The sequence below is a fragment of the Martes martes genome (assembly GCF_963455335.1).
Source record: "Martes martes genome assembly, chromosome: 10".
Taxonomy (NCBI): Eukaryota; Metazoa; Chordata; class Mammalia; order Carnivora; family Mustelidae; genus Martes; species Martes martes.
The window spans coordinates 56278978-56351066 of NC_137898.1; the positions used below are offsets into that span (position 1 = coordinate 56278978).

At 38.2% G+C, this 72089-nt stretch overlaps 6 protein-coding genes across 6 annotated transcripts; 5 read left to right on the plus strand and 1 right to left on the minus strand.

Annotated features, from left to right (window-relative positions):
- Positions 1–2023: 2023 nt before the first annotated feature.
- LOC308350073 (olfactory receptor 51G2-like) lies at positions 2024–2971 on the plus strand (the record flags this gene model as incomplete). The annotated part of the gene is made up of 1 exon (XM_080815073.1): positions 2024–2971. One exon carries the CDS (start codon positions 2024–2026, stop codon positions 2969–2971), a length of 948 nt encoding a protein of 315 aa, XP_080671199.1.
- A 9002-nt stretch (positions 2972–11973) lies between these two features.
- On the plus strand, positions 11974–20576 carry LOC308350871 (uncharacterized protein; the record flags this gene model as incomplete). Its single annotated transcript, XM_080816335.1, has 2 exons — positions 11974–12929; positions 19616–20576. The coding sequence occupies 2 exons, from the start codon at positions 11974–11976 to the stop codon at positions 20574–20576; spliced, it is 1917 nt and encodes a 638-aa protein (XP_080672461.1).
- Positions 20577–23864: 3288 nt separating this feature from the next.
- On the plus strand, positions 23865–35810 carry LOC308350872 (olfactory receptor 52Z1P-like; the record flags this gene model as incomplete). Its single annotated transcript, XM_080816336.1, has 2 exons — positions 23865–23940; positions 34852–35810. 2 exons carry the CDS (start codon positions 23865–23867, stop codon positions 35808–35810), a joined length of 1035 nt encoding a protein of 344 aa, XP_080672462.1.
- A 4328-nt stretch (positions 35811–40138) lies between these two features.
- Positions 40139–41098, minus strand: LOC308350029 (olfactory receptor 51L1-like; the record flags this gene model as incomplete). The annotated part of the gene is made up of 1 exon (XM_080815029.1): positions 40139–41098. One exon carries the CDS (start codon positions 41096–41098, stop codon positions 40139–40141), a length of 960 nt encoding a protein of 319 aa, XP_080671155.1.
- Positions 41099–59367: 18269 nt separating this feature from the next.
- Positions 59368–60348, plus strand: LOC308350873 (olfactory receptor 51G1-like; the record flags this gene model as incomplete). The annotated part of the gene is made up of 1 exon (XM_080816337.1): positions 59368–60348. One exon carries the CDS (start codon positions 59368–59370, stop codon positions 60346–60348), a length of 981 nt encoding a protein of 326 aa, XP_080672463.1.
- Positions 60349–69748: 9400 nt separating this feature from the next.
- LOC308350032 (olfactory receptor 51L1-like) lies at positions 69749–70708 on the plus strand (the record flags this gene model as incomplete). Its single annotated transcript, XM_080815032.1, has 1 exon — positions 69749–70708. One exon carries the CDS (start codon positions 69749–69751, stop codon positions 70706–70708), a length of 960 nt encoding a protein of 319 aa, XP_080671158.1.
- Between the last annotated feature and the right edge of the window lie 1381 nt (positions 70709–72089).

Below are 72089 nucleotides of genomic sequence, written 5' to 3' on the forward strand. Positions count from 1 at the left end.
TGTGGTTAACAGCTTATAAGTAAAACTTGTTGAGGTAAATTGATGGATACAAAGTGTATGTATTGCGCACCTCACCCTCTGTAATCAAAGTTCAGAGAGAGTTTTTATTAGAGCAACAAAGATGATGACTGGTACTCACCCACCCTCACCTCTCCACAGGTATAAACATAGAAAATTCCAGTCCTCCTCTTTCTATTGCAGATCCTTTCTCAAACCTGATAGGACAGCCTCTGCCTTTTGCCTTTCTTGTAGGTGGTTATCACTTTTTCTTCCTCCACAACCCGTCCTATACTAATTGTCAATATTGATTTACAGTTCAATTACCATGTTGCTTTGATTCTGGCATGGTTTTTGCTCTTCACAGAATTTCTTCTCTGGGTTTTTCCTAGACAGATGGTTAGACTGTTGAAAGGGGAGTGTAAGTATTCTTCATGACTTTAGAGGATGGTATTATAATTAGTGTACAAAAAGGGAGAACATATTAAAACCTCCATTGTTAAGAGAATTTTCCTAAGATGTTAGTAAAGAAAATCATCATTCAATGTGAGCTTCATGTATGTGCTCAACTTTCTTTTGAACTCAGATTTCACACTGTATTCCTCTCTTTAGTAATTGACTTTGAAGGTACCCAAAATCATTCTTTTTTTAAAATTAATATATAATGTATTATTTGTTTCAGGGGTACAGGTCTGTGATTCATCAGTCTTACACAATTCACAGCACTCACCATGGCACATACCCTCCCCAATGTCCATCACCCAGCCACCCTATCTCTCCCATCCCCTCCCTTCCAGCAACCCGCAGTTTGTTTCCTGAGATTAAGAGTCTCTTACTGATATGAGGAATTTGAGAAACAAGACAGTGGATCACAGGGGATGGAAGGGAAAAATGAAACAAGATTAAAACAGAGATAGAGACAAAACCAAGATCATTCTTTAGAAAAGTGAGTTGTGGGGACTCAGTTAGTTAAGTGTCTGACTCTTGGTTTCAGCTGGGATCATGATCTCAGGGTCCTGGGATCAAGCCCCATGTCAGGCTTCATGCTCAGTTCAGAGTCTGCTTGTCCCTCTCACTCTGCTCCTCTACCTGCTCACTCTCTCTCTTTCTCTCCCCGGGATAAATAAGTAAAATTTTTAATTTAAAAAAAAATTGAGTTGTGGAGAGAAGAATGTAGATCCCGGTTGGGATCTTTTATCTGTCCCATGGTCATCCATGAGTGTCCTCATGGATGTGTTTTGTGTTGGCCAGTAGATTACTAGACCTCCAAAGACATAAATTACATATTGTCTGTTTTATATTACTTAAACTGAGTACACAGTAAGAGCTCAGTAAATGTGTAGTGCTATTGAGAATATATGTATTTCCAACTGCAGATATTATCTACTCTCCATCTTCTTCCTCTCACACATGTCCCAGATCTCCAGCATATTTTTCAGAGAGTGATAACAGAGATTGAGAAGGGATTTAATCCATTAGACAAACACATCAAGCCCAGTCCCTCCTGGTGTCTTCTTGTCACAGGTACTACTTTTAAATTCCTTTCAGAGCAAAAGATGTATTTGGTGGTATCAGAGTTCAGAGTCAGTATTAAAATTCTTGTACTTGATTTTCTAACTTCCAAGCAACCATTAAATACAATTATCCTTATCTAGTTTTCCTTAGAACCCATTTTCTGGTATTAAAACTAATCTAGCTTATGCATCTGTAGCCTGTGCTCTCACCACCGTTTCCCTTTCCATTTTTCAAACCTTGAAACATCTTCAAATGAGGAAGTTTTCTCTGTGAAAGGCACAAACAGCCCCCTGAAAACTAGGGCAGGCCTCCGAGAAGACAGACAGCATTTGTACTCTAGTGGAACCTCTAAAGGAATGAGATTCAGTGCTGGAAGAAGAGGAGGAGAGTGATATTACTCAGCAGGCATGGGCTGTGGGTGCTGTGGGATGAGATGCTAGGAAAATGCTGTGGAAGAATAATTTTTTTTTGCCTTCTTTGTAATTTTTCCAGGGCAACTCTTCCCAAAGTTATGGTAGTTCTTAACAACAGCAATGCCAGCAGCTTCATCTTCATACTGATGGATCTCCCAGGATTGGAAGCCGCTCATTGCTGGACAGCTATCCCTGTCTGCTCTGTCTATATTCTCTCTTTGTTGGGCAACATCACCGTAATGTACACTGTCAAGTCTGTTCCCAGCCTCCACACACCCATGTACGTCTTCCTGTCCATGCTTTCAATGGCTGACCTGGGCCTCTCAGCTTCTACGCTGCCTTCAATGGCAGCTGTCTTTCTCCTAGGCCAGAGAAAGGTGGGAGCTGCAACCTGCTTTCTACAACTCTTCTTCATCCATACATTCTCAGTTATTGAATCAGCTGTGCTCCTGGCCATGGCCTTTGATCGCTGTGTGGCTATTCGAGAACCATTACGCTATGCCACCATCCTCACAACCAAGCACATTGGGTCCATGGGGCTGGCCATTGTGACCCGTAGTGCTGCTCTCCATCTGCCCCTGCCTGTGCTCCTTGACAGACTGCAATTTCAGCCCGTGAATGTTCTGTCTCATTCATACTGTGTTCATCCTGATGTCTTAAGGCTAGCCAGTTCTAGCACTCTTCTAAACAGTGGCTTTGGGCTCTTTGTCATGCTCTCCACACTGGGGTTGGACGCTGTACTCATTCTGCTATCCTATGTGCTAATCTTGAGAACAATATTGAGCATTGCTTCCAACACTGAGCGACTCAAAGCCTTTAACACCTGCATTTTCCACATCTGTGCTGTATTACTATTTTATACCCCACTGGTCAGCCTGTCGATGATCCACCATTTTGGGAAAAGGAAGCTACCAGCTCAAGTATACATGCTTCTCTCCTATCTACACTTTCTTGTTCCTCTAGTGCTCAACCCAATTGTCTACAGTGTTAAAACCAAAGAGATTCAGGTACGCATTCTGAAGATGCTCCATCCAAGAAAACTCTGAGTCACAGAGATGAAATATTGGTTGCTATAGTCCATCTACCAACTGAAGACATCTCAGAGAGCAGACAGAGCATATAGCTCCCATCTGATGTATCAATCAATTATTCAAAATTGAAAATTGAAATATATTGAAATTGAAATATATTGAAAAGTGTTTTAACATATACCTTTTAAAACAACACCTGTTTAACAAGAAAAAAACATGTTGCTCCTTCTGCAAAAATCAGTATCAGCCTGTAAAAGACTCAGATTATTATAGAGGAAACTGACAGGATCTTGAGAGAGTATCATTAACATGTAAAAGCAAGCAGATTAGAAGAGTGGAATTCAAAGAAATCTAAGACATCTCCAACTAAAAACCTAGAATTTTATTTATAAATTAAACCCAGGAGGACTTCACTTGGTATACCTTCTGAAAATTTGGCAAATATGTAAAATCAAAATGTTTTTCTTGTGATTTGCATAATAACTTAGATGTGGGTTACACTAGAAAATATAAACCAAATGAAATACTTCAAAACTTTAAATGCACTTAAAGAAATAAAGACCTTAATTATTATAATAAAATGTGTCCCAATGTGACTATTAGGCAGTTCAGTATTTTTTTTAATACTCCATGATTCATGAAGGGTGGACACACCCTCCAATCTTCACCAGCCCTGTGAATGAAGTTGAATTTATTGTCTCATCATTTTATCTCTTGTATATATAAAGGTAGTTTCAAAAGTATTGATCCATACTCCCACTGAGGACAAAGTTACCACCTTGAGTGCAGTGTATGTGTGCAGTTCTGTATCATTAAACTTACAAAGCCCAGTCAAATACCATTTTCTGTGAACCTGGTGATGGGTATTAAGGAAGGCACATATTGCATGGAGCACTGGGTGTGGTTCATAAACAATAAATCTTGGAACACTGAAAAAAAAAAAAAGAAAATTACCAAAAAAATAAAAACAAAATGAAAAAAGCAAAACAAACCCAAAATACCATTGTCTGAAATTATTGAGATCAGCTCCATTTCCCTTTATGCCCATCAGTGAGATCATGTCATATATTTGTAATACAGGTACAATTTTTTCATAGTGAGCCATCTACCATGGGATCTCCCAACATTTTTTTTTTCTTTTTTAAATTTACATGCAGCGAAGTTCACACTTTGTGGTTTACAATTCTGAGTTTTGATGAAGAATATAGTCATGTTCAAATAAGCAAATAAGAGAAAGCTAGGGGGCGCCTGGGTGGCTCAGGGGGTTAAGCTTCTGCCTCCGGTTCAGGTCATGATCTCAGGGTCCTGGGATCGAGCCCCGCATCAGGTTCTCTGCTCAGCGGGGAGCCTGCTTTCCCCCTCTCTCTGCTTGCCTCTCTACCTACTTGTGCTCTCTCTGTCTGTGTCAAATAAATAAATAAAATCTTTAAAAAAAAAAAAGAGAGAGAGAGAAAGCTAGAATGTACCCCCATGGGGCTGGATTATGTATCCACACACACATATACATATATACACATATGTACACATATGTACATATATATGACTGCTAATGTTCATGTTTCTCTTTACATGTGCAAATGTATTTGTCATAAGTGTTTTAAAACTCTTTTCCTCTAATTCCAGAATCTCTGTTCATCCTGAATCTCTTTTCCTTTGTTTACTTTATTCTGATTATCTTCTGCTTTTTATTTGTCTTTTGTTTGTTTGTTTTTTAATGTGGCTATGGGCACTGTGAATGCTATATTATTGGGAATCTGGGTCATAACATCTTTTTTGTTTTTTAAGATTTTATTTATTTATTTGTTAGAGACACAGCGAGAGAGGGAACACAAGCAGGGGGAGTGGGAGAGAGAGAAGCAAGCTTACCACTTAGCCCAATGTGGGGCTCGATCCCAGGACCCAGGGATCATGACTTGAGCTGAAGGCAGATGCTTAGCAACTGAGCCACCCAGGTGTCCCCCTGGGTCATAATATCTTCCATAAAGAGAATCTGATTTGACAGGGCAGTCAGTTAAGTTATTGGAGGATCATGTTACTGCTTTTACATCTTGGTTTTTGGCCTTATTAGGGTAGGTGCTTATAAGCCCTTTTTCTTTGGTTACAATATTCCTGCCTTCTATTCACCCAGTTGGTGAGAAAGATTTCTACTGTGTGGTTATAGAAGTGGGTGAAAACATGGCACTTGACACTGGAAAGATAAAACTGATAGCAGTTTATTGGTCACAGATACTCACAGACTAGGGAAAGAGGAAACTGCATGCCAGGCAAGGGGCACACAGGGGTGGCAGTTGGGGACAGAGTGAACAAACAAGGGGCCATAGGAGACAGGTTCTGTAGTAACGGCAGGTGGGGTCACCCCTCTCATTCCCACAGGAGGATTTGAGTGGTTTGTTTGAATAATTTCATTGGCTTACAGGAAAGTGAAAGCCATTAGTTGACGTGCAACTGGTTTGATTGCTGGGAGGGGCCCCTTGTCTACTGGATGCGGGGTGTATCTGGGAAGGGTAGAGAAGCTCATGGGTAAGCTTTCTGATGCACACCCAGTTTCAGATGCCAAAGCAGCACATGGTATTGAATCAGTTTCATGAAATCAGAAACCACACTACATACTCCCTCTTCTTATGGTGTGGCCCTTCTAGAGTTTCAGGTTAATGTCCAAGGTGTTCAAAGAGCCCTGTCCTCTCTCCCTTGTTGGATCTCTAATGTATCCCAGGACTGAATGAACTCCAGAATCTACAGGCAACTTATAGCCCACCCTTCGCCTCAGAGATGTTCTCTGCCAAGCTTTTCAGAATCTTGTCCTATGAATCTGAAGCTTAGTACTTGGTGAAAACCTCAAGTGGACACCTAAGCAAATTTCTAAGACTTCTTCATATCTAGTAGGTGCCCAAATTTTGATCCCTCATGGCCTCTAAAATCACTTCTGTCCTCTTTCCCTCCATTAAGGAGAAAGCTGCTCTCAGTTTGCCTTCAACTTCCTTGTCTTAGTTTGTATTTATGTGTGTGTGTGTATGTGTGTGTGTCTTTCTTTTATTATTAATTTATTAATTTTTATAAACATATAATGTATTTTTATCCCCTTGTCTTTTTTAAAAATTTTTATTTTATATTTTCAGTGTTCCAAGATTCATTGTTTATGCACCTTGTCTTAGTTTGTAAAGTGCAGTCTAGCAGAAAGCCTAGATGGTTATGGAGTTTACATCTTATTTTCTTTATCACAATGAATCACACCTTTGTACTGTCTGTTTTTCAATATCTGATATATTTTATATATATCTTGCCCAGAGTTAGAGTTATTTTTCTGTTGGAATATGCCGAACATCCATTTCTTCTTTAGGACATGTAACATTGAGGTTGAAAGCTTTGGGGATCTCACTATTTTCTTGCATTCATACTCAAAGTTTTGACAAATGTGTGTGCTTACAAGAGCTGAGCTTTTTTGTTTCGCACTTGTATGGTGAAACAAAGAATGCTACAAAACATTCTTTTGGGGAAGTATGAATTGTCTGCCTGAGTTGTGGCAGATAACCCAGTTGTTGTGACTAAATTTTGATTTCTATTCTGTTTATGTCTATTTATTTTCTATTTCTATTATCCTCTAAGTCATAAAGTCCTTCATTTTACTGAATTTTTATTATTTTTGTTGCAACAGTAGAAAGTTTCTTTGTTGCATTTGTAAGTATATCAACATCATCATCATCATCAAACTTATTAGGTGCTTAATGTGTGCCTTTTTTTAGGAATGATAGTAAGTGATTTGTATATATTACTATATTAAACACTCACAATGTTACGATAAAGTAATTATAAAATAGTAGGTAATTATTCGAGTATTGACAAACGTGATTATGTTTTTAATGGAGTACCTGATTTAATCCTCACAGTAATTTTGTGCATTAGTTTCTTTCACTATTCCAGTTTCGCAAGTGAGGAAACTGAGAGGTTTGATTCAGGTCTTTTTGACGTTATAGCTTGTCCTCTCAACAGCGAATTGCTTTTTAATAATAGAAGAAGACTCAGTAACTGAGACAGACTTGGATTCCAATCAGGGTGCAGTTTCTTTACAGCCCATTTGAAAACTTCTTTGGCAGTGACATGGTTAAAGCTCTTCGCTATCCCAAAGCCCATGCTGCCTATGATATTCATCAGGGGATGCTATCCATGAATGTACCCTGGAGGAGGGTGAGAAATGTCTTCGGCTCTGAACTCCCTGTGGGTGAGTCAATAACATGGGGTTTGGAGAGGAAAGAGGTGAAGCCATTTGCCAAGATCCCTTGTTAGTGTTCATAGAAAAATAGAGTTAATATGACGTAAGGCCCTGAAAAAGAACAATATTGAGGATTTAGAGGGGGAAAAAAAGTACTCTTTATCTTTGGGTACTATCTGGGAACTACTGGATACATTTACTGAAGAATTCCTCAAATGTACTTTCATAATAGATAAAACCAAATAAATGGGAAATTGGGAGATAGGCTAGTAACTCACCAGTCTCAATCCTCCATGCCTTAAATGTATCCTCATAAATGTGTACCTAAATCTTTAGGCAGATGGATTCTATGCCCCTTAAGGCAGACAGGCTGAGATGAGGAAACGTTTGAGGAGCAGAATGGAATGGAAAGCTGCTGTTTTGGGAAGACAGTTTGAAAAGGCAGTCCATTCCTATTTGAATGATGGAAGGTAACAGAATGATGATGGGAACCGATAAATCCAGAGTGACCACGGTTAATTGCGATTGCTTCTAAATCTTCGAAGAATCATCTGTGAAAAGGCTCCTTGCATTTTGAGCACAGTAAGTACATTTAGGAAAAATTAAAGAACAGACAAATATTAACAATGATTATTTTCTAAGTGCTTTACAGAATATTGGGAACTCTTCCACCCTCTGTCTTAGTTTCTCATCGGAGAAACCTATGAGATTAGTATGAGATGTAGTACAACTCACCCACTGCCATTCTTTAGACAATGGGAAAAGTGAAACCAATGTTGTACATACATGTAAGTGTGTCAGCTCTATATTGTGAGAGGAGACTCCTTTGTGAACATGAAATCTATGTTCTTATTATTTCTTATTACCGTCATGGCAGAACATTGGCTCTTAATGCTGTTAATCTGAATCCCAGTGTGACTGCAGAAGAAAAGAGACATTGGTGCTAGGAAACCCAACATGGTTTCTCTCTTTACTCCGTGAGGGCACAGGTTTACTACATCTGACTGAAAATCTGTTGGCAAGCCAAAAGGAAGAGTTCCTGAAGCAAAAGGTCACAGTGCATTCTTAACCCTTTTGGATAAATAGCTCTTGCTTAAGCCCAAGCTTGCCCAAGTTATATGTTTGGTTGTTTGTCTTGTTTTCCAGTGTTTTGTGCCAAAACCAGGACCAGAAACAGGTACCCTGCCTTTTCACCTATGTCTTCTGTTCCTTATCACAAAATCCCTTCACTCCACAGGTCTTTCTTAAAAATTAAGAAAAACCATCACACGCACACACACAAACTCACAAAACTCTTCCTCTTCTGCACAATCAGCTTCATGCAATATACAAAAACAATATGTTTCACATATCTGAGCACCCAAGTGCCTTTTCTCATAAATCCATTTTCTCAAATGCTAAGTGAAATAATGTCCGAAATTCCGAATATGCTCAGACTATGCCCATTCATTATGTTTCTATCTCCACGTTTGAAATCTAAGGGAGAAAGGATGGAACTTCCAGTGTACTAAAGAAATGTTAAACATTTTTCTCTAATTTTGAAGAAACAATGCAGCATGAATGTAGTGTGAAGACTTCATAGATGGCATTCAAACACTCCATTTGAATACACAATTCTTCCCAGTCAGTGTCCTCAAACATTTCTCCATCTTACTTCGAGTTTGTACCATCTCCCAGTAACTGACTAGAAATTCATGAATCTGTATATAGAGGGGTCAGTAAAACAGCTTGTCCAGGCTTCCTATAGCAGCAGCTGTTAAAAGACTATAGATCTTCTTATTAATAATTTGGTACTTTTCAAATAAATTATAAGGCAAAAAATAGTATCTTTATTTATTATAATTGCCATATGCTTTTTTGGTCTTAAATGATTTATGGTAAGATTATATCAAAGAATCTGTGTCCAACATCCTTGTGGGCCCCTTCTCAGAGTTGAGCCCTCAGGAGCAAGGTTTCTTTCTTTGTCTAAGGGCATCCCTTTCCTATTAACTCATAACCTCTGCTTCTCTCCTACTTCTCTCCTACTTCTTCCCACAGCACTGCACTCATCTGCTTACAAAACAATACTATACCTAAAGATAGACCTCCGTGATTCTCAAACCTCGGTCTGTGTCAGAGTCACCCACAGGGTTTGTTAAAACACTGCACACTGGGCTTCAACTCAGGAAATCCTGATTCAGTATGTTGGGGCTGAAACCTAACAATCTGTATTTATTACAATCTGTCATGTGCCAATGATGCCACCAGCCAATCCACACTGTCAGAGCCACTGGATACATACTCAGCACAGAAGAAAACACCTCCCCACCCTGGTCAAGTGAGACGTAGTTCTCTTAAGTAATTGTGTTGGTTCTGGAAGGTTGTCTCTTTTATCTTACTTCTTTTATCTATCACAACACCAGCTTGAACAGATACCCATCTCTTAGCTATCCTGTGTGCTAACAGCTTAGGTTTTTCGTGATGTACCTCCATACTTTCCCTACCAATCAGAACTCACTCACCCAGACATGCACAAATCTCCTTCTTTCTGTTTTGCCCATCTCCAATTCTCCCCTCCTCAGAGAGCTGTCTCCTAAACTCTGAATTGAAAATCATGTACCCTTCTCTTCCCATATTGTTTTAATTTATTCACATATTTGAAATATTGATTCATGTTTTCCTTATTATTGGGATCATATTTATATCTTGTGTCTAAAACAGTGACTTAGATGGTTTAATTACTGAGTGAAAATTAGGACATTTAATCTGGAGGAAACAAAGTAGATTATAAGAGGAAAACCAGAAATGGCCGTCATACTGGAAAATTTTAAACTTAAACTTTTATTTACTTAGCTGTAAGGATAAGGATTGGGAATGTCTTGATTTGTTTATTAACAGCTGGCCTTGTCTTTACCACCAAGTGACAATATCCGGAGTAAAAGATACTTAGTCAGGGACGCCTGGGTGGCTCAGTAGGTTGGGCGGCTGCCTTCGGCTCAGGTCATGATCCCAGCATCCTGGGATCGAGTCCCACATCAGGCTCTTTGCTTGGCGGGGAGCCTGCTTCTCCCTCTGCCTCTGCCTACCACTCTGTCTGCCTGTGCTCGCTCGCTCTCTCTAACAAATAAATAAATTTAAAAAAAAAATTTAGGGGCGCCTGGGTGGCTCAGTGGGTTAAGGCCTCTGCCTTCAGCTCAGGTCATGATCCCAGGGTCCTGGGATCGAGCCCCGCATCGGGCTCTCTGCTCAGCGGGGAACCTGCTTCCCTTCCTCTCTCTCTGCCTGCCTCTCTGCCTACTTGTGATCTCTGTCTGTCAAATAAATAGATAAAATCTTAAAAAAAAAATTAAAAAAAAGATACTTCGTCAGACATTATTTCCAGTCCTAGATCCTCCTTTGTAATTGACATGATTTTAGTAAAGTTACATAATTGAATTCTTAAGGATTAAGTTTCTTAATCTGGAAAAACTGATCTGCTAACTTCCATGGGTCCAGATGCTTTAAAATCAAACATCTGAAAGTGTTTTGAAATATGTTGAAAAGTATTTTAAATGAAATACGAAAGGAGGAAATTATACTTGTGTATTTTTACCTGCACAAGAAAAAGGGACAAAATTCATTTTTATGTGGAACTGCTTTCCAAAGAAAGAGGAATACTGGATTATTTTCCAAGACATATGAGAGAAAAGGTGATAAAATGAAGAGAAAATCAGTATCACTGGAAAAGAACAAAACAAAACAAAACTCTGAAGAGACAATTAAGAAAATTTCCTAAAAATTAAGCTGTCCTTGTTGGTTATTATTCTTCAGTGTTGTATTCCTGGGAAACTCCAGAAATTTCCCTCCTTTATTTATGATTAGGAGGGACGGCGGAAAGTTTTCAGACAGTGCTTTGACTGGGTTCTCAGAAAACAGAACGTGTAATAGGTTAACTCTGGGGAGAAAGCTGAAACGGCAGGAAGTGGAACAGGAGCCAAAGTTCAAGGGAGAGAACACAAGAAAGACCCAAGATGTAGTCCCAGATTATTGTATTTTTTTTTTTCAGAAATCACTTTATAAATGGATCTAAGTTCTGATTCTGATTCCTTCAGTTTTTTCTGATTTTGTATGTTCATCAATATAATGCTGAATAATGACAAATAACGTATATGGTAACTGTTTAATCTTCTACGAGTTGAATCATTATATTTTATGTTCCACACATACAGCACAACTGGAGAATGAATCGTATTTGGAAAAGTATTTAAAATTTTTGCCACAGGTTAACATTTTAAGCCATATGGGTGATAAGATTGTATCTGTGTGCTCACACAGGAGGGCTGACATGTAAGAAGGAATTATTTTATATTGTTTTAATTATAAAAGAAGATTTCAGTCTGCAAAATTTGGATATTCACACCAAAGTACCTACTGGAAAGCACTGTGAAGGGGAACATGACAGGAAATGAGGAACCTGCACTCTGCTCCCAGATCACGGAAACTAGAGTTCATGTCTCAGGAGGTAGAGTGAAGAGTTAAGATCAACACTGTCTTGGTCCCTTTCCAGATCCACCTTTCAACTTCTGATTTTGTGATAAATTTTGTTGTGAGGCTGGCAAGCCAGGCTCCCCATGAATGCAACATTTCTTTAGTAATTTAAACTAACCTTTGTTTCAAGGCTCCTTTTCTATGACCCTGGGGGAACTGCCTCCACAACCCACAAGGCCATGGTTGTCAGGGAAACACTCTGGGGAGTCAGTGAAAGGTCTTGGTTTGTAGAACAGATTCTGACCCAGCAACTCCTTTGATTCCAGGGTCTGTGGCAGCATTTCTGCCGGGAGATCTGTCCACCATGTCAGATTCCAACCACACTGGTGCCTTCTTCTTCCTAGCAGGCCTCCCGGGCCTTGAGGCAGTGCACAAATGGCTCTCCATCCCTCTGTGTGCCATGTATGGGGCCTCTCTGGCCGGGAACAGCTTGATCCTATGGCTGGTGAAGTCAGAGCCCTCCCTTCACCAGCCCATGTACTACCTGTTGTCGATGCTGGCAGTGACCGACCTTGGCCTGTCTGCCTCCACGCTGCCCACCATGCTCCCCATTTACATGCTGGGTCTCAGGCGGGTGTCAGTGGATATGTGCCTGGCCCAGCTCTTCTTCATCCATACCTTCTCTATCATGGAGTCCTCCGTGCTGCTGACCATGGCCTTGGACCGTTTCGTGGCCATCAGCAACCCCCTACACTATGGCACCATCCTCACGAGCCCCCGTGTTGCCAGCTTGGGCCTGGCCAGTGTGGTGCGCAGCCTCGGGCTCCACATCCCAGCCCCCATCATGCTGAAGAAATTGCCTTACTGCCAGAATCGCCTGCTTTCCCACTCCTACTGCCTGCACCCAGATGTCATGAAGCTGGCTTGTGCAGACACCCACATCAACAGTGCCTATGGTCTCTTTGTAGTGCTCTCCACACTGGGGGTGGACTCGGTGCTCATTGTTCTCTCCTACATGCTGATCCTCCAAACGGTGCTGTCCATTGCCTCCAAAGCTGAGCACCTCAAAGCTCTCAACACATGTGTCTCCCACATCTGTGCTGTGCTGCTCTTCTATACGCCTATGATTGGCCTGTCCATGATCCACAGATCTGGGAGGAGGGCTTCCCCTTCCAGCCCTGTGCTGCTCTCCTATCTGCACTTTTTGATACCTCCAGTGCTTAATCCACTGGTTTACACCATCAAGACCAAGCAGATCTGGCTGAGGATGCTACGCTTCTTTGCATCACGTGGGGCCGGCATCAGAGACATTCAGGCTCAGTAGGTCTTTGGTAGAGAGAGAGGGCATGAGAGACTTTGCTCATAGATGTTTAATGGGCCATTTCACATAAATTCCTATAGCGAGAAGAATGTAACGAGGAGACAGCATCATCTTCATAAGAAGTTCTCACTCATGGGAAGAAATAACCACGTACTCATTTATTTCTCATTTCACAAAGTTTCACTGAACACTTACTCTGTTACTCTGTCAATACTACTATTGACCCTATAAATAGAAATAGAACTAAGATATAGCCTCCGTTTTAGAGGAAAGACTCATAATATTTAAGACTCATGAAGGGGACTGCCATCGAAATGGAAAAGGAATTCGAAAGAGTAACTTAGAGACCTCACAAATGTAAATGGTGCACATAGTGCTTTGCCTCAGAGTTTAGGAGAAAGAATTTTTGGCAGATAGGGTGATGGCTATATTTGGAATTCAGTGATATTAGAAGCATTTTGGTAAATCCCCACTAAAAATAATCCTCATGAGGAAAGACATTCCTTTTCTCCTGTAAGTCACTGCATCCCCTTTCCTAAATGTGGTCCTTTCCATACATTAAGTATTTTGTTAGTTTTTGCAGAATGAAAGAATAAAAATGTCTTCCAGAAGCTCTGTCTGTATCTGCACTCTCTATGTATCTTCAGTAAACTCTGCTCTCACTTCCTCTGGGCTCCTGTTTGATTTCTACCCTGCATGAAGTGAAGGACCCCTTTTGGCTGATCCCGTGGGATCCCTCTCTGAGTCCTGGAACCCAGCCAGTCTGCATCACTTGCAAGGATGAAATGTTCATAAGCAATGAATGTAATTCCAGATATGTGAGAACCAAGCCTCTGAGGACTTCTTAATTTCCCTTTTAGAGTATTCCAGGAGTTTGCTGTTTTTTTCATCTTTTCAAAATAAATTTCAAAAATGGTAAGCTTATCTAGCTCTTAAACTGCAAATGTCTCTGGCCGGAGATACTGTTGCGGAAAATCTGAGGTGACTGAGGAAACCCAAAGGGCACACGGAGAGATGGGAGAACACAGCTTTATTAACACCAGCGGGCTCAGTGGGATCGTTCCCAAAGACTGAGTACCCGAAAGGGTTAGGAGTGAGTTTTTATGGTTACAGACAATGGGGGATGGTAGCGGGGTGTTTTCAGGGTCTCTCAAGGCCAGGGCACTTTCCCAGTCTCTCAAGCCCAAATGGCCTCTTCATGTGGAAGTATAATCTATGTGGAGGCATCTCAGGCAGGTGCTAAATCACCTTGGGGGCTGTTTCTCTTTCTTTTCTTATTCAAACAGGACTGGTCTTCTGGTCTTTTTCTTCTGTCTCAGCAGAAGTAATGACTTGTTATCTTATCTTATTCAAAGGGGATGGCTATTGGTCCTTTTCTTGGCCTTAGCAGGAGCAAAGGAAAGCCAGGGACAGAAAGGGGCTGGAGCCAGGAGTCTCTATCCGCCTCAATACCAAAACATATTTTTTAATAACAAGAATGAAAAAAAAATATCAAGCAGTATTCTATTAGCTGTAGTTTTCTTTTTCTAAAAATCTCATCAGTCTTGAGCACAACTATAAATGAAAGATGCTTTGAAAATAAAACAGGTGAATTTTATTTCTATAGCCCTTGCAATGAATGCCACGGCTATTTCTTTGTAGATACTTCATGAAATCTTCCCTTTTAGCATCCTCATTTATATCAGATTAGGAGGGAAATTTAGAGATACAGTCAGGGACGGAAGTAGCAAACGAATGGTTATTACAACACAAAATACAGGAAGAAAATTATAATTTTGAAAAATCTAATGTAAGTAAAAGAAAGATGAGCAGACCAAGGATTAAATAATCTCATATCATTTACTTATCTCTTGAAATACCAATAGACACACTACAATATATACTATAATTGGAATTCATAATGATGAAACAAAAGCTGAGTGAGAAACCCAAAACAGAAAGTATTTCTTCCAGTGACATGTTCTAGGAAAACATCCATATTACATGTTTACTATAAACAAAAAATTTCTGTGACTTAAGGATATCTGCTTGTTTGTCTGTCTTTAATAGCCATAATTAATAGTGCTAAACCAATGCAGAATCACTAATCACTACATTTAGTTGCTGAATATGCCTGTTTCCACAATCTATCTCAATTTAGGCTTTTTTATTTTTTTTTTTCTGATTTTAATGACTGGATAGATGATGGCACATTTTACTGGCACTGTAAATAAAGATGGGTAAGAAGATGAAGAATTCAATTCTGTATATGTTTGTGTGAGTTTTCTGTAGGTAATTAAATAACTATGTACAGCAAATAACTATATAGTTCTGAAACTGAGGAAAGAGATCAGAGCTTCAGACACAGATGTGTTAATGATTGTCAAAACAATGACGGATTTTATTGCCCGAGGAGTGATTGATTTTTTTTTTTTTCCCAAGGATTTAAAAGAAAGAAAGAATGAGCAGTGGTCAGAGAATAAAACCACAGGGAAATCAAAATTAAGAGAGAATGAGAAAGTATTTAGTTTTAAATGGACTCATAGAAGGATAAGGGAGTAGAGAGATTGTTCCTTCAGAAGGCCCATAACAGATGTTTTAAATAAGATAAGATCTTTTCAACTATTTTAAATGCCAAAGTAGTAGTAGTCCTGGAACGGGGGTAAATGTTCCTATTAGCACTCTACCCTGAATTGCAGAATCCTGTGCATAGAATTGTCTCTCCCCGTCTTTAGGGCTTCATTACTGGTCCAATTGCTAAGTGTCCTTTTTAGCCATGTGGAAAAAAAGATTCTCAGAAACTAAATTTCTACAGACAAATAGCTGGACAACGGGGAGACCAAAGGAAAGATTTTCATTATTCAAATCTCTAAATATAACCACAAATCACCTAACAGTAAAGTGCGTGGACTAAGTGATTTGGGGTGCTTAGTCATTATTGAAATTAAAACTGGGAGGCAGAGAAATGAGATTCATGTGAGGAACAAAATGATTTGGATCTATAGATCTATACCTATATAGCAAGAACAGTAGATATGTACAGTGTAAATATTTAGATTTCCCTCAGACATACATTGCAAAAAAGTTTTCAGGTAATTCCCTCCAGGTGGATTAAGAATTAGCAAAAATTCAGGAGCTCCTGGGTGGCTCAGTGGGTTAAGAATTAGCAAAAATTCTCTTTGTTTCTTAATATATCACAGAAGTAGCAAAGAGAACCCAGGATATATTGACAAGAGCTGCCCAAGCCAGCAAGTAATTTAACAGCTGAGATTTTCTGAGTTGTCCTTACAGAAGCTATGCCATAAGACACTCATGGCAAGAAAGCAGATAGAGAATGAGAGCAGAAAGAGCTACACAGGAATATTAGGCAAGAGGGTAGTATTTATTGCTCTGTAGCCTGAGACAAACTGGCTATTTTCCCAGTAAGTATACTATTTGCTTTGCAAAACTTTTTTTCTTCTCCTTTTCTCCATCTTCACATAGGCAGAAGACAAATCTGAAATTTTGTATTTTAAGATCCAGTAGGCACTCTTAGTCATAAAATATTAGAAGACTGAGTGTAATAACTAGACTCCGGGAAAAGAAAGTATATAAAATGATTGAAGACATACCTGTTTGTTGGAAATGCTTTTAAAAAAATTATTTCAAACAGGAATGATTTTAAAATCCAGTTAAGCATATTTGGTTGGCTAATATTCAAATTGTGCTTGAATAGAGAAAGCACTCAACAAAAACTTTTTTTTTTTTTCATTTTAGTTATTTGGATGGAAGAGGACAACTAGAGAAGACCTATTGAGAATACGGCCACTGCTCTGTTCCCTATGCCTGGAATTTAAAAATTATGAACAAATGATTTGTTATGGAGGTAAATTAAATGCTAACTGGTATACTTCTGAATAGCATGTCACATGAATCATATGACAAAACTCTGAGAGTCAATCACCAATTACTGAGCAATTAAAGAAATCGCAAAAAAAAATACTAAATAATTTACAAATATCTTTTGTATTTTTCAAATGATGGACGTCTGATAATTTTTATTTTTAGGTGAGAAACCAAAGCTTAGGAATATTTAGTAATTGATCTTATAGTTAGAAAGTGGCACAACTGGGATTTGTAACAGCTAATTGAATCTGAATCTGATACTCTTAAAAATTAAATTTCCCTATCCTTTTCAAACTCTTCGCAAAAACTGAAGAGGAGGGAACACTTCCTTATTCATTCTATGAAGCCAGCATTACCCTGCTACCAAAGCCAAAGATATAACAAGAAAAGGATATTACAGACCAATATGCAGGCATACCTCCCTCTATTGTGCTTCACTTTCTTGTGCTTTGCAGATAATGAGGTTTTTTCTTTGTTTGTTTGTTTGTTTGTTTACAAACTGAAGGTTTGTGGTTGCTGAAAGTTGAGCTGTGTTTATTGTAGGTATAGATATGAGAAGCTGTTGCTTTTTATTTGTTCTTTATCATTCTTTACTCCCCTTTTAACTTTAGTTTTTCCAACACGTTCCTCCTTAGAGAAAATCTCTATATATTTTTTAATCATGTTATGTTAGTCACTATACAGTAGTACATCATTAGTTTTTGATATAATGTTCCATGATTCATTGTTTGCATGTAAATCTATATTTATACAGACTTTTTAGCTATGATTGATTGTTATTTTACTGGGCCATTTTTAGGCTTCTGGTTCCGGAAAGCAAAATAGAGTCTCTCATGTCAAGTAGGGGACTGTGTCAAGCAACAAGGCAAGCAGTTAAGGTCCTTCAGCTAGGAAATGTCCCCAGGACCAACGTCAGCTGCCACCCCAGAACTGATAACGAGCAAAACCAGAGGAGGCCTGCAAAGACCCAGAACTGATTAAATCCCTTTAAAAAGGGAAGGATTTGGGGAGCCTGGGTGGCTCAGTCAGTGAAGCATCTGCCTTCAGCTCAGGTCATGGTCTCAGTGTCCTGGGATAGAGTCCCAAATCAGGACTCCTGCTCAGCAGGGAGCCTGCTTCTTCCTCTGCCCCTCCCCAAGTTTGTACACTTGCTGTCTTCTTTCTCTGTCTCTCTCTCACAAAAATAAATATACTAATTAATTTGAAAAAAAAAAAAAGGAAGGATTTTGGCAGCAAAATCTCAGTCTCTTTTTGCCTGACCCCTCTGCCTCTGACCACTTGAAAAGGGTAACTGCTGCTGCCAGAGGCTCTGCCGAATCCATCTCTGAACAGAACCGAGATCCTTCCCTGCTTGAACATCAGAAGCACTGACAGCCAACAGCTGACCAGGACCAGACCAAGACCTTCTCTCAACTGTGTGCCCCCAGACTAACTTCACATCTGGTTCCTTAATTTCCTGCCCCCTTCTGTTATCTTGTTTGTTGTGTGGCTTGTCTTCTGTCCTGCTTTGCGTGCTGTGTAAGAAGCCAAGTTTAATCACATGGTGAACTGTCATTGAGTTTGGATTCCTGAACTTGCTTTATCATTGTGGTTTAACTTTGCTTTATGATTGAATAAAGCTGACATTGTGGAAGGACACAACTGCTGTTGTGCCCTCATAGTGTGCTCATGAGATGGGTGGAGGAGGAAAGCGTACAATAATCTAATGAAATCTTAGTCCAGCTGATATTACTGGGACTGTTTCTCAGAGCTGTGACCTTCACAGGGTTTTCTACAATGGTCTTCCTCCCCCTCTGTCACCACCAGATTCATTTCTTTCTTCATTCACTATAGCATTCCCAGTCTAGTGAATCGTGACCCCTTTCCTCCTTAGATGAGACAGGAAGTTTGAGGGAGCTGGAAAGAAGGGGAATTCACTTCCCTTAACTGGAATAAGGTCGTGGTAGTCTTTTTCCTCAAAACGATTGGCCTATGTTACGGAGAGGACTCTAGGGTACCCTTTCTCAGGCATTCAGAAAAGGAGAAATGTTTACTGATGAATTAAGTGAAAAATAAAAATGAAATATGGTATTAAAATATACAAGATATGTTGATTCAGACAGATATGGTGAATAAAACTTATTTGGAATACTAATATACCTTGTCCCCTTGGGTGTTTATTGTCTTCTCCTTTTGAGTAGGTATTGAAATTTCAGTCGATGCAGTGAGCATCCCTCCCTGTAAAGATCTGTGGACCCTAAAAACTGCTGCCATTTCCCCATTCCTCTCATTCCCAGGGACCCAAACTACTAGCCTGCTGTAAGCGGGTAGAATCTCTCACTTGTGTCAGCCTCCATATGGGAATGATGGCCTCCCAGGAGCCTGGGTCCACCTGGGCCACACAATCCTCTTCATTCCTTCCTCATAAATCTGACGTTCTGACTCCCTGTGCCACAAGCACTGGCAATAAAGTGTGCAGGGGGCTTCCTCAGGAGCAGCAGAGCAGGAACAGCCCTGTGCCCTCAAGAGCTTTAGCCACTGTCACCTGCTGTGTGTCTTGCAAGTGACTCAGGGGGACTAAAAGAAAATGAAGTTAATGAACTCATTTGCCCAAAATTGTCAGAACACTGACTTGCTTCAACAACCTGAGACCTAGTATCAAGGAGCTTCCCTGGAAAATCATCCTGGGCCGTGGCTTCTTCTGCAGAGTGGAGCTTCTGTGGGACTCTACAATGTGCCTTACCTGTGCTACAGTGTGAGTAGCCGTGTCATACTCCACTGCTCTCAACACAGCAGATCTTTGGACAAAACTGGTCAGTAAATATTGATCTTCTCTGGAAAATTACGTTCACATAATCATGTCTGCTTCTTCTGCTTCCATTACCAATTCCTCAGTATTCATTCTCACAGGGTTCCCTGGCCTAGACCAGTACTATCCCTGGTTTTCAATTCCTTTCTCCTCCATCTATGCTATGGTTTTCTTGGGAAACTGCCTGGTGCTGCATGTGATCCGGACAGAGCCGAGCTTGCATGAGCCCATGTTCTACTTCCTGGCCATGCTGGCCCTCACTGACCTGTGCATGGGGCTGTCCACAGTGCACACGGTGCTGGGGGTCCTGTGGGGGCTCAGCCAGGAGATTGGTCTGGATGCCTGCATTTCACAGACTTACTTTGTCCATGGTCTCTCTGGCACAGAGTCTGGAGTCCTTCTGGCCATGGCCTTTGATCGCTTCATTGCAATCTGCAATCCTCTACGCTACACATCCATCCTGACCAACAACAGAGTCATTCATGTCATGGTGACCATTTTGATGAGAAGTGCATTGTTCATTATTCCTGTCATCATTCGCCTGAAGTTCTTCCATTACTGCCGCCCCCACATCCTCTCCCACTCTTTCTGCCTGCACCAGGACCTACTCCGACTCGCCTGCTCTGACATCCGCTTCAACAGCTTCTATGCCCTGGCTCTGGTCATTTGTAACTTGTTGTTGGATGCTGTGCTCATTCTCATCTCCTATGTTTTCATCTTGCATACAGTGCTGGCAATTGCATCCCAAGAGGAGAGGCTCAAGTCCTTGCAGACCTGTGTGTCCCACATCTGTGCTGTCCTGGTTTTTTACATCCCCATCATTGGCCTCACCATGGTGCACCGTTTTGGGAAGCATCTCTCACCTTCTGTTCATGTGCTTATGGGCAATATCTATATTCTCTTTCCACCCCTGATGAATCCAATCATCTACAGTGTAAAGACCCAGCAGATCCGAAGCCGGATGAAGAAGTGGTTTTCCCTGAAAATGAAGTAGAAGCTTTCGATTTTCTCACTGGAATATCTTAATGTCAAAAGAGTAATGGTATTTTTCATGTGTGCAACAGCTTATAATCTGAATAATAATATCTAAAACATTTTGTTGTTTAATGAGGATTTAGGTATTAAAGAACTTAAGAGGCTTTTTAATACAAGAGGCAGGATAGAAATAGTTTTGTCAAAAAAAATTTGACATTCCTGAAATTCTGCTGTGGGATAATTATAGCCATTATGGGCATCAGAACACCTGTCTTGGCATCTTATTGAAATATTCTTAAAGCCATATGAAGATTATGACCTTCAATTCCTCAATATTTTATTTCCATTTAGACACATCTCTACCTAAAATTCTTGTAGCATATTTATTGTTTAGATTCTTCAAATAATGGTCCTTATAGAAAAATATAATGGAGTGATATTGGACTTTTTCACCTTCTTAGGGGTGAGGTGAAAGGCAACTGAATCTACGATATTGAGCCTTCCTCCTCCTCCATTATTTTTCCCCATTAGAAATTTAACACAGATTCATTAAAAGATGTGTAGAATAAAAAGATGTATAATCCTTCTCAGATGCTTGGGTGGCTCAGTCAGTTAAGCATCTGCCTTCAACTCAGGTCATGGTCCAGGAGTCCCAGGATTGAGCCAAGCATCAGGCTCCTCACTCAGTGGAGAGACTGCTTCTTTCTCCCTCTTTCTGCTGCTCCTTCTCTCTCTAGCTCATTCTCTCTCTCTCCCTCAATTAAATAAAATCTTTTTTTAAAAAAGTTAAAAATAGAATGACAATATGATCCAGCAATCCCACTTCTGGGCACTTATTCAAAGGAAATGAAAACAGAGATATCTGCACTCTCATGTTCACTGCAGTACTATTCACAATAGCCGAGACAGACTAACCTGTGTTTAACCTAAGTGTTCATCCACAGACATATGGATAAACAAATTACAGCAGGCACCTATAATGGAATATTATACCATCTTTAATTTTTTTCTTTTTTTTTTCTTTTTTCTTTTTTCTTCCATCTTTAATTTTTTTAAGTAAGCTCTACACCCAGCTTAGAGCCCAATGTATGGCTTCAACTCAGAATCCTAAAACCAAGATCTGAGGTGAGATCAGGTGTCCTATATTCAAGTGACTGAGCCACCCAGATGCCTTTTATTCCACCTTTATAAGGAGATAATTCTGTCCTTTGTGAGAAATATGGATGAATCTGAACAACATTATGTTAGTGAAATGTGTCAGACACAGAAGGAGAAATGTTACCACATGCCACCTATATGAGAGTTGAAATTTCTTAGCATGACACCCAAATCCTCCTTTTTCATATTTTTGTAACTTCTGCTTTAGATATTAAATTTCAGAAACACAAAAACACCTATAGTCTTAAAGCACCTAATGTTTATCTTGCTGTTTCCAGTGATGGTGCTTCACTTTCTCCTCATACACTGCCTGGAAAGCCTCCCAGTCTCAAATATTTGTTCTAACATACAGAGCATAAGGTTTTGCCTTGTTTGAGTTCTAAGTGGTCAGTTCTAGAGATCAGGATGAGATAATTCTTTAAAGGTCCTCTTTTCCCCCACGCATCTGAGGCTTGCCTTAGCTTAGGATGGAGCATTCAGAATCTGAAGAACTCGCACTGGGATAGGACCAAACATTTCTCAGTCTTCATAAAAGAGTCTTTCGGGGGCCCTTTGCAGAACTTGTTTGCCCATGACTTTCCCTAACCCCTTGGAGGGAACCTTCTCTGTTTTGGAAGGGAAGGGCATTTAGGGCATTAGCCAAGTTGCTGTAAACTTACTCCGCACCGTGAACTCTGTGCCGCTGAGCTCCTGCAGTAGAGAGACACGGTCCCAGCTTTGACATTCTGAGAGTGACTCAGTACCATGGGACTGGGAAAGGAAAGGAGAACCAGCTCTATGTTTGAGGATACTACCAGTAGACTTCCTGGGGGAAGTCCTGAATATAAGTACCGTGGATATCTAGAAAGACAAATGAGCTGCGCTCTAATGTACCATTTAGGAGTCGCTGAGAAATATAGTTTCCTAGAGACTTCTCCAAATGTACAGTTACTATAAGAGAGACCAACAATAAAATGTACAATAAGGGGAGGCTGGAAACCCACTGGCAAATCTCCTCTTCTTAAATACATTTTGGTATAGATGTACTTGAATCCAAGAGTGGGCTAATTCTCTGCCCTTCAAATAAGCCATGCTAAGACTGAGGAAGGTCCCTGGAAATGATTGGTGTAGGATAAAATTTTGGTAGAAGAACAGTAAAATGACAAGGTATCTTTCCTCTTGCAAAAAAAAAAAAAAAGAAAAAAAAGAATAGTATTAGCCTCAGTCAATAAGCTTGAGGTTACTGAGATTAAAATCCATTATTTCTAAATTACTGATTTATTAACCTCAAAAACGTACTCTAAAGCTTAAAATATAATAAATTGAGGAATAATTTACAAGTTTACTTATAAGTTTAAATAAGTCTAAATTTTGAAAATTTCTTGACTCCACTTTGTTATTAAAGATTAGTTCTTTTTAATACATATCAGCTTGATGTGATCTGTATATATGTAATGGTATTAGATCTCTTTGGGGAAGAGAACCACCATCTCTTAGCTTAGTATATTACAGAGAGAGTGGGGAGCTAAAACTGTTGCATGAGAGCTGTGATAACATCCAAGGAACAAAGAGACACTATGGTAAGTATGAAAAAGAAAAAGTAAAAATGAAACAGTCATGTGACCATTTAGGTCCAGACTCCTTGATAGAGTCTTGGAATATTATGAAACACTAAACAGCAGTGTGCAATAACAGCATAAGTTTCCACAAGTCTTCAAGGATGGTATAAACTTGAAGTCATATATTCCTATTACATATTACAGAAGATATCCTTGCTAACTATTTAATATCATCCATTTATTTAGCACTGCAAAGTCACAAACTTCTTATTAAGTAATAGTAAATCATTCTGACAATGCCAAATCAATAAATAACCATTCCAGTCAATCTTTTAATATGCGTATTCCTATCTCTATCTCTGCTGGGCTTTCTTTGTCTAAATCATAGCAATTCTGCTCTTTATTTCTCCATGTTTCCTGCTTCTTTATCTACATTCAAGCAGCAGTTCATTACAGGCAAGATGTCTTGAAAAACTACTATATAGCAGAATGAAAGTCATAAGAAGCAATATTTTCATTTCTACTTTATATCCTAGATATCATTCATTCATTCTTTCAACAACTATTTGGCAGATACTAGGCTCAGTTCTACAGATAAGGAGTAAAAAGGCATGGACATCCAAAACAGATATGCGACCCCACCTCCTGAACATTGTGGCACAAAGAGGCAAAACAGGTTTGAAACAGGTACCATAAAGTGATCTACCTATCTTTCATAGTATCTTGAATATCCATTTAAATGGCTAGAATTGAGAGTACAAGGATATAAAGAAATCACTGGGTTATAGGGTAGCTCTATTTTTAACATCTTGAGAAACCTCCATACTGTTCTTCAAAGTGGCTATACCAGCTTGCATTCCCACCAACAGTGTAAGAGAGTTCTCTTCTTTGCATTCTCACCAAGATTTATTGTTTCCTGACTTGTTAATTTTAACCATTCCGACTGGTGAGAGGTGGTATCTCATTGTGGTTTTGGTTTGTACTTCCCTGATGCCAAGTTATGCTAACATAAACATTCTTAAGAATTTTCTTCTTGGTCCTTTGAAAAGGATGCCTGCTAATAATGGAACCAACAGTAAAGAAGCAAAACTGAGAACTGGAGAAGAGAGAGAGAGATTAGGTCCGTGTTATGTTCGAACTACTCACTTGAATCCCTTTTTATAAAGTTACCTCTTGATTTAAAGAAAGTTAAATGCTGCTGCTAAGTAAAAGGAGACAGAGGAAGTCAGCTAGAAAGATTGTGGAGTAGAAGGACCCGAGGTTCTCCTCATCCTAGGGATACCACTAGATAACAGCGATATATGTGTAAATTACAGAGAAAGTGATCCAAAGACTAGCAGAACAAATTCCAATATAAAGGTAGAGAAAAAGGTAGAGAAAAGCCCCCATCAAAAATAGAAGAAGGGCAAATATCCAGTTTGGAAGTGAAAAGGACCTTCATGGTCTATGGTGGGGATAGAGCCAGTAGCATGAAACAGGATAGAAAACAGACTTTCACACCAGGGAGACCTCAAAAGGGAGGATGAATCCCCATAACCTTTGCCTTTGAAAGGAAGAGGAGACAAATTTTGTGAGTTCTTAACACCCAGTGACACTTAAAACCCAGAATTAAAAAAAAAAAAAAATCAGCATACTGGGTTGTAGGAGAGCCTGGAGGGCATTAGAATTGGAGTCCCTGCCCTTAAAGAGACAGCCATACAAATAGTGCATGCAGATAGCACAGAAGCAGCAATTTAAGAAACACCAGGAGCAGGTGGGAAGAAGAGTGATTTTTTTTTTTTTTTTTTTTTAAATCTCAGAGCACACCTCAGAGAGTTATGTCATCTGGAAACCCCTGCAGGAACAAAGGTGCTGGCAGGCACCATTTCCCTCCTCTGTTCCCCAGCATAAACCAGGGTCACCTGAGGACCAAGACAGTGCTGACACTTGCTACCTAACTTGCTTTTTATCAAGCTCTGCTTCTCCTGTGCTTTGACACATCTGCCCTTCCCAGGCATGCTCACTTTAGTCTCCACACTGTTGTTCTCCTCTTCCAGAAGACCAACTCAAATCCAGACAATACCCTATCTCCCAACCCACATGTTTTGCATGACCTCAGTTCTGTTGGTGGCAGGGGCAGGTCTCATTGTGTGAGCAGAACGCTGCACACCTTGTTAAAATACACCTACCCACGCTTGTGACAAAGCACTAGACACAACAGACAAAGAGAGCCTCTGCAGACAACTAGAATTAAAGAAGAAGAGGTGACAACTCAACAACAGAGTACATACAACATAGAAGACATTCCCTGAAGTGCCAGATCCTAGGGAACAGGAGACACTGCACTGCAGGATACTATGGGGCCTCTCCTTCATAAAGCTATCATTGTTAAAGAGCAATGGAAGTAGCTGACTTTCTAACACAGAAAAGCAAACTTATAGTGAGACAAAAGGAGGAGACAGAGAACTGTGTCCCAAATGAAAGAATAGGGAAAAAACCACAGCAGACAACTAAGCAAAAGCAGATACAAGTAATTTGCCTGATAGAGAATTTAATGTAATGCTCATAAAGATACTCACTGGATTTGAGAAGAGTAGGGGACATCAGTGAGACCCTTAACACAAACATTAAAAAAATAACAAATCAGAGTTGAAGAACACAATAAATGAAATTAAAAATACACTTGATGGAAAAAAAATAGCAGGTTAGTAAAGCAGAGTAATGAATTAATGACCTAGAAGACAAAGTAATGGAAAGTAGTCAAGCTGAGCAAAGGAGAGGAAAGAAAATTATGCAAATTGAGAATAGTTTTAGGGACTCCATCAACCATAATGACATTCACATTATAGGGATCCCAGAAAAAGAAGAGAGAAAAGGGGGGCCTGAAATTTTATTTGAAGAAATAAGAGCTGAAAACTTCCAAAATCTGTGAAAGGAAACAGATATCTAGATCCAGGAGGCACAGAGATCCCCCTAGAAATTCAACACAAAGAGTTCCATGTCAATACAAATAGTAATTAATATGGCAGAAATCAGTGATGAAGGAAGAACTTTAAAGGCAGCAAGAGAGGGGCACCTGAGTGGCTTAGTCAGTTAAGCATCTGCCTTTGGCTTAGGTCATGATTCCAGGGTCCTGCGGTTGAGCCCCAAGTCAGGTTTCCTGCTGAGTGGGGAGCGTGCTTCTGCTTCCTTCTTTTCCTCTGCTGATCTCCCTACTTGTGCTCTCTCACTCTTTCTTTGTCAAATAGATAAATAAAATCTTATAAAAAATAAAATTTAAAAAAAGCCAGCAAGAGAAAAGAACACAGTTCCCTATAAGAGGAGACCCCATAAGGCTATGAGCAGATTTTTCAGCAAAAACTTTGCAGGCCAGAAGGAAGTGGCATGATATATTCAAAGTGCTAAAAGGGAAACATCTATAGCCAAGAATACTCTTTTCAGCAAGGTTATTATTCAGACTAGAAGGGGAGATAAAGAGTTTCTCAGAAAAACTCTTGAAGTTTTTCTTTAAGAAAAAGTTCATGACATTCATGACTGCTATACAATCCCTACAAGAAATATTAAGGGGGACACTTGAGTAGAAAGGAAAGACCATAAGTGAAAGTATAAAAAGCAAAAAAACAAACAAAAGCAAAAAACCACAAAATCAATAAAAATAAGTATTTTTGTACAAATAAATCAAGGGATTCATAAGACAAAAGAATGTAAAATATCTCCACCACATGGTGGAGAGAGAAGAATAGGTTCAAACTTAAACAACCATCAACTTAATATAGACCGCAATATGCAGAAGATGGTAACCACAAATCAAAAACCAGTAATAGATATGCAAAGAATAAAGAGAAAAGCGGGATGCCTGGGTGGCTCAGTTGGTTAGGCCACTGCCTTCGGCTCAAGTCATGATCCCAGGGTCCTGAGATCGAGTCCCACATCGGGCTCCTTGCTCAGCAGGGAGCCCGCTTCTCTCACCGCCTCTGCCTGCCTCTCTGCCTGCTTGTGTGTACTCTCTCTCTGACAAATAAATAAATAAAATCTTTAAAAAAAAAAAAGAATAAAGACAAAAGATTCTAAGTATATCACTAAAGAAAGCAAACCAACCATGAAAGAGAACAAGAGAAAAAGATCACAGAAAATCTATAGAAACAACCAAAAAACAAGTAGCAAAATGGCAATAAATACATATCTATCAGTAATTACTTTGAATATAAATGAAATAAATGCTCCAATCGAAAGACATGGGATTACAGAGTGGATAAAAAAACAAGACCCACCTATATGCTGTCTAAAAGAGACACATATCAGACTGAAAGACAACTGCAGATTGAAAGTGAGGGAATGGAGAAATATTTATTATGCAAATGGATGTCAAAAGAAAACTAGGGTAGCAGTACTCATATTGGACAAAATAGACGTTAAAACAAAGACTGTAAGAAGAGATAAAGAAGGACACTATGGAACAACAAAGGGAACAATCCAACAAGAGAATATAACAGTTGTAAATATTTATACACCCAATATGGGAGCACTCAAATATATAAAACAATAACAAACATAAACAGAGTAACTGATAATAATACAATAATAGTAGGGGACTTTAATACCCCACTTACATTGATGGACAGATCATCCAAAGAGAAAATAAAGGAAATGGTGGCCTTGACTGAGAAACTGGACCAGATGGATTTAATAGACATTTGAGAACATTCCACCCTAAAACAGCAGAATATGCCTTCTTTTCAAGTGTACATAAAGCATTCTCCAGAATAGATCACAGATTCAGCCAAAAAGCATGTCTCAAACACTTTTACAAAATTGAAATAGTACAATTCATCTTTTCAGATCACAACCCTATGAAAGTCGAAGTCAACCACAAGAAAAAAATCTGGAAAGGCCACAAATACATGGAAGTTAAATAACATGCTACTAAATAATGAATAGGTCAACCAGAAAATAAAAGAAGAGTTAAAAAAATACATGAAAACAAATGAAAATGAAAACACAAAGTTCCAAAATGTTTGGGATGTAGCAAAATTTGTTCTAAGAGGGAAGTTTATAGCAATACAGGTCTACCTCAAGAAGCAAGAAAAATCTCAAATAAACAACCTGTCTTCCCACCTAAAGGAGCTAGAAGAAGAACAAACAAAACCCAGACCAAGCAAAAGAAAATAAATAAAGATTAGAACAGAAATAAATGATATAGAAACTAAAATAAATTAAATTAAATTAAATTTAAAAGAGGGGCACCTGGGTGGTTCAGTTGTGCTTGGGTGGCTCAGTCCGTTGACCGTCAAACTCTTGGTTTCAGCTCCGTCATGATGTAGGGGTGGAGATATCAAGCCCTACATGGAGCTCTGTGCTTAGCACAGAGTCTGCTTGTCCCTCTCTCTCTCCTCCCCACCCCCTGCTCTTTCTCTCTCTTTTTTTCTATCTCCTCTCTTAAACAAATAAATAAATAAAACCTTAAAAAAAATAAGGAACTTAAAAAAAATCCAGATAAATGAAACTAGGAGCTGGTTCTTTGTAAAGATCAACAAAATTCATAAATCTTTAGCTAGATTCATGAAAAGAAAAAAAAAAAAAGAAAGGAAAGAGACAGAAAGGAAATTTTTAAAAAATCACTAATGAAAGACAAGAAATAACAATCAACGCTTCAGAAATACAAACAATTGCAACAAAATATGAAAATTTATATGCCAACAAACTGGATAACATAGGATCAATGGGCAAATTCCTAGAAGTATATAAATGACCAAAATTAAAGCAGTAAGAAATAGAAAATTTGGACAGACCAAATTAAGAGCAATGAAATTGAATCAGTAAAAAACAAAACAAAACAAAACAAAAAAACAAAAACCAGAAAACCTCCCACCAAGAAAAGTCCAGGACCAGAAGGCATCCCAGGTGAATTATACCAAACAGTTAAAAAAGAGTTAATATCTATTCTTCTCAAATTCCAAAAAAATAGAAGAAAAAGGAACACTTCCAAATTTATTCTATGAGGCCAATATCACCCTGATACCAAAACCAGATAAAGACACCACAAAAAAAGAGAACTGCAGGCAATATCTCTCATGAAGAGAGATGCAAAAATCCTCAACAAAATATTGAAAAAACATATATATATATATATATATATATATATATATATTTTAATTTGTTTTAGATTTTCTTTTTTTTTTTTTAAGATCTTACTTATTTGACACAGAGAGAGAGAGAGATCAGAAGTAGGCAGAGCAGGAGGCAGAGAGAGAGGGGGAAGCAGGCTCCCCGCTGAGCAGAGAGACCGATGTGGGGCTCGATCCCAGGACACTGAGATCATGACCTGAGCCGAAGGCAGAGGCTTAACCCACTGAGCCACCCAGGTGCCCCTCAAAAATGTATTTTAAAAATCATACACCACAATCAAGTGGGATTCATTCCTGGTATGCCAGGTGGTTCAATATTCTGAAAACAATCAAAGGGATATGTCATATCAATAAGACAAAGTATAAAAACCATATGATCATTTCAGTAGATGCAGAAAAAGCATTTGACAAAGTACAACCATTCCATTCATGATAAAACCATATCCATTCATGATAAAACCCTCTAGCACTGAAAAATTGGTGTAGAAAGAACTTACCTCAACATAATGAAGCCTTTATGTGAAAAACCTACAGCTAACATCATACTCAATGGTGAAAAACTGAAAGCTTTCCCATTACGGTCAGAAACATGACAAGGATGTCCATTCTCACCTTCGGCACAGTACTGGAAGTCCTAGCCACAGCAATTAGACAACATAAAGGAACAAAAGGCATCAAAATTGATAAGGAAGAAGTAAAACTCTATTTGTAGATGACATGATACTATATATAGAAAACCTGAAGGACTCCACCAAAACCTTAAGGATTCTGCCGTTAGGACGGATAATTGGACTCAATAAAGTCACAGAATACAAAATCAATGTACAGAAAACCTTGAAGAGAGCACAGGCACTAATTTCCCTAGCATCACCCACAGCAACATTTTTCTAGATAGGTCCCCTGATGCAAGGGAAATAAAAATAAAAATAAACTATTCGGACTACATCAAAATAAAAAGTTTCTGTACAGTGAAAGAAACAGTCAACAAAACTGAAAGGCAACCTACTGAATGGGGGACATATTTGCAAATGAGATATCAGATAAAGGGTTACTATCCAAAATATATAAAGAACTGATACAACTCAACACCACCCAAAAAATCCATTTAAAAACAGGCAAAACATGTGAACAGACATTTCTGTAAAGAAGGCATCCAGATGGCCAAAAGACACATGAAAAAAGATCCTCAATGTTACTCATCATCGGGGAAATGCACATCACAACTACAGTGAGATACCACCTCACAGCTGTCAGAATGGTTAAAATCAAAACCACAAGAAGCAAGTGTTGGCAAAGATGTGGAGGAAGAGGAAACCTCTTGCACTTTGGTGGGAAGGCAAACTACTAAAGCCACAGTGGAAAACAGTGTAGAAGTTCCTCCAAAAATTAAAAATAGAACTACCTAAGATCCAGGAATTGTGCTAGTGGGTATTTATCCCCCAGATACAGAACCGTTAATTCAGAGATGCATGCACCCTTGTACTTATCGCAGCATGATTCACAATACCTGAACTATGGAAGCTGCTCAAGTGTCCATCAATAGGTGAATGCATAACATTTTATGATTAAATCTATATCTACATATGGATATAGATATATAGATATATCACATGGCTAATGAGATATCTCATTCAGCCATAAAAAAGAATGAAATCTTACCATTTGCCATGGCATGGATGGAACTAGAGAGTATAATGTTAAGTGAAATAACTCAGAGAAACACAAACACCCTATAAGCTCACTCATATGTAGAATTTAAGAAAGAAAACAGATGAGCAAAGGGGAAACAAAAAGAAAGAAAGACAAACCAAGGAACAGACTCTTTATGGAGAACCAGTGGGTAAGTGGGTAGGAGGAAAGGTGAAATACTTTATGGGGATTAAAGAGTACACTAATGATGAAAAGAAAAAAAAGAAAAAAGAAAAGAAGAAGATAAAAGAAAAGAAAAGCTGATTCAAAAGGGCACGATTACAGCATGTTTCCAACTGTAGGACATTGTGGAAAAAAAATAAAACTATGGAGACAGAAGTTCAGTGGTTGTCAGAGGGCTTAGAGAGAGGTGGAACACAATGGATTTGTAGGGCAGTGAAACTGTCGTGTATGATACTGTAATGGTGCATACATGTCATTATATACTTGTCAAAATCTATGCAATGTACAACCTAAAGAGAGAGGTGTTATGCGAACTACTGACTTTAGCTAATAAAAATGTGGAAATGGTGGCTTATGAATTGTGACAAATGTATCACAGCAATGTAAGGTGTTAATAGGGGAAACTGGGTGGGTGAGGAGAAGGGATCATATATGGGGTCTGTACTTTCTGATTTTTTTTTTGGTAGCCCTCAAACTGCTCTATAAAGCAATATATGTTAACTTATAAACTTTTATTTGAGAAATGCGAGTTATTAAAATATACTGCCATACCTCAAAATATCTCACTAAAGGACACTTTGTCATGCATAGACATGTATTGAAATAGTCTCAATAGTTAGGCTTTGTCATAAAAGACATCCATGTTCCAGTAGATTAACTCAGGAAATCTTATTTTTTTCGTACTGTTTAATGGCTATGTAGTGAACTAGCAAGACAGTGCAGAGATGTTGCTCAGAAACTTGGCTGGACATGGAAAATTATCAAATGCAGTTCAAAATTGGGAAATATAATTTCATAAGTATGAAAGATAGGTTCAGTCGGCTAATCCATATACTGACTGTGGGTCTCAGGTGCCAAAGCAATCACTCAGCGTGTGAAATACCCAAAAGACTTCTTGTCCCAAAGGTTAGTCCTTGAGTTGCTATTGTAAAGATCTATGTACAATACAGGCATAGATATTTACTTGCGTGCACACGCGCACGCGCGCGCACACACACACACACTCTCTAAATCCCTATAAACAGACATGACATTTTTACCTAACACCTAAGAATATCACTGTGGGAAGTGCTAAGAGGAAATTCAAGATCTGCTTTTTTATGTTCCCAGTGGTTTAGAAAAACCATGCATCTGAAAGGTAAGTTAGAATAGTTTCATGGTTAAAACTGTGGGTGCTGCAGTTAGGATCCCTGATTTGAAAACAGGCTTCACACACTCCTGAGTAATATGATCTTAGGAAGGTCCTCAAGTACCTGAGTTGCCTTCTGTGTAAAATTAGGACACTAACAATAGTTATTTCTTATAGCAGTTGTTACCATTAAATTGGATAATCCATGTAAAGTGATTAGCATAGGTTTTAGGAAAATGCTTAGTACATTGCAACCATTAATATGTATTTCCAATTATTATTTTTACCATTACTGCTACATGGCCCATCCCTGTGCTGATATGTGATATGATTTCTATCCAAATATGGTGATATTTTCTGTGTGGTTGTTACATAGCAAAGTCAGGCACTGTTGAGAGACAACCAGATAAAAGAAGCAAAGCCTGGTGATGGGTATTAAGGAGGGCACAGATTGCATGGAGCACTGGGTGTTATATGCAAACAGTGAATCTTGGAACACTACATCAAAAACTAATAATGTACTGTATGGTGACTAACATAACGCAATAAAAAAGAAGAAGAAGAAGCAGCAGCAGCAGCAAAGCCACAAACTTACCAGGCTAATAAAATTGTGGTTATGCCTCCATATTTTTAACAGGATAACCATTTCAAAAAAATATCTCTGAGTTGCATTAAAAACAATTTCATCCCGGGGTGCCTGGGTGGGTCAGTGGGTTAAAGCCTCTGCCTTCAGCTCAGGTCATGATCTCAGTGTCCTGGGATTGAGCCTCGCACTGGGCTTTCTGCTTAGCAGGGAGCCTGCTTCCCCCTCCCCCTTTGCCTGCCTCTCTCCCTACTTGTGATCTCTCTCTCTCTGTGTCAAATACATAAAACAAACAAACAAACAAACAAACAATTTCATCCCTTCCATTTTTTTGCCCTGTGATGAAAAATTTTATCTTTTCTTTCTTATTTCAATTTCATATGAGAGAGAGAGAGAAGATAGTGTGAGGGAGAATAGAATAAATATGTGTTAATTCATATGATAATATGCCCTATTTATTGAAAAAGGTTTCAATTAACAATTACAGGGATAATAGACATAATGTAATACAGTATAGCTTTCAATCTAAGTAATGGTGTGACAGCGCCACATGAAAAGTGTACCCTTCGCAGATTCTAGACTTGTCTATCACTTTGAAACTTCTCAAGATTTGCAGTCAAAAACGTTTCTAAGCATATTTTGGGCCTTTGCCAAAAGTATTGCCCTTAATTGCAAACTTGACTAATTGAATTAATATTTTATTGACTTGGGAAAAGAATAATTTTATATTGGAGGAACTTTTTAAAGAAAGCTATTTTTATTTTATAATTTTTTGATACATTAAAAGTAAGAACTATTGTTACTTTAAAAAGCTGCTAAAATGTTATCTTATTCTTTGGTTGGTGAGTATGAAAATCGCAATCGCTCTACTCTGTAGATGGGTCTTTCAATGATAGCTATTGAATGATCATGGGCTTTGACATCTTCAGTGACTGTCTTGTTCTGAAAGAGAACACTCTGTACTCTGGATTTTTAGTGTCTTCCTTGATTCCACTTCATGATCCTTGAGAGCGCTTGTTAGGATCTGAATGATATTACAACTTTGGCATAGCAGTTTAAACTTCATGTTTAAATGTTCATTGTCTTCAAGAGTTCAAATGAGAGGCAGATGAGTAAAACTTTTTCTTTACTGTAGCAAAAGTGTAGGGTAAGGAAACATCTCCCATACTATCAGGATGGGAAACAAGAATTGGAAGCTTTATAGCTTTATACTGGCCCATTACGTATCAGTTTGTCATTCAACCCATGACTTCCCCTTAAGTTTTTGGTCAAAGGATGGAATATTAACCATCTCCAGACTTCTATGTAATGTTACAGAGAAAAAAGAAAGAGAAAATGACTTTTTTGTATTTAATTAATTATTATTTTATTATTATTAGGCAGACAAAAATTATATGCATAACATGGTTAAAAGTTCAAAAGACATATACATACATGATGTGGTTATAACAATTAGGTTTACACAAATAAAGATTTCAACCCTTATTATTCTGATTTAATTTTTTTTTTTTTAAGAAAGAACTAGATACTCCATAAAAGAGAGGTGATTTACTTACAATAATTCAGGATTTTTTGGTTTTGTTTGTGTTTTTGTGGGGGTTTTGTGTGTGTGTGCTTTGTTGGTTGCTGTTCTTTGAGTTTTGTTTTATTTTGTTTTGCTTTGTTTTGTAAACTCTAAGCCCAAAATTGTGGCTTGAACACAAGACCTGGAGATCAAGAGTCACATGCTCTACCAACTGAGCCATCCAGGCACCCTTATTCATATAATTAATAGCTTTTCTCAGACCATTTTATTTTCCTTCCAGTTCATCATGCCAAAATTAATGGTTAGGTTGTCACTAGGTTAAAGGAATAAATATTTGTTTTCTACTAGTGTGCACTCTATCTATTTTCTCTCTATCATGTAACAGACTTGGGACACCCATCCATAAGACCATGTAATTCTACATCCAGTCACCTCACTGCCTTTCTCCTGACTGGAGTCCCAGGATTAGAAGACTTCCAAATCTGGATCTCCATCCCCTTCAGCTTCATGTACCTTTTGGCTGTGATAGGAAATGGCCTGGTTATGGCAGTGGTGGCCTGGGACAGGAACCTCCACGAACCCATGTATCTTTTCCTGGCCATGCTGGCACTCAATGATGTTCTCCTTTGTACTGTCACTGTGCCCAAAATGCTTCTTATCTTCTGGCAGGGCCCTTCCCCATCAAGTTTTCCTGCATGTCTCACACAGATGTTTTTTGTTCATGCTCTGTTCCTCTCTGAGTCTGCTGTTCTCTTGGCCATGGCTTTTGATCGCTACGTGGCTATCTGTGCACCACTCCATTATGCAACCCTACTTACAGGCTCTCTCATCAGCAAGGTGGGCCTGGCTCTGCTGGCTCGGAGTGTGGCTGTGGTCACCCCTGGTGTCCTCCTCATTCTCCGGCTGCATTTCTGTCGGAGCAATGTCATCCACCATACCTACTGTGAGAACATGGGCATTGCCAAGTTAGCCTGTAATAGCTATGCCCTTAATAGCATTTATGGACTCACTGCTGCTCTCCTCACCACAGGGCTGGACTTTGTGCTCATCTCCCTGTCCTACTTGCTAATCCTGAGAACAGTCTTCCAGCTACCTTCCAAGGAAGCCCGGACAAAGGCCTTTGGAACATGTGGAGCTCATATATGTGTCATCTTGATATTTTATACTCTGGCCTTCTTTTCCTTCTTTACCCATCGCTTTGGAAATCATGTACCCAGACATGTCCTTATCCTCTTGGCAAACCTCTACTTACTGGTGCCACCTACCATGAACCCCATTGTTTATGGGGTAAAGACAAAGGAGATGAGGATGCGTGTCCTAGGGCTCTGTAACCAACCAAAATGACCCAAGGGTTATGAAGCAACAAAGAACAGGTGAGTCCAGGGTAGAGGATCAGACTTAAATGTCAAGTGTGAATCAACCTGGGCAGATCTATCCCCGGAACACCTAACCTCTGGATAGAACTTAAAATACTTACATTTCCCAATGCTGCCTTCCCAGCATAGAGTAAAAAGGAAGGTGCCAGGCAACTGCTCAAGTACCATCAAAGAGTATCTCAACATATTAAGGTAACAATCAGTGGAGTCACTGTAACAACATAGGTGACTGAAATATCCCTTTTGTACTACAAAATGCCTCTCTTAATGTCAATTTGCTATAGACAATCTTAGTTCAGATTCCAGCTTCATCACTGCATCCACAAAATGCAGAATATACAAATAATTTAATAAATAATTTTATAAATATTTGTTAGATAAATGCATTAACATGAAATACTAAATGCTAATAATTCTATGTAACAAATGCCCTAATATGTCCTTATGTATTATATAGGGCATATTCTTTAAATACTTCGTTCTTTCACTCTTTCTCTTAGCTTGTCTGTTTCATATCCCCTTCAATACTTTGTTGCAATAAAGATATTTTTACACACAATAGAAAGTTACTTTGATTGGGTTAAGTAACAAAAAAGCAGTATCTGAGGAGTGGCATGACATGCAAGGAATGCGAGTACCTATGACTCAGGAAGGAGAAAATTCAGGCTAATTGCCCCATCTTGGGTCAGGTTGCTAAAACTGCATGACTCTGTTACATCACTTAACATTCTGGTTAATGGGGATGAAATTGTGTCAACGAAATTCTCAAAAAAAAAAAAAAAAATCACAGCAAACCAGCAGGATTATGTTCACCGGATTCATTTAGCTCTTTAAATAAAAAGCACATGTAACTTTCCTAGTATAGCTTTTCATAACCCAAACCTTCTTGCTAATTGCATTCTATATTACCTGAGACAAATTTTATCATCTATAAATTTATCTGGCAAAATTCCTGGAATGTAATATCTTTTATCCTATAGAAAATGTCCACCTGTTGATTAATAAAAGAGTTAAAATTTTCCCTAGCATCAGACAATAAAAATGAGTATCATGAACATAATATAAACATATACATGGTCTAGTGGTTGAAGCAGTTGATAGAGTGCCTTCAAAATATTTATATTGTTATCATTCTCCTTATTAACGCATATGGCTATTTCCAGACTCTAAATGTAGTCAGATCATTTCCACACTGTACATTTTTAACTGAATTATGTTTTTATTATTTGAGATACCGGATTGAATAACTGAATGACTAAGTGGGATAATGAAGTATTTTGTGGTAATGCTTTGTGTAGAAGACAATACCAGACACTTTAATGACAAAGGAGATAGTGATCTCTGCTATTATTTTTTCTTGCCATTGTGTTTTGCAACAAGAAGACTTCTGCAGTATCAAGAAGATTAATGTATAACCTAGAAGATAATGTTTGACATTATGAAAACAATCGCATTGCATTTTGCCCAGTGATTGGGGATTAGTATACAAAAATGAATTATGATTTGGGTTTCTGGGTCACTTAGGCATTCTGCAAGATGGCAGAGAATGTTTTCAAAAGATGCTCATGGCTTTGTCAAACAAGGTAATATGAGTAAGAGTGCCTCCTGATTTATAAATCCATATACAAATGAGAAAGATGTTTCAGTCATATTATTGTAGTTCTAAACAAGAACAAGAGACCTACCTGTTTTTGGAGCACCAACTGCTTGCCAGAAGACTAAACTCTTGCCTTCATTAAGGTTCCAGAACAAGATGTTTCTGTTCTCAACACATAGTACCAACTTGTCATTCATTCATTCATTCATTCATTCATCCATTCAGATATTCAATCACTCATCTCCTCACCAATGATGTTTTATGGGAAAAATGATCTTAATTTAAAAATATGTGGTTTTCTAAATGTTTTTGATAAAATATGTTATGATTATAATGTAATTATAGTAATAAATTTAAGAAGGTAATATAGCAAATAATAATTTGTGTGTCCAAATATTGCATTACCTATGTAGGTATTCCTTTAAAATAGTTTTATTCGTATGCAAAATGCAAAATCTAAGGTGCAATAGCTTAAACATATTTCTGTGAACAACAACAACAACAAAACCTAATACAACATTGTTTTTTTTGGAGCATAGATGCTAGGAAAGGTATATTCAACATCACAGGTTGAAAATATATTTTGTAGGGCTCCTGGGTGGCTCAGTTAGCTAAGTTTCTGCCTTCAGCTCAAGTCATAATCCCGAGGTCCTGGGATCCAGTCCGGCATTAGGTTCCCTTCAGTGGGAAGTCTGTTTCTCCCTCTCCCTCTGCTGCTCCCCCCTGCTTGTGCTTGCTCTGTCTCTTTGTCAAATAAATAAATAAAATATTTAAAAAACATATGTATTTTGTATTTGAAGTTCTTATTTTAAAAATGATTATTAGGGGCGCCTGGGTGGCTCAGGGGGTTAAAGCCTCTGCCTTCAGCTCAGGTCATGATCCCAGGGTCCTGGGATTGAGCCCCGCATCTGGCTCTATGCTCAGCAGGGAGCCTGCTTCCCTCTCTCTCTGTCTGCCTCTCTGCCTACTTGTGATCAATGCCTGTCAAATAAATAAATAAAATCTTTAAAAAAAATAAAAATGATTATCAATAGTTAAATGTTACTTATACAATGTATAGCTGGTGGTACTGATCATTCTCAAAATTTTCACTTTTACTATCAATTTTATTTAATTATTTATTACACCAAATATTCTCTAATTTTGATGTTTATACACCTTTCTTATTTTTAATTGATGTCTCTTAGTTGAAGTGAATGTGCTAAAAGGAGACGGGTAATTAGAATTAGAATCAAGAAATAGGATAATATGGTGGAAACATCATACTTGAGATAAAGCCAGATAGCAGATATAAGTTGTAGATATACTCCATGTGCCTGAAATTTGAAATCCTGATTTTAAGCTAGTAAACTCTCTTTTATAATATGACACGTGGGTTCATGACATGTCAAATCTTTTCCTTTGAGACTATTTTTTTTAATATCCAAACTAGTCATTCTTTTTCAATAATTGATTCATTCCTTTCATCATTTATATATTCAATAATTATTTAGTGTCACTTTTATGCCAAGCATAATATTCATGCCTACAGGCAGCAAACTCTTTGAAGCACAGTTGCTATACTAGGTAGAACAAGATATGTAAAATATATTACTAATTATTACATAAATACTGGGAACCATAACACATTGTTAAAGTTTTATTTGTTCCCTTTGTTTATTTTTTGCTTTGCACAAGTAAAGCTGTACCAGCTAAGAAAATTCAGTTGCATTTGCAAGTATTTTTATACAACCCTATGCACAGCCAGGTGCCACATAATTTCAGAATCACAAGGAAAGATAGTTTTGTGTGTTGAAAAGAGTTCTAGATAAAATTGTGAGACCTTAATCTTTAGCTGTTTCCAGCTACCACAAATTTATAAGTAGCTATACCCCAATTATACTCCAATTATATTGCTACATGAGTGAAATTCCTCATAGCCAAGGATACCAAAGATAATATTTTTTACATTTAAATAAATAGTATGTCCTAAATTATTAAGATGCTTTTAACCCAATGGATTATAATCACAGACTTCAATTCATAATATCTGGAGTATTTAAAAGATGACAGGATCTCAATTTTTATAAAATTAGAATTATTTCTAAAAATTGAGCAAGAGAAAAATATGCATATTGTACATTTCTATTCCAGAGGAAACTAAATATCATTAGTAGGGTATAACATGAATATAAACTTTTAAAATATGATGTGGATACATTGTTAGGATTTCTAACTTCTGCTTTGAGCTCTAAAATGCCTTTATGTCAAGGTAAGATTTTTCTCATTGTTAAGAAAGAAGGAAAAAGTAGATATCCAGAGATGCTGATATTACAAGAAAGGGAGTATTAAATTCCCTGACAACCACAGAGTATCAGGAAGCAAAGATACATGGGTTTAATATATTTAACGAAGAATTAACAGATAAATCACCCTGGAAAAGATTGGAATTAGAAATGGAAAGGAATAGATGAAAATGATTTCTATGACACTCCACTCCAATACATTCATATTTAAAGGGAATTTATAAAGAACGTGTTAAGCTGTATAGTCCCAATGGACACCAACTCTTCTATAACCACTTCTCAACATACTCTGTTGACTCTATTTCTGTTCTTTACTCTTTTGTTGGCAACTATGATGCCAACATACCTAGAGCACACAAATAAGTATGTATTTAAATCATTTAGATTGAAGCCATCATTGCCTTGAGGACATGACTACATCACAGTAGAACTGACTTTTGTGGGGAAAAGCAGATGGAAGATTCCTTGGCGGATCTGTTTGGTCTTCACACTATAGATGATTGGATTGAGCACAGGTGGGACCAATAAGTAGACGTGAGCCATGAAGATATGGATGAGTGGGGAGGAGTGTTTGGCAAAACGATGGACGATAGAGAGCCCAATCATAGGCACATATAGGATGAGTACGACACAGATGTGGGATGCACATGTGTTGAGAGCCTTAAGCCTCCCCTCACGTGATGCAATTCTTAATATTGACTGAAGGATGCACATATAAGACACAAAAATACCCAGAGAGTCCATGCCCCACAGCACAATGACCAGCAGCAACCCATATATAATATTAAACATGGTGTCAGCACAGGCAAGGCGAATCATGTCCTGGTGTAGACAATAGGAATGAGAAAGGGTGTGGGAGCGGCAGAAAGGAAAGAAGGCCAACCGGGCCAGAAGTGGAATCATGGCAAAGGCACTCCTAAGCAGGGCTGCAATTCCAATTTTGGCGATAAGTCTTGGTGTGAGAATGGTAGCATATCGTAGAGGGTGGCAGATAGCCACATAGCGGTCGAAGGCCATGGCCAAGAGCACAGATGATTCTGTGAAGGAGAAAGTGTGAATAAAAAACATTTGGACCACACAGATATTGAACTGGATTTCCCTGGAAATGGACCACAACACCCTGAAGAGTGATATCATTGTGGGCATGGACATGCCCATGTCAGTGAGGGAGAGCATGGCCAGGAAGTAGTACATGGGCTCATGGAGCCTGGCGTCCGTCCGAACAATATGCAGGATGGTGCAGTTGCCCATTATTCCAACAAGGTAGAGGACACAGAATGGAATGGATATCCAGTGGTGAAATTCCTCATAGCCAGGGATACCTGTGAGATAGAATGTGGAGGACAGGGTATTACTGGAGTTTAAGGTTGCCATGGAGCTCACTATTAAATCACCACCCAGTTTCAGGATCCCACTCCAGTGGGGAGGGCAATGATGAGATCAGCATCTGAGCCTGGAAAACAAAACGAAACAGGTGAAACTTCAGTGCTTTCTGTAAACATTCATCTCCACATTTTTGCTCTGTCTTTTTTCATTGCATTGCTGAGCATGGCAAGTTAAGTAAAATATCTACTTTACAACCACAAGGACTTTTCTTCCTGCCTCTCAGATGAAGACCCATTGACATCCTGTCTAAATATGGACAATCTTCTTCTAAGGACACTACAGGGAGCACCACACACACATTAAATGTTTCTAGTTAACATCTTTCATTTATAATTTTCTTCCAGAATTTTCTTGGCAAGGGGTACCAATCTTACCATTTATCTTTTTTTTTTTTAAATGACTTCTTCAGTGATTTACATATGATGCTTTATTCTGCCTAAACAACATAGTTTTTTCAGTCAATACTAGAACACCATGTGAGGTATCTTTACAGGATTCAGGCAAGTATGGGTCAGCAGTACTTATGAACATAAATAGGTCTTACTAACATATCCCTAATTATAAATTGAAGGCATAGGCCTGGTCTTGGACTAACATTGCCAGGAGCTAAGTATGGGTTAAAATAGACTTAATTAAAATAATTTTGAATTTAAAAAAATTATAATAATGAAATTTGGAATTTCAGATCCTATCAGTCATTTAGAGAACTTGTACCTTCTACAAGGGAAAAAAAAAGAAAAATAGGTGCTATAAGGAAAGACAGAGTAGTAAGTCATGCTTCAAAGCAAAAACAAGAGAAAATAAGATTAGGAAAAATAAAACGATAATGTTCAGAAAAACATCTGATCTTGAAATGAAATCTTTCCTACTCAGAACAAATGAGAACATTTATTTCCCCCCAATAGATTTCTGTACTTCTTCTGTGGTCAAGAAAAACATCTCTGAAGCAAGAAAGATTAGCCACCTCTCAACATCTCACTTCTCCATCACTTACCAAGAATTCCTGCTCACCAAAATGCTGTTTTGAGAATTTATAATCCAGGAGACAGATTACTTGCCATTGTAAAAAAATATGCTTGTCTCTTCCTATCATGTGAAGTCTACTTTCATCCTTTAGGAACTTCAAATCTCTTTCAATCTTCTCTAGCTTCACACAGATAAAACCTGAATTCAGCAGTTTTGATTGCAATGATTAATAATCACAATTTTCTAGGAAGACCCGTAATCAAGAAATCAAATAAGCAAAGGTCAGAGATAGATTCAATCTCTCTGATACACTCACATTGCAATTGAAAACTGCTCACATATTGTATGACCTGGTGCCTATGGTCCTATTTTCTTCAATCTGCCTGGCTTATTACCACCCCTAATTCTTGCTTCTCTTGCCCTGGGCTTGTCTCCCTCACCTTCTATTCTTCCTCTCTACACTTGAACTCATTACCTTCAATGTCCAGAATTTCCAATATTATTTTTTTTAGTTGATTATTTTCCAATATCTCATCCCTAATCCAAACATAGAAATATGCCTTCTTTTTACCTCACTGCTTGGTCAGTTCAGACCATTTCTCTGATTTTATAGTGGCTCTCTCCCTCTGCCACGAAGAGATGAACTTGAAGTTTAGTTAAAAACTGGAAGATACCTGAGCTGGAGGCCAGTCTGAAGCAGCTTTGTCATCTCTATGACTTTCTATTAAGGTTTTAGGAGACAATTGTCCACCATTCCCCTCATTCAGACTCTCCTCTGCTTCCACAAACCTATCCACGTTGGGAATATTCTGGTTCCAAGGCTTCCTCACTTTTTAAGTGGGACAAATGGCTTATTTTTCCCCTGTAGCAAAGTAGCCTCATCTGTGAACTGTAGATAAAAACACTTTGACAGAATTGTGCTTCAGAATAAAGGAGATCCTGTGGGTGAAATACTTAGCCTAGAGCCTTACATATAGGGAACATAAAATAATGGTGATAATGATGAAGACAGCAATAACAACGATACTTCTTTGAAGTGTAATGGGAGGAAGTAAGGTATGAGGAGACTCTGGAGTATCCTTCCAGAGAGGAAACCCCTGAGTGGGCAACTCACAAAAGTGACCTAGGTCAGCTGAGGGGTAGTTAGTGAAGGAAATCAGATTCATCTCTGTGTCATCTAGTGAAAATTCAGCATCGCCATAGGTAAAAACTGCTTCATGTTCTTTCATTCTACCCCCAAATTCTTCTGGTAATTTTGATCGCTTTACTTACATGCTTTTCATTCTATTCATTGCCAATTTGGAAAGGGGGAAAAAAAAAAAAAGATGCATCGCAGGATAAAATGGGAAGTCTCTTGAAGAAAAGGAATGAGATTTGGGACTACCATGAGCTTGGAATCTGAGCAGCCATGTTAGTTTTCTGAAGTTGCCACAACAACAAATAGGCACCATATTCCACGTATTCACTAGGATCTGCTCTGCCTATTATCCCACAACTCCTTATATTGTGACATGGCTTCATTTTGATTGTCCACTTCCTACTACTTCTGATCCTATAATCTCAACTTCATTCACATGGCCTTGTGATGTCTTCTACCATTCCTCAGAGGAGGAGGGTGGTGTTTGAGGACTTAGTTTATAAACTCGAACATTGAAAGGAGTTATAATTTGGGGTTTATTTAGACTTGTTAGTCGCAATTAATGTCATATAACACTGATATTTGGGATTCCAGGAGGCTTTGAAAGTGATCTGATACAATCTCAGTCACTCTGGAATCTCTGTTCTGTCATGTCAGAAAAATAAATTGTAACCCTGTGTAAACATCACATCCTGCCCATGGACACAGAGACCACTACAATAAAGGTATAGGGTATTTCAGGCAAGTCCAATTTGAAAAGTCTTACTGAGTCTGACCTGAATGCTGTAAGAATGAGGATGAACAATGAAGGTATCTTGGTGAAAATTATGTCCTGTGATGAACTGAGAACCTCTTCCTTCCAGAACAGTCTCCTGGTTCTCTTCCTCACACTCTGGGTGTCCACCCTCCTCTCTTTTGTCTCTCAGGTCCCCCTCTGTGTTTTCCTCTTACCTCCCACTTTCATTGTCACCAAGACTCACATACCTGGAAGAATAGTACTGCTTGTCATTAGAGACCATTCTAATTCTCAGAGCAAGAAGGATCAGATAAGTCTTCCTCCAGTCCTTTGAGACAGGAAGCCCCAGGATAAATGCAGGACAGTGCGTGTAACCCTGTCAGTGCCGCCAGTTCAGTGTGGTTTCTCCCCAGCACTCAGGCTGCAGCAGGGGATGGCAGTTTGGGAATACAGGGGCAAGAAGCCTATTGAGATTCTCTAACGCTTTCTGCCTCAATGTCTGGAACAAACGATGTAGTGCAACAAGATGAAATACTAGTTTGTATCCAGAATACGATGGGGCAGTAAAGATGTTTGGTTATGATATAGCCAATGAGAGGGTCTTGTTAAATACTTAAACTGGGGATGGACCTAGAGTGTGTGCCATAAGAGCTGGAAGCGACATTAGTTCAGTATTATTATTATACACTGGATAAAAACGAGATTCCGTTATGTGATCTGCCTCCCTCAAAATCGTACAACAGTGGGTATATGGAAATATGTGTTCCTTTCACTCAATTTTGCTGAGAACCTAAAACCACTATAAAAAATAAAATCTATATTGAAAACCACATATAAAACAATAAAACCAATGTTATCACTCAGCTGACTGGCTGGGGTGGTCCCTTTTTCACTGTGCCAGAGAGTTCTTGATGCAACACATTGATATTTTTTATGTGATTAAAAATAAAGGCTTTTTCTCAACTATTAAAACTCTATGTTTGTCAAAAATACTGACTCCTTAATGTCTCTTTGTGGTTGAGCGGTGCAGCAGGGTGGCATGAGCACTAATGAATAATTAGAACTCTCTAGTTGGGATGGGAGTTTCAGTTGTAAAGTCAGATCTGTTTGGTCCAAGAACGACTTTTAAAAATGTGGTCTTCTTTTTTTTTTTTTTTAATTAAATTTTTTATTTATTTTCAGCGTAACAGTATTCATTGTTTTTTCACCACACCCAGTGCTCCATGCAATCTGTGCCCTCCCTAATACCCACCACTTGGTTCCCCCAACCTCCCACCCCCCACCCCTTCAAAACCCTCAGGTTGTTTTTCAGAGTCCATACTCTCTCATGGTTCACCTCCCCTTCCAATTTCTCTCAACTCCCTTCTCCTCTCCATCTACCCTTGTCCTCTATATTATTTGTTATGCTCCACAAATAAGTGAAACCATATGATACTTGACTCTCTCTGTTTGACTTATTTCACTCAGCATAATCTCTTCCAGTCCTGTCCATGTTGCTACAAAAGTTGGGTATTCGTCCTTTCTGACGGAGGCATAATACTCCATAGTGTATATGGACCACATCTTCCTTATCCATTCATCCGTTGAAGGGCATCTTGGTTCTTTCCACAGTTTGGCGACCGTGGCCATTGCTGCTATAAACATTGGGGTACAGATGGCCCTTCTTTTCACTACATCTGTATCTTTGGGGTAAATACCCAGTAGTGCAATTGCAGGGTCATAGGGAAGCTCTATTTTTAATTTCCTAAGGAATCTCCACACTGTTCTCCAAAGTGGCTGCACCAGTTTGCATTCCCACCAACAGTGTAAGAGGGTTCCCCTTTCTCCACATCCTCTCCAACACACGTTGTTTCCTGTCTTGCTAATTTTGGCCATTCTAACTGGTGTAAGGTGGTATCTCAATGTGGTTTTGATTTGAATCTCCCTGATGGCTAGTGATGATAAACATTTTTTCATGTGTCTGGTAGCCATTTGTATGTCTTCATTGGAGAAGTGTCTGTTCATATCTTCTGCCCATTTTTTAATATGATTGTCTGTTTTGTGTGTGTTGAGTTTGAGGAGTTCTTTATAGATCCTGGATATCAACCTTTTGTCTTTACTGTCATTTGCAAATATCTTCTCCCATTCCATGGGTTGCCTCTTTGTTTTGTTGACTGTTTCTTTTGCTGTGCAGAAGCTTTTGATCTTGATGAAGTCCCAAAAGTTCATTTTCACTTTTGTTTCCTTTGCCTTTGGAGACATATCTTGAAAGAAGTTGCTGTGGCTGATATCAAAGAGGTTACTGCCTATGTTCTCCTCGAGGATTCTGATGGATTCCTGTCTCACGTTGAGGTCTTTTATCCATTTCGAGTTTATCTTTGTGTACGGTGTCAGAGAATGGTCGAGTTTCATTCTTCTACATATAGCTGTCCAGTTTTCCCAGCACCATTTATTGAAGAGACTGTCTTTTTTCCACTGGATATTTTTTCCTGTTTTGTTGAAGATTATTTGACCATAGAGTTGAGGGTCCATATCTGGGCTCTCTACTCTGTTCCACTGGTCCATGTGTCTGTTTTTATGCCAGTACCATGCTGTCTTGGTGATCACAGCTTTGTAGTAAAGCTTGAAATCAGGTAACATGATGCCCCCAGTTTTATTTTTGTTTTTCAACATTTCCTTAGCAATTCGGGGTCTCTTCTGATTCCATACAAATTTTAGTATTATTTGCTCCAGCTCTTTGAAAAATACCGGTGGAATTTTGATCGGAATGGCATTAAAAGTATAGATTGCTCTGGGCAGTATAGACATTTTAACGATGTTTATTCTTTCGATCCAAGAGCATGGAATGGTCTTCCATCTTTTTGTGTCTTCTTCAATTTCTTTTAGGAGTGTTCTGTAGTTCCTCGAGTACAGATCTTTAACTTCTTTGGTTAGGTTTATTCCGAGGTATCTTCTGGTTCTTGGTGCTATAGTAAATGGAATCGATTCTCTAATTTGTCTTTCTGTATTTTCATTGTTAGTGTATAAGAAAGCCACTCATTTCTGGACTTTGACTTTGTATCCTGCCACATTACTAAATTGCTGTATGAGTTCTAGTATTTTGGGGGTGGAGTCTTTCGGGTTTTCCATATAAAGAATCATGTCATCTGCGAAGAGAGAGAGTTTGACTTCTTCCTCGCCAATTTGGATACCTTTTATTTCTCTTTGTTGTCTGATTGCTGTTGCTAGGACTTCTAATACTATGTTGAATAAGAGTTTTGAGAGTGGGCATCCTTGTCGTGTTCCTGATCTCAATGGGAAGGCTGCAAGCTTTTTCCCATTGAGGATGATATTTGCTTTGGGTCTTTCATAGATAGATTTCATGAAGTTCAGGATTGTTCCCTCTATCCCTATACTTTGAAGCGTTTTAATCAGGAACGGATGCTGGATTTTGTCAAAAGCTTTTTCTGCATCAATGGAGAGGATCATGTGGTTCTTCTCTCTTCTCTTATTGATTTGTTCTATCACATTGATTGATTTGCGAATGTTGAACCATCCTTGTAACCCAGGGATGAATCCCACCTGGTCATGGTGGATAATCTTTTTAATGTGCTGTTGGATCCTGTTTGCTAGGATCTTGTTGAGAATCTTAGCATCCATATTCATCAGTGATATTGGTCTGAAATTCTCCTTTTTGGTAGAGTCTTTGCCTGGTTTGGGGATCAGGGTAATGCTGGCTTCATAAAAAGAGTCTGGAAGTTTTCCTTCTGCTTCAAATGTGGTCTTCTGTTAATTTTTCCAATCCCAATTTTGATCTTGACAATATTGGTCTAATTATAATGCCTTACAACTTTATCATGTGTCCACTCACCTCAGATGTTGTCTATTGCTCATACATCCCAAATCGCTAATCTTTAGGCACTGCTGTATTTAACACTTTCAACTGAGAACCGACTTTTTCAGGAGTTGAGCACCTCAGTATAAATAATAATTGTCCTACAGAAAATGTACTCAAGTACTGAAGAAATTTGCCATTCACTGATAGTCTATGAAGAGATTATTTATAGCTTAACAGTCAAAAAACTCTAACTGTTCCATCTTTGAATGTCTTCTTAGGGAATTGCCAGACAAATGATCTAAACTTAATGACTTACCTGGCTTTGGATGCCTCTCATTCTCCTTATACTTTAATTTCTCTAATATGAATTTAAATCACTCTTCACAGATTTTCTTATAAAGCAAATCAATATAACATACATTTTGAAACCTCTGCTGATTTAAGTAAGCTAAGATGCAAGGAATTTTAGCCTATGGTAAAATTACAATGTCTGTATATGTTTAAGTAGAAATTATTTATATCATATCACATTTTATCATATGAGCATATATTATTTCTGAGATACTCTACCTCAGCAAGGACACAATCCAAATAAATATATAGAAATTGTCTTTAGTGACAGACAACTGCACGAGTATTTTGTTTCCTTATTGCAAGGCACTGAGATGATCTCTGTAAATATCTCCTTATTCATGAACAGAGAAGCTTTACTAACTTTTACTAATATATTTCCACAAATGAATTTTCATTAATGTACATGTATGTATATGTAATTTGTTGTATTACCAGTGTCATATAAATGAAGGAAAATACTAAGTATCAATATCCAGAGTTAAATGTAGGAAAATCCAAAAATCTTCCATTGGGAAGATAGTTATACCACTTGTAAGCTGAAGAATGTGTGAGAGTCTTAGGTTTGGAGTACTTAGTAAGAAATAGTGTAGTTGTAAGACAATAGAGTGAGACATGGTATAATAGGCAGTTTTCATAGAAAATAATTCCCCCCAGATTTTTTAAAGATTTTAGTCTGAACAGTTTAGGGACTGCCAAATTATAGGGTGGGGCTTTGAGGTTGAAATACCAGAATTTGTGAAGATATGCTGCTTGCTGGGGAGTGAGCCAAAGGAAGTTCATTTGGACCAACATGAATTTCATTCAGCATGATGTCAAGGTGAGCTTGCTGAGTGTGTCAGAGCTTGTTGAGTGTGTCGGAGCTTGTTGAGTGTGTTGTTGAGTGTGTTGCATTGCTCCTGACTCTCCCCTTGTGACACAATTTGTATTTACTTCTGACCTCAGCAGGCAAGAATTGCAGCAATGTGGTTATAGTCCACACCCTGAGCTTCCTTCTCTTCCTTACATGTATCCAGTTAGTCAGATAGCTTTATGATTTTCTCTCCATTCAGTCCCCTCTCTAGACAAATTCATCCAAACTTCCCCTGAGGACCTTTCCTTTGCTCTGCACAGTTCTGTATTGGCTGACCCCTTCCCCACCCCATACTGTGATTTGCTGACAATACTTGTCTCATTTCTTAACACCATAGTACAACATTTTGAAAGTCATACTGGTCCCATAATAAACAGCCTCCCCCCCCATCCACCCCACCCTCCACACACTTTCTTCTTTTTAGGAGCACAACTGACACCATTCCTCGGACACTCTTTTACACTACCCACTGATACCAGAGACAGGGGAATTCTCAACACCTGAGACCTCAACCACCAGCTAGTGCCAGGTTCTTGACTTTGCTGGAGAAAGAATTCAAAGACAAGTCAGAATAAAGTGTAGCAGAAGAAGCTTTATTGCAAAAAACAAAAGTGCACACTCCAGATGAGGAAGTGTGGGCGAACTCAGAAAATCCAAGTTATGCCGGGTGGATGTTGGTCTCTGATATTTATGGGTGTTTATAATTTGGGAAAAAAATTCATGTGGGGTCCTGGGTGTAGGAGTGGATTTCTAAGAATTGTGTGTAGTATTATTCATGTTCTATGGTAGGTATTATGTACAGACAGTCTAATTTTTCTCTTGCAGATACTCCATATATAGACATATAGACAAAGCCTACCAGGAGTCCTCTCACATCCCAAGTGTAGGGGCCATTCTGTCATTTGAGAGCTAGCTGGCTTTTTGTGTGTATCTATGCTGCAGTTAAGCAACAGCAGCAGGATGCTTGTGGTCATGGGAAACCACAAAGCAACCATAAGTTTGCTTAATCACCACAAACTATCAGGTGTCAGACTCAGTTCCCTGTTTTTTTGTTGTTACTCTTAAAAATATCCAGCACTTCCCTATTCTTCCTGTCTCACCCATATTATAGACACCTGAAGATTATGGAGTCTTGTGATGACGAAAAATAACCCTTAAACCAGTGTCTATTGAAGCAGTGATTGGAATATGTATGGCAGACTGGACATCAATACTGAGTTACAGTGATCTACTCGCCCTGTTGCTGAAGTTTCGTACTCAAAATTTATGCTTACTATGGCTATATGGCCTTCAAGATCCTTAGGGATGAATATTCTCTTTTGAACATGAAAACAGCTGGATGTGTGGGTCAAGGAGTAGGGAATGTCTAGAGAATGACATTTTTGAATCATGATATAAATGGGGCCATAAGAAGAATACAGGGAAACCAGATTATTGGGAAGTTATGTAATAATTTGTCATTCCTAAATGTTTACTCAGAATCAGTTGTTTTTCTGAGAACATTCCATGTATTAAACCACATAAATTTTAACTCCAATCAATATAAGTTTAAGTGACTTGTATAATATTAGACAGCTGACAAGTGATAGGCCTGGTTTGTCTCCACACACTGACTCCAGAGCCCTCATTCTTAAATGTTTTTATAAATTGTCCTCATGACACAATAGTTTATTTGTATTTGTGCATGTGAGACAGTGGATGGTGACTATTCTGTACATAATATTGGAAAATACCATCATCATTAATTTTATTATGGGTGTTGGTTGAAAATATCCCTTTAAAAAAAAACTCCACAAAGGAGCTGGTCCACATTTGAGCCTTTCTCTTCCTAATTAATGCTTTTGCAGTGCACTTATCCACCATATATGAGCTTTTACCTCAGAGTAAAAAATCATCACCAGACAAAAGCTCTCTCAATCTTACCCTGCCCTACCATTCAGTTTATGTATACTCTTCAAGAAAACACATTTTTACATACTTTCCTTTTTTTTTTGTCCTAAAATAAACTTTTATATCTTTTTATCTGTGTTTGTGGCTTCATCAAGAGTTTCACATTTCTGGGCGCTTGGGTGGCTCAGGTGGTTAAGCATCTGCCTTCGGCTCAGGTCATGACCCCTGAGTCCTGGCATGGAGTCCTGCATCAGGCTCCCTGCTCAGTGGGGAGTTTGCTTCTCTGCCCCTCCCTTGGCTTGTCACACTCTCTCTCCCTCTCACTCACTCTTTCTCTAAGTAAATAAATAAAATCTTAAAAAAAAAATTCACATTTCTCATGCACTTTCACATTCACTCTTTCTTTCTCTATCCCATTGCACAATTTATTTTTTTCTTTTTAAATTTAAATTCAATTAGCCAACATATGGCACATCATTAGCTTCAGATGTAGAGTTCAATAGTTCATCAGTTGCATATAATACCCAGTGCTCATCATATCACATGCCCTCCCTAATGCCCATCATCCACTTACCCCACTTACCCCAACCCCTCACCGAACTCCCCTTCAGCAACCCTCAGTTTTTTCCTATAGTTAACAGTCTGTCATGGTTTGCCTCCCTCTCTGATGACTTTCTATTCAGTTTTCCCTCCCTTCCCTTGTGATCATTTCTGCTGTTTCTCCTAGTCCACATATTAATAAAACCATATCATGATTGTCTTTATCTGACTGACTTCTTTGGCTCAGCATAATTCCATCCACAATGATGCAAATGGTAAGAGCTCACTTTTTTGATGGCTGAGTAATATTCCACAAATAAATAAATAAACACACACACATATATGAGACATACTGTGTGTATATGTAGAGTATATACATATATACACATATATGCATACGTGTGTGTGTGTGTGTTTATATACACACACACATACATATACACACCATGTCTTCTTTATCCATTCATCTGTCAATGGACATCTGGGCTCTTATCACAGTTAAGCCTCATGCTGTCAAAAATTTGCCTATAATATTTGACTCTCTAAAACTTAACTACTAATATAGCCTACTGTTAACCCTACTGATAATATAAACAATTGATTGATGAACATATTTTGTATGTTATATTTATTATATACTGTTTTCCTAGAATAAAATAAACTATAAAAAAATAAAATGTTAAGAAAATTATAAGGAAGAGAAAATACATATACTGTACTGTATTTATAAATACAATACATGTATTGGGAGAAGGTGGTGGGGTTATGGATATTGGGGAGGGTATGTGCTATGGTGAGTGCTGTGAAGTGTGTAAACCTGGCAGTTCACAGACCTGTACCCCTGGGGCTAATAATACATTATATGTTTATAAAAAAATTTTAAAAATTAAAAAAAAATACATGTATAAGTAGACCTAGGCTGTTCAAACCTGTGTTGTTCCAAGGTCAACTGTATAATATATACACAATTGTAATGGGAATTACATAAACATAGAAAATAACCTAAAAATACGCACATCCAAACTAGGAGTCTAAAATGTAGGATGGATGGCAAAAAGTACAGAAAAGGTATAATTTAGTTGACTCTCTGGGGTCTGACATTTTTAACAGTGCCAATGTACTCAGTGCTCTCCCGCCTTACCTGTGTTGCAGTTACAATTGTATTCATCAGAAAAAATATATACCAAGAAATTAAAAAGAAGATGTGGCTTTCCATGTCTTGTAAAATATTCAGAAATCTTTCTATCCTCTTAAAATACTTTTCTATATCTTTCTGCTTACAGAACTTGTCATTTACTCAATTCATGAAGGGGGCAACTCCGTGTCTTTTTCTTTATGGCATTTCTTCACACACAAAAACATCCCTCGGTAACATGGTTAGAACTGATGACTCTTTTCACATATTAGCACTTATAAGAATATTTTTCTAGGAATTTGAACCCTGATTGACACTTATCCTCTCATCCATATGGCATGTGCATTTACCTGTCTTTTATCTCTTGTCATATTTATTTTACATTTTTGCATGACTTTCTCCTTTATTATAGTGCACATTTTTCCTTAGAAGAGATCTTGTCTTTTCATATAGTTGCTGCCATTCCAATGAATGAAGAAAAAGAGAAGCAGAAATAAAGTAAGGGAGTGTTATTATTTTTCTGGTAAATAATTTCAATGTAAATTTGAGACAACCAGTGAATTGTCATAAATTTATTAGAGCCCACACTAACCTCTAAATGTTACAGTGCACTAACAGTTTTCTGATTATAATATTAAATCTTTCAGACACAACCAAGGATCAGTCTCCAACAAAATTGAATTCTGTCAACATTTTGCTCCTTATTTAACTCAGAATGGAGAGAAAAGAGAATAGAGGAAAGAAACTCACATCTTCTTTCCAGGAAGAATGAAATAAATGACCTATAATGTCTTCTGGCTAAATCCTACATCCTCTATCTCCTTACAAGAAAGTAATTAAAACAAACAAACATATAAACAAACATGGACTGAGCATATATGAGGGCTATATGAGTTGCATTACAGGCATTATTCCATTTAATTCTTTTTTTATTTATTTCATTTCATTTTTAATTTAATTCCAGTATAGTTAACACACAGTGTTCTATTAGTTTCAGGTGTACAATACAGTGATTCAACAATCTTATACATTACTCAGTGCTTATCTTGATAAGTTTACTTTTAATCCCCTTTAAGTGTTTCACCCATGCCCCCACACACCTCGCCTCTGGTAACCATCAGTTTGTTCACTATAGTTAAGAGACTGTTTCTTGGTTTGCTTCTCCATCTGTTCTTTTTTGTTGTTCATTTTTTTTTTTGTTTCTTAAATTCCACATATGAGTGAAATCATATGGACTTTTCTTTCTCTAAATGTGTCATTTCACTTAGCATTATACTCTTTAGATCCATCCATGTTGTTTCAAATGCCAAGATATCATTCTTTTTTTACGGCTGAGTAATATTTCTGTAGATGATAGATAGGAACTTATCTATCTATCTATCCATCTTTCTATCATCTGTCTTCATATATATCCCACATCTTCTTTATCCGTTAATCTATCAATGGACTCTTGGGCTCCTTCCATAATTGAGCTATTGTACATAATACTTTAATAAACATAAGGGTACATGTATCTTTTTGAATTAGTGTTTTTGTATTCTTTGTGTAAATATCCAGGAGTGGAATTACTGGATCATATCATAATTTTATTTTTAATTTTTTGAGAAACCTCCATACCATTTTCCATATTACATTTAATACTTAAGAAATTTCATGGGTGTATAATCATACCATGACACAGTTAAGCAAACAAGCTAAGAATGTTCAATTCATCTGCCTAAAACTATTCTAGTTTGAATTTATTATACTGTAATTTGAACCCAAGTATAATTAATATATATATAATATATATATAATTGTGATCTTTACATTAACATTGTAAACTTAGGATTCATATAGTCACATATCATTACTAAACTATTTGTAGTTAAGTTTGGGGGGAGTCGGTTTAAAAGATAAACACTCCACAGTGTTTTGTAAATGTAAAATAACATAATGCATTGAATACTGTTTTGGGCAGCATGAAACATTACTCAAATACCATAGATTTCTAAAGTTTGTTCAGAATATGGTACTCCTATATCTACTCTTCCACCCATTCCTTCATCAGCCTTCCTCTGATGGACTGAACTAAACAGGGGCATCCATGCATGAATTCATCTTCAAAGAGGCTGCAGTCTAGGCCCAAAGTATAACAGGGTAGAGATGCTGGTGCTTATAAGATGGGCAGTTGTACAATCTTAAGATCCATGGACCCTTTATTTTACTTAAGGCTTTAATCAGTTAGAATGTGCCCACTCCTTCCATGCATTTAAGCTCAGCCAGCCATCAGAGATACAGAGCTTCTTTTTTTTTTTTTTTCATTAATTTCTATTCAGCGTAACAGAATTCTTTGAATTTGTCCACCTAAGTCTCCCTTGGGCATTCTCTGTTCCTGTGGAAATCCCCACTATCTCATCCTGAGCCACATTCATCCCTTAGGCCCATGGGTTCCTACTCCTTAAGTAGTATTAGTAGCTACAGTTCCCTCAGGCTTCCAGGAATCCTATATAACCAGGAGAACCTAAAAGTTTCTTTTGCCTCAGATAGATAAACTGGTAACCTCCTATGCCTTTTAGGAAACACTATCTCCAATTTGCGCGCTCTGAGCAAGAAAGCAAAGCAGTGAATGTTCATTAAGTGATGGGGAAACAGAAGTGGCTATAGATTCAGGTAAGTTTGTTATGGGGAAGGAGGACTAATCTTGGGGGAAAAACAATGATCAATTTGTCATTTGGAAGGAGGGCAGAAAATTCGGGGTAAAGAAAAGAAATTGTGGGTAGTTGGAGAAAACGATTGAAGTGAGGTGAAAAAGGGGTTTGAAGGAAAATAATGCATAATGTGGCATAGTTATGTGAGATGAGATGGGATATGTTTGAGGGTTTTAGGTAAGTGGACAGATAATATTTGAATAGAATTATGAGAAGGACATATAGATTATTTTACAGAGAAAATAAATAAAAAATAAAAGAATATCTGTGCTTTGATGAATGAGGGTAACAATAATATGTATTGAGTTAAGAAATAGTAAAGTTATCTGAGAGGCATTCTGGGGGATTTGAGCACAAATGTAGAGAAAAGGGAGTAGAGGCAAAAATCACATGTATAAATCCATCTCCCTTTCCCCATATACTGGAAAGAAGGATCTTATTAGTAATGACAATGGCTTTCCTTTCATCCTGAGATCAGTAGGCAGCAGTTAATAATTTTAAAAACAGGAATGAGGGATGCCTGGGTGGCTCAGTCAGTTAAGCATTTGTCTTCTGCTCAGGTCATGATCCTGGGGTCCTAGAATCGAGCCCCACTTCAGGCTCCCTGCTTGGTGGGGAGCCTGCTTCTCCCTTTCCCTCTGCCTACTGGTCCCTCTGCTTGTGCTCTCTCTCTGTCAAATAAATAAATAAAATCTTAAAAAAAAACAAAAACCCAAAACACAGGAATGATTTACCTTGCCTATGTCTTTCAAAATTTGCTGCTGTAAGAAAAATTGATTTGAAGGAATGACACACCAAAAAGGAAGAATTAGATGAGTTAAATAGCTAACAAAATAGTTTAGAAGAGACATCATAACAGAAGTAAAGAGAAGTGAATTAGTTAAATACTTTGGTTGTAGAAACAAGAGGACATATTTATGGGTGGATAGGAGTAAAAATGGTTTGAAGAATCAAGGACAATACTTAGTTTTTACATATTGTCAATTACACAGAATGAATTACATTTACTAAAATAGAAATATTAAGGTAATTATCAAGAGTTTCTTTCTTGGCCATGTGATCTTTGATGTGCCTTTTAAATTTTTTTTTTTTATTTGACAGACAGAAATCACAAGTAGGCAGAGAGGCAGGCAGAGAGAGAGGAAGGGAAGCAGGCTCCCTGCTGAGCAGAGAGCCCGACGTAGGGCTCGATCTGAAGACCCTGGGATCATGACCCGAGCCGAAGGCAGAGGTTTTAACCCCCTGAGCCACCCAGGTGCCCCTGATGTGCCTTTTAGATCCATAGACAAAGATATCTAGTAGACCGTTTCTTATTTCCCCACTATTGTTGGAGATTCTTATAGGTCTCCCCACTTCACTGTCTTCTCTGCCCAACAAAACCTTTTCCTTTCAAGACCTGCCTCCTTCAGTTTTCTTTTAGACCTATCTTTTGGGTAAAATAGTAAAGAAAAGTGAGAAAACAATACATGCTCAGATGTTGGAGGCATTTGCAGGCGAGGACAAGGGTATTACTGAGGGAAGCCTGGTAGACATGTTCTGCAGTCTGAGTGTGAAGGGTCCTTTATGAGTTATATCCATCACTCTAATCCCTAGTGTGGGCCCAAGAGTCATCATAGTATAGAATTGGGACTACATTCTGAATAGGGTTAAAATGTTTCAGTAGCATTTACAGAACCTTTAGAAGCAGAGCTTAAATTCTAATTCTATTGATTCTTTTTATTTATTTTGAGAGAGAGAGAATGAGAGAAGGGGGCATGGCAAAGGAAGAAGGAGAGAGAGAGAATCTTAAGCAGACTCTGTACCCAGGATGGAGCCTGATGTGGGGCTGTATCTCACAACCCTGAGATCAGGACATGAGCCAAAATCAATAGTCAGGTTCTTATCTGACTGAGGCACCCAGGTGCCCCTAATTCTAATGATTCTTATGTTTGCTCAGTAACATTTCTGGGCTTCAGGCTACTCATATGTAACCTGGCCTCTGTTGATCTGATATAGATAGTGGTTCAAATATAATATATATCTATAAATAATTTTTTATTATGTCAGTTAGCTACTGCAGAGTACATTATTAGTTTTTGATGTCTTCAATGATTCATTAGTTAAATATAACGTATAATTTTAAGGAGTCTACAAGTACTCTCCTGCAAGTACTCCTACAAGTACTATCCCAATGTCTATTGGGATATGATTTTAACTCATGAATAAACTTAAGGAATTGGACGATGATATCTGTTTTTTCTTTATGTAGGTATCACCATGCATAACCTTGAAAGAATCATTGCATTCATTATGAGAAATAAGATGTAGATGGTTAAGTGACCAGGGCTTTAGTGACACACATAACATGTTGTGTGGTGGTTGTGACAGAAGTAAAGTGTGGCAGAAAAAGTATACATCGGTTAAAATATTAAACTACTAAAGTGTCTGAAGAAACTGAATTTGTTGTTTTAACTGCTTTGGCATTAACGACTGCATGTGGTGTTAGGCTGGAACTCAAATGTTGACCAAGCTAGTCACATGGTTGTAGGAAGCAGACAGGTGAGGGAGCCACTATCCTGGGAAATCAGCATCTGCATGAACAAAACCCTGAAACCAATATTTATGAAAGCTATTATTGCACCTGTGTGACTTCAGGGAAACCACTTCAGTCTCTAAGTCTCGGTCTACATATCTATAACATGCCTCTATTTTGACATCACTGGAGATATTTTACAGTACAAATATGATCATTAAAATGTAAAAATATGGGGCACCTGGGTGGCTCAGTGGTCAAGCCTCTGCCTTCAGCTCAGGTCATGATCTCAGGGTCGTGGGATCCAGCCCCACATTCGGCTCTCTGCTCAATAGGGAGCCTGCTTCCCCCTCTCTCCCTGCCTGTCTCTCTGCCTACTTGTGATGTCTCTCTCTGTCAAATAAATCAAATCTTTAAAAAAGTGTAAAAATTCAAATTGAAAGAGGACTGGGGTAAGAACCTTCATAAATTATTTAATGTAATCATCTGTATTCTATTGTGAGATAGGGTTTATTAACTTTGTAACTGAAATACATTAAAACTGAATGAACAAAGAAGCAAAAACAAGAAAATTAGGAGGTTGGCACCAGACTGGATGACAGTCTGAGGATGTCGGGCATCCTAACTTCATTCCAAGACCATAGGGACAGTTAGGCTGAGATTGGTGGTATTTTTCCTGCTTCTGTCAGAGATGGTCCAAGGCCATGTGCAGACAGGAGCACTAGAAAAGGGGCTGCAAGTTCCAGTGACACCAAAAAGGTGGCTCCAGGACCAAGAAGGATAATGTAGTTCACAATTCAATTGCATCAATGGAAAAAATGTAAACAATTCAATTAAGTAAAACCCTGGCCTGACTGCAGTTTAAGTACACATAGATGAACCTTGGTAGAAAATATGAAATGGAAACCAAGCTCCAAATACCTGTGATTGAGTAAGTGAGGATAAGTTCTATTTACTCTTGGATGGGGTTCTGGTTCCCATTTAAACCAGTTTGAAAGCTCATTTATTTCACTCTCTAATTGGTAACCACACTTGCTGCATATACAATGTTTTTGAAGTATCCATTCATATCTCGTGATATGAATTGATTAATCTTATGGACTCTTTTCTATGAGAGATAGCTAACTCTATACATTTATTGCCTGTGCTTTTTCTGACATTCCTTCTAAAATGTTTCCATCCAGTTTCCTTGTCAGAGGAAAACGAATGCTTAACATGGAGAGATCAGGGTCTTGGCAAATATCCTTGCTTAACGTCACACACAAAAATAAATGACAAGTAAATGATGACTCTAAAGGTAGATAGAAACAAGCCTATCTATAAAAATATCAGTAAAAAAGAAAGGAGAATATATTATAAATTTAGGGGTGGGAGGAGTATCCTGTGAATGACTCAAAATCCAGAATCAATGGAATAAAAGATTGACAGAAAACTACATAGCCATAAACCATGTAAAGAATTAAAAAGTAATGTATTAAAAGATGTTGGTGTCTTTGGATAATTTTCAAAATCATTTTACAAACTATACAGATAATGTCTCTACAAAGAATAAGAGTTAAGAAAAAAACTAATGTAGAAACATAAGTTGCTATCTTCTTAATGTTGTGTGTTTTTCTTCCTTCTAGGAGTCCACATTGTTATGGTAGGAAAATGGCTACTTGGGACATCCTCATAACAGGTTCTAACTCCAGTGTTAAACAGTTTGTTTCATTCTACCTCACTGGGATTCCTGGCTATGAGAATGTTAATCACTTTATTTCCATCCCTTTTTGTGTGTGCTACCTGATTGGAATAGTGGGCAACTGCACAATCCTTCACATCATCCACACAGATAAAAGTCTCCACGAGCCCATGTACTATTTCCTGGCCATGCTGTCCCTCACTGACATGGGCATGTCATTCTCCACCTTGCCCACAGTATTAAAAATCTTATGGTTTGATGCTAGGGAGATTGAAGTGAATGCTTGTGTGGCACAGATGTATTTTATTCATACTTTTTCTCTGATGGAGTCAGCTGTGCTTCTAGCCATGGCTTTTGACAGATATGTTGCCATTTGTGATCCTTTGAGGTATTGCAGCAAACTCACCCCACAACGCATTATTTATATAGGGGTCTTCATTATAATCAGATGCTCCATTGTCCTCCCTGTTATTCTTGTTCGTATTCCCACATTTCCCTTCTGTCACTCCCATGTTCTCTCCCACTCTTTCTGCTTACATCAAGAAGTCATCCAGTTGGCCTGTGCTGACATCTCTTTCAACATTTTATATGGCTTGTTTGTTGTTGCATTTTATTGGGGTGTAGATTCTCTAGGGATCTTGGTATCTTATGCTTTCATCCTCCATTCTGTGCTAGGCATTGCATCCCAGAGAGGGAAGCTCAAAGCCCTCAATACGTGTGCTTCCCACATTTGTGCTGTGCTCATTCTGTATGTGCCCATGATAGGGCTATCCTTAGTGCATCGCTTTGCAAAACACTCCTCCCCCATTGTCCACATAACTATGGCCAATATTTACCTGTTAGTTCCACCAGTACTTAACCCAGTCATTTATAGCATCAAGACAAAGCAGATTCGCCAAGGTTTCCTAAGGATATTAGCACCCAAAAGGGTTGGACTTGCTCATGATTAGAAGGGATAAGATCCTCTGTTATTTTGACTGTATCCATGACCTTCATTCTGAAGATAACCAGCTTGGAATTTTGGGGGGGCACATTTGGTATATAGTAAGTGCATGATAGTTAATAAATTCTACATATCTCTATAAGAAAAATATTGTAATTGTGTCTATCATTACTTCCCAGCTTTAAAGCATCTCAAAATCCTGATACAAAGAGGTTTAGTAAGAGGAAATTCATTTCAACCAAAACATTTATGGAGATATTTTTTGTTCAGGTTTGGAGAGAAGCCCAATCTTCCATGTTAAAACTAAGACTTACAGAAGTTAATATTGCAAAGGTAACAGAGGTAATATGTAGTAAACTGGGCATTGGTAACTAGGAACATTTTCCTTCAAATGAAACAAAGACCTTATTCTTCAGATTTTGAGCCAAATAATAATAAAATGGATATTTCAGTTTAGATATAGAATAAATAATGAGATTGCATTTCTTTGTCTGCTTTACTTCTGTTGGAATGAATGTCAGAAAAAACTTGGGCAATGAATGCATTGGGTTAGTTTTCACAAGACCAATCAACATTTCACACTCACAAGGCTGTATACTCATGCTGAGTATAAATATATCAAAACCCCTTGGTCAGTGTACACTCCTATGAGGAAAAATGTCTCCAGAACTTTAAACAAAATAGAGTAAGAGAGATGCCAAAAACTTCCCAAGACTCTTGCTGTCTCATCTAATTCCCTAGGAAAGAAGAGGAAACAAATTTCCAATATTGAAGCTTAAAGTGTACACTCTAATGGGACAATGGAAATGCATCGAAGTAATTAGAAAGAGAGTTCAAACAGGATCTAAACTAATTATTTTTCACTCTAGTACCATAAAGATAATGAAGCTCTGAATGCTGGTATTTTCTTGCATCTGCTGTCTGCTGTGTGTCTTCTTATCTTTTCTCAGTACCCGCTTTTTGTAACTGATGTATTTAGGAAAACTAAAGATGCAGTGATTAATCTGAAGTTTTCTTTCTTACACTTCTCTGAGGTAACCCCCAATTTTGAAAAAAAAAATTATGCCTGATTAATCAAAAAAATGGATATCAGATTTCTTGTAAGAAAACAATGAAGAAAAATGACATATTAAAAATTCAACACCTAAGGGGCACCTGGGTGGCTCAGTGGATTAGGCCTCTGCCTTCGGCTTGGGTCATGATCTCAGGGTCTTGGGATCGAGCCCCACATCGGGCTCTCTGCTCAGCAGGGAGCCTGCTTCCCTCTCTCTCTCTGCCTGCCTCTCTGCCTACTTGTGATCTATCTCTCTCTGTCAAATAAATAAGCAAATTTATATAAAAAAAAATTCAACACTTAATAAAATCCAGATAGTGATAGTCATGGTGATCCACACAGAGATGGAAAGTGATAGACATATATACATGTATATGAAATAGACATTTCTCTTTCAGATTAATTAAGAATTTGTTAGGAAACAGATGCCACACTCAAACTGAATAATTTCAAGAATTTGATAAAAGATTAGGAGTCATTGAAAATATGTTGGCAAGATTTAGGAAAATTAAGAAGGTTTATATTTATATCTGTATCTATACCTATATTTGTATTTATAGTATTCTGGATGAGAAGTTTGTTACCATCACTAGTCCCATTGAGGCAAAGGAAAAAGAATTTACCCAAACTTAGAAAAGGCATCGTGTGGAGAAGGACACTTGACATCCACTCCCTCTTTCTGTAGAGAGAGGCAGCCATTATGAGGGGTTGGTGGGCATCCAGAAGAGTTAACACCTCAACTGTATGTTCTTCTGTATTCCTGTTTTCAGCTTCCATCACTGACTAAGTCAAGCCAGAAGCCAGAGAGCGAAAGGAGCCATTCATGCAATCCATTATGGTCAGGACAGAAAGCAGAGTAGATTTGGGAAATAGAATGAACATGCCCTTGTCCCAGAAACCATTTTGCCGTTCATTTTTATAGCCACTCTCAGGCTTGTGACCTAGATAGTACTCTACCCATAGCTCTAAATGTGGATATTTGCCCATCACATTTTCCCCATCATAGTGAATCATTCAAAATTGAACTTATGACTTAAGGTTGTCAAAAATGTTGGCAGTGGAAAACAAAATTATTTTCCTATTTCTTTCCACTGTGTATCTGAGGAATATATATAGACCATACAGCAAAAGAGTATGGATACAATGACTAATGAAAACACTTTAATTTGGGAATCCTGATTATATCAAACTTATATGATTCCAAAGTGATTTAAGTTAAAGAAACTAAAGTATAGGAGAATTATGAAGCATCCAGTGCCAGTAAAGGCAGTAAGTTCAGATCACTTGTCTGGCAATTCCTCAATACATTTGAAGATGGAACTGTGAGAGTTTTCCTATTGTTACAGTGTAAATAATCTCACATTTTCATAGTCTATCAGTGAATGATAAATTTCTTTAGTAACTGAGTACTTTTTCTGTAGGAAGACTATTACTTATACCGAGGGCATCAATTTCTGAAAAAGCCAGTTCTCAATTGAAAGTATTAAATGCAGCAGTGACTGGAGATTACTGAGTCACTGTGACATATGTGCAATAGACAACACCTGAGTTCAGTGAACACATGATAAAGTTGTCAGGTGTTTTTGTTTTTTTGTTTTTTTTTTTTTTTCAATTTTCTTTCTTTCTTTTTTTCTTTCTTTCTTTCTTTCGTTTGTTCTTTCTTTCTCTTTTTTTTCTTTCTTTCTCTTAAATTTCACTTAGGTAACATACAGTGCAATACTGGTTTCAGGAGTAGAATTCGGGGATTCATCACTTACATATAATACTCAGTGCTCCTCACAACAAATGCCCTCCTTAATATCCATCACCTAATTAGCCCATCCTCTTACCCACCTCCCTCTATCAACCCTGTTTGTTCACTATCATTAGGAGTCTCTATGTCTTGTTTCCTTCTCTCTTTTTTTTCTTTCCCCCCTTCCCATATGTTATCTGTTTTCTTTCCTGAATTCCACACATGAGTGAGAACATATATTTGTCTTTCTCTGACTGAATTATTTCACTTAGTATAATACACTACCTCCATCAATGTTGTTGCAAACGGCAAGATTTCATTCTTTTTGATGACCAAATAATATTCCATTATGTATGTGTGTATATGTATATCTATCTATCTATCTATACACACACACACACACACACACACACCCCACATCTTCTTTATCCATTCATCAGTTGATGGACATTTGGGCTTTCTCCATAGTTTGGCTGTTGTTGATAATGCTGCTACAAACATCAGGGTATATATAGCCCTATATTGTATCCTTTGGGTAAATGCTTACTAGAGCAATTCCTGGATAGTAGGATTGTTCTATTTTTAAATTTTTGAGGACCCTCCAAACTGTTCTCCAGAGTGGCTGCACCAGTTTGCATTCCCACCAGCAGTGCAAGAGCATTCCCTTTTCTCTGTATCCTCACCAATACCTGTTGTTTCTTGTATTTTTTTAATTTTAGCTATTTCAACAGATGCAAGGTGGTGTCTCATAGTGGTTTTGATTTGTTTTTACCTGATGATGAGTGATGTTGAGCATTTTTTCATGTGTTGGTTAGCCACCTGGATGTCTTCTTTGGAAAACTATCTATTCATGTGTTTCATCCATTTTGAATTTATTTTTGTATATGGTGTAAGAAAGTAGTCCAGTTTCATTCCTCTGCATGTTGCTGCCCAGTTTCCCAACTCCATTTGTTGAAAAGACTGTCTTTTTTCCATTGGACATCCTTTCTTGCTTTGTCAAAGATTAGTTGACTCTATAGTTGTGGGGCCATTCTGGGTTCTCAATTATGTTCCATCGATCTAAGTCTGTTTTTGTGCCATTACTATACTGTCTTGATGATTACAGCTTTGTGACATAGCTTGAAATCTGGAATCATGATGCTTCTAGTTTTGTTTTCTTCTTTCAGAAATGCTTTGGGTATTTGGGTTCTTTTGTGATTCCACACAAATTTTAGGATTGTTTATTCCAGCTCTGTGAAAAGTGCTGGTGTGATTTTGATAGGGACTACACTGAATGTGTAGATTACTATGGGCAGCATAGACATCTTAGCAATATTTTTTCTTCCAATCCATGAGCACGGAATGTTTTTCTACTTATCTGTGTCCTCTTCATTTACTTTCATAAGTGTTCTATAGTCTTCAGAGTACAGATCTTTTACCTCTTTAGTAAGGTTTATTTGTAGGTATCTTACTGTTTTTGGTACATTGCAAGTGGAATCGATTTCTTTTCCTGCTGCTTAGTTATTGTTGTATAGATATTTCTGCACCTTGATTTTATATCCTACAACCTTGCTAAATTCTGGGAGAAGTTCTAGAAGCTTTATGGTGGAGTTTTCAGGTTTTCTACATAGAATAGCATGTGGTCTGCAAATAGTGAAAGTTTGAAGCTTCTTTCCCAATTTAGATGCATTTTATTTCCTTTTGTTGTCTGATTTCTGAGCCTAGGATTTCCAATACTATGTTAAATGGTCATTGTAAGAGTGGAAATCCTTGTCTTGTTCCTGACAATAGGGGAAAGGCTCTCAGTTTTTCCTCATTGAGGATAATATTAGCTGTGGGTCTTTCATTCATGGCATGATGTTCAGGTATGTTCCATCTACCCCTACTTTGTTGATGGTTTTTATCAAGAAAGGATGCTGTATTTTGTTGAATGCTTCTTCCTCATCTATTGACAGGATCATATGGCTCTTTTCTCTTATTAATGTGGTGTATCATGATGTTTCATTTGTTAATGTTGAACTACCCCTTTAGCCAGTGATAAATCCTATTAGATTGTGGTGAATAATTCTTAAATTCTCAAGTACTTTCTCAAGAACTCTTGAATTTGATTTGCTAGGTTTTTTGTTTTTGTTTTTGCTTTTTTATAATTTTTGCATCTATGTTCATCTGGGATTTGGCCTGTAATTCTCCCTTTTACTGGGACCTTGGTTTTGGAATCAAGGTAATGCTGGCATTCAAGAATGAGTTTCATAGTTTTCCTTCCATTTCTATATTTTGAAACACTATGGAGATGATAGGTATTAACTCTTCTTTAAATGTCTGGTAGAAACCCCTGGGAATCAATATGGTCCTAGATTTTTATTTGCTGGGAGATGTTAGGCATTATAATTACATCAATATTGCCAAAATCAACACCAGAGTTGGAGAAATTCATAGAAGACCACATTTTTAGAAGTAGTTTCTGTATCAAACACACTGACGTTACAATTGCAACATCCACCTAATTAGAGATTTCTGATTATTCAATAGTGCACATGCCACCCTGTTGTTTCTCAATCCCAAATAGAGATTTAGGGTCAGTTTTGTTGACAAAGAGAGAGTTTTAAAAGTTGAGAAAAAGCCTCTCTTTTAGACATATTAAACATTTTAATCTGTGTCATTAGGAAGAATTCTATGGCACAGTGAAGAAAATACCATACCAGGCAATCAGATCTGAGTGATAATATTGGTTTTATTGTTTTATGTGTGGATTTAATATAATTTTATTTTTTATAGTGGTTTTAGGTTCTCAGCAAAATTGAGTGAAAGGAACACATATTTCCATATACCCACTGTTGTATGATTTTGAGGGAGGCAGATCACATAACGGAATCTCGTTTTTATCCAGTGTATAATAATAATACTGAACTAATGTCACTTCCAGCTCTTATGGCACACACTCTAGGTCCATCCCCAGTTTAAGTATTTAACAAGGCCCTCTTATTGGCTATATCATAACCAAACATCTTTACTGCCCCATCGTATTCTGGATACAAACTAGTATTTCATCTCGTTGCACTACATCGTTTGTTCCAGACATTGAGGCAGAAAGCGTTAGAGAATCTCAGTAGGCTTCTTGCCCCTGTATTCCCAAACTGCCATCCCCTGCTGCAGCCTGAGTGCTGGGGAGAAACCACACTGAACTGGCGGCACTGACAGGGTTACACGCACTGTCCTGCATTTATCCCGGGGCTTCCTGTCTCAAAGGACTGGAGGAAGACTTATCTGATCCTTCTTGCTCTGAGAATTAGAATGGTCTCTAATGACAAGCGGTACTATTCTTCCAGGTATGTGAGTCTTGGTGACAATGAAAGTGGGAGGTAAGAGGAAAACACAGAGGGGGACCTGAGAGACAAAAGAGAGGAGGGTGGACACCCAGAGTGTGAGGAGGAGAACCAGGAGACTGTTCTGGAAGGAAGAGGTTCTCAGTTCTTCACAGGACATAATTTTCACCAAAATACCTTCATTGTTCATGCTCATTCTTACAGCATTCAGGCCAGACTCAGTAAGACTTTTCAAATAGGACTTGCCTGAAATACCCTATACCTTTATTGTAGTGGTCTCTGTGTCCAAGGACAGGATGTGATGTTTACACGGGGTGACAATTTAATTTTCTGACATGACAGAACAGAGATTCCAGAGTGACTGAGATTGTATCAGATCACCTTCAAAGCCTAGAATCCCAAATATCAGTGTTTTTTCATATGACATTAATTGCGACTAACAAGTCTAAACCCCAAATTATAACTCCTTTCAATGTTTGAGTTTATAAACTAAGTCCTCAAACACCACCCTCCTCCTCTGAGGAATGGTAGAAGACATCACAAGGCCATGTGAATGAAGTTGAGACTATAGGATCAGAAGTAGTAGGAAGTGGACAATCAAAATGAAGCCATGTCACAATATAAGGAGTTGTGGGATAATAGGCAGAGCAGATCCTAGTGAATACGTGGAATATGGTGCCTATTTGTTGTTGTGACAACTTCAGAAAACTAACATGGCTGCTCAGATTCCAAGCTCATGGTAGTCCCAAATCTCATTCCTTTTCTTCAAGAAACTTCCTATTTTATCCTGTGATGCATCTTTTTTTTTTTCCCCCTTCCCAAATTGGCAATGAATAGAATGAAAAGCATGTAAGTAAAGCGATCAAAATTACCAGAAGAATTTGGGGGTAGAATGAAAGAACATGAAGCAGTTTTTACCTATGGCGATGCTGAATTTTCACTAGATGACACAGAGATGAATCTGATTTCCTTCACTTACTACCCCTCAGCTGACCTAGGTCACTTTTGTGAGTTGCCCACTCAGGGGTTTCCTCTCTGGAAGGATACTCCAGAGTCTCCTCATACCTTACTTCCTCCCATTACACTTCAAAGAAATATCGTTGTTATTGTTGTCTTCATCATTATCACCATTATTTTATGTTCCCTATATGTAAGGCTCTAGGCTAAGTATTTCACCCACAGGATCTCCTTTATTCTGAAGCACAATTCTGTCAAAGTGTTTTTATCTACAGTTCACAGATGAGGCTACTTTGCTACAGGGGAAAAATAAGCCATTTGTCCCACTTAAAAAGTGAGGAAGCCTTGGAACCAGAATATTCCCAATGTGGATAGGTCTGTGGAAGCAGAGGAGAGTCTGAATGAGGGGAATGGTGGACAATTGTCTCCTAAAACCTTAATAGAAAGTCATAGAGATGACAAAGCTGCTTCAGACTGGCCTCCAGCTCAGGTATCTTCCAGTTTTTTGTTTTTGTTTTTTTAAAGATTTCTATTTATTTATTTGACAGACAGAGATCCCAAGTAGGCAGAGGCAGGCAGAGAGAGAGAGGAGGAAGCAGGCTCCCCGCTGAGCAGAGAGCCTGATGTGGGGCTCGATCCCAGGACCCTGAGATCATGACCTGAGTCAAAGGCAGAGGCTTTAACCCACTGAGCCACCCAGGCGCCCCTATCTTCCAGTTTTTAACTAAACTTCAAGTTCACCTCTTCGTGGCAGAGGGAGAGAGTCACTATAAAACCAGAGAAATGGTCTGAACTGACCAAGCAGTGAGGTAAAAAGAAGGCATATTTCTACATTTGGATTAAGGATGAGATATTGGAAAATAATCAACGTTAAAAAGGAGTAATATTGGAAAATCTGGGCATTGAAGGTAACCAGTGCGAGTATAGAATGACAGAAAGGAAGGTGAGGAAGACAATCCCAGGGTTAAGAGAAGCAAGAATTGGGGGTGATCATTAGCCACACAGATTGAAGTATATAGCAGGGCCATAGGGACCAGGTCTTACAATATGTGAGCAGTATTCAATTGTAATGTGAGTAGTCAGACACTGAATTTTTCTCTGGCATTAACTTATTTGATTTCCTGATATTGGGTCTTCCATTTCCTAGAAAATTGTGATTATTGATCGTTCCAGTAAAAACTGCTGAATTCAGGTTTAATCTGTGTAGAGCTAGAGAAGATTGAAAGAGATCTGAATTTCCCAAGGAACAAAGTAGACTTTACAAGATAGCAGAGGCCAATTTATTCATTTGCAATGGGAAATAACCTGTCTCCTGGATTGTAAATTCTCGAAACAGCATTTTGGTAAACAGAGATTCTTGGCAAGTGATGAGCCAGTGAGATTTTGAGAGGTGGCTCATCTTTCTTACTTCGGAGATGTTTTTCTGAACCACAGAAGAAATACTGGAATCTTTTGGGAGAAAATATATATTCTCTTTTGTTCTGAGTAGGAAAGATTTAATATCAACCTATTTTTGTGTGTGTGTGTGGGAAAGGTATCAGTCTCTAAATGACTGATCAGATCTGAAACTTAAGAGAAAGAAGGTTTTGAATTTTAAAAGTCAGAGCCAGACACAGTTATGTTTTGCTTAAATTGTATATTTTCTTACAATAAGAACATTACATATAAAATTCCATATTTCATTATTATAATATTTAAATTCAAAATAGTTTTAAATAACTCTATTTCAACTTATATTTATCTCCTAGCAATGCTAGTCCGACACCAGGCCTGTGGCTTCTATTACACAATGGAGGATATGTTAGTAAGATCTCTGCTTATGTTAATAAGTACTGTTGACAAATACCTGTCTGAACCCTGTAAAGACACCTCACATGGTGTTCTAGTATTGACTGAAAAAACTATGTTGTTTAGGCAGAATAAAGCATCATATGTAAATCACTGAAGAAGTCATTAAAAAAAAAAAGATAAATGGTAAGATTGGTACCCTTTGCCAAGAAAATTCTGGAAGAAAATTATAAATGAAAGACGTTAGCTAGAGACATTTAATGTGTGTGTGTGGTGCTCCCTGTAGTGTCCTTAGAAGAAGATTGTCCATATTTAGACAGGATGTCAATGGGTCTTCATCTGAGAGGCAGGAAGAAAAGTCCTTGTGGTTGTAAAGTAGATATTTTACTTAACTTGCCATGCTCAGCAATGCAATGAAAAAAGACAGAGCAAAAATGTGGAGATGAATGTTTACAGAAAGCACTGAAGTTTCACCTGTTTCGTTTTGTTTTCCAGGCTCAGATGCTGATCTCATCATTGCCCTCCCCACTGGAGTGGGATCCTGAAACTGGGTGGTGATTTAATAGTGAGCTCCATGGCAACCTTAAACTCCAGTAATACCCTGTCCTCCACATTCTATCTCACAGGTATCCCTGGCTATGAGGAATTTCACCACTGGATATCCATTCCATTCTGTGTCCTCTACCTTGTTGGAATAATGGGCAACTGCACCATCCTGCATATTGTTCGGACGGACGCCAGGCTCCATGAGCCCATGTACTACTTCCTGGCCATGCTCTCCCTCACTGACATGGGCATGTCCATGCCCACAATGATATCACTCTTCAGGGTGTTGTGGTCCATTTCCAGGGAAATCCAGTTCAATATCTGTGTGGTCCAAATGTTTTTTATTCACACTTTCTCCTTCACAGAATCATCTGTGCTCTTGGCCATGGCCTTCGACCGCTATGTGGCTATCTGCCACCCTCTACGATATGCTACCATTCTCACACCAAGACTTATCGCCAAAATTGGAATTGCAGCCCTGCTTAGGAGTGCCTTTGCCATGATTCCACTTCTGGCCCGGTTGGCCTTCTTTCCTTTCTGCCGCTCCCACACCCTTTCTCATTCCTATTGTCTACACCAGGACATGATTCGCCTTGCCTGTGCTGACACCAAGTTTAATGTTATATATGGATTGGTTCTGATCACTGTGCTGTGGGGCATGGACTCTCTGGGTATTTTTGTGTCTTATATGTGCATCCTTCAGTCAATATTAAGAATTGCATCACGTGAGGGGAGGCTTAAGGCTCTCAACACATGTGCATCCCACATCTGTGCTGTACTCATCCTATATGTGCCTATGATTGGGCTCTCTATCGTCCATCGTTTTGCCAAACACTCCTCCCCACTCATCCATATCTTCATGGCTCACGTCTACTTATTGGTCCCACCTGTGCTCAATCCAATCATCTATAGTGTGAAGACCAAACAGATCCGCCAAGGAATCCTCCATATGCTTTTCCCCACAAAAGTCAGTTCTACCGTGATGTAGACATGTCCCCAAAACAATGATGACATCAACTAAATGACTTAAACACATACTGATTTTTGTATTCTGGGTATGTTAGCATCATAGTTGCCAATAAAAGAGTAAATAGCAGAAATAAAGGCAACACAGCATCACGAGAAGGTCCTAAAGGAGGCAGTTCATATCTACTAGGACAATACAGCTTTACTTAATGTGTTCTTTACAAATTCCCTCTAAATATGAATATTTTGGAGCAGAGTGTGTTAGAAATCATTTCCATCTATTCCCTTCAATTTTTAATCCCAACCCCTTGCAAGATAAGCATTTATCCATTATTTTTTCATGAAATATATTAAACCCATGTATCTTTGTTTCCTGATACTCTGTGTTGTCAGAGAATTTAATATTACCGTTCTTGTTTTATCAGTGTCTTTGTATATCTATTTTTTCTTTCTTTCTTAACAATGGGAAAAATCTTATCTTGACATAAGAGCATATTAGGACTTGAAGCAGAAGTTATCAATCTTTATAGTGCATTAGCATCATCTTTTAAAACTTTATACACATGTTCTGCCCTTTCTCAGATTATTTCATTTCCTTTTTCATTAATTTTTATGTTGTGCTAGTCATCATACAATATGTAGTTTCCTTAGGAATAGAAAGGGCCAGGGCTGGTGAGTACAGCAACAAAGACAGGTAATGAAATTTTTATAGCTAGTTTTTGAAAGATAAAACTCAAGGAGAAGGGAGTTGGGAGAAATTGAAGGGGGAGACGAACCATGAGAGACTGGACTCTGAGAAACAAACTGAGGGTTTTGGAGGGGAGGTGGGTGGAAGGTTGGGTGAGCCTGGTGGTGGATATTACTAAGCGCACGTATTGCATGGAGCACCGGGTGTGGTGCATAAACGATGAATTCTGGGACACTGAAAAGAAATTAAAAAAAAAAAACAACAAAAAACAAAAAACCAAAAAAAAAACCTCAAGCAGATATTCCTAGTGCTGGCTTTCCTTAGTCTTCCCTGGGGGAATAAATATCTTTGGCTTTACTTGGAATCCTTAATACTTTCATTTCCATAGATCTATTTCCCTTATCAAGTGTCCCCACCTGAGCAGGCACTGCAATCGATTTGTTATTCCCACAATGATTTAGCACAGATTCCCAATTTCTTTTTGCAATTTATAGAGAATAAGAGAAAGAGATGCTATTGGTTTACCTGTTTCTTTTTTTAATTATTATTATGTTATGTTAGTCATCATACAGTACATCATTAGTTTTTGCTGTAGTGTTCCATGATTCATTGTTTACATATAACACCTAGTGCTCCAAGCAATAAGTGTCCTCCTTAATACCCACCACTTGGCTAACCCAGGAGCATGTCAGCTCCTTCTACACTTTGACTATTG